General features: G+C 37.3%; 4 protein-coding genes and 1 long non-coding RNA gene across 5 annotated transcripts; 3 read left to right on the top strand and 2 right to left on the bottom strand.

Annotated features, from left to right (window-relative positions):
- Positions 1-6,966: 6,966 nt before the first annotated feature.
- LOC109158244 (ribonuclease 3-like) lies at positions 6,967-8,564 on the top strand. Its single transcript, XM_019306141.1, has 4 exons — positions 6,967-7,124; positions 7,265-7,426; positions 7,683-7,881; positions 8,148-8,564. Exons 1-4 carry the CDS (start codon positions 7,014-7,016, stop codon positions 8,378-8,380), a joined length of 705 nt encoding a protein of 234 aa, XP_019161686.1. The 5' UTR covers positions 6,967-7,013; the 3' UTR covers positions 8,381-8,564.
- A 6,949-nt stretch (positions 8,565-15,513) lies between these two features.
- On the top strand, positions 15,514-17,522 carry LOC109158245 (ribonuclease 3-like). Its single transcript, XM_019306142.1, has 4 exons — positions 15,514-15,677; positions 15,815-15,958; positions 16,098-16,296; positions 17,132-17,522. The coding sequence occupies exons 1-4, from the start codon at positions 15,573-15,575 to the stop codon at positions 17,362-17,364; spliced, it is 681 nt and encodes a 226-aa protein (XP_019161687.1). The 5' UTR covers positions 15,514-15,572; the 3' UTR covers positions 17,365-17,522.
- Positions 17,523-22,263: 4,741 nt separating this feature from the next.
- LOC109158242 (MLO-like protein 1) lies at positions 22,264-28,868 on the bottom strand. The gene is made up of 14 exons (XM_019306139.1): positions 28,690-28,868; positions 28,559-28,616; positions 28,218-28,483; positions 26,954-27,070; positions 26,777-26,837; positions 25,095-25,192; positions 24,811-24,885; positions 24,643-24,731; positions 24,274-24,323; positions 24,113-24,153; positions 23,775-23,987; positions 23,561-23,628; positions 23,387-23,447; positions 22,264-22,696 (listed from the first exon to the last, which is right to left on the bottom strand). The coding sequence occupies exons 1-14, from the start codon at positions 28,816-28,818 to the stop codon at positions 22,457-22,459; spliced, it is 1,566 nt and encodes a 521-aa protein (XP_019161684.1). The 5' UTR covers positions 28,819-28,868; the 3' UTR covers positions 22,264-22,456.
- Positions 28,869-32,245: 3,377 nt separating this feature from the next.
- On the top strand, positions 32,246-53,375 carry LOC109158247. Its single transcript, XR_002050338.1, has 3 exons — positions 32,246-32,256; positions 40,484-40,489; positions 53,128-53,375. It is a non-coding gene; the product is annotated as an uncharacterized LOC109158247 (long non-coding RNA).
- A 7,272-nt stretch (positions 53,376-60,647) lies between these two features.
- On the bottom strand, positions 60,648-64,398 carry LOC109157983 (short-chain dehydrogenase TIC 32, chloroplastic-like). The gene is made up of 8 exons (XM_019305795.1): positions 64,012-64,398; positions 62,112-62,343; positions 61,936-62,015; positions 61,701-61,854; positions 61,535-61,613; positions 61,361-61,445; positions 61,221-61,267; positions 60,648-61,053 (listed from the first exon to the last, which is right to left on the bottom strand). The coding sequence occupies exons 1-8, from the start codon at positions 64,121-64,123 to the stop codon at positions 60,880-60,882; spliced, it is 963 nt and encodes a 320-aa protein (XP_019161340.1). The 5' UTR covers positions 64,124-64,398; the 3' UTR covers positions 60,648-60,879.
- Between the last annotated feature and the right edge of the window lie 7,691 nt (positions 64,399-72,089).

The following is a 72,089-nucleotide window of genomic DNA, read 5'->3' as shown; positions in this document are numbered from 1 at the left end:
CCAACAAAGAAGCAAAATAACAACTTGAATGCTAAGAAAATTGAGTTAATACCCAAAATGATCATCGACTATAGTGGTTTTTCTAAATTTCGTTCTAAACGACTTTGGTGACCTAATGTAGTCCTAGACTTTTGTGTTTTTGCTTGATTTAGTCCACAGTTTGTCATTCTATCAAATTGATGTTAAATAAAAGAACAATTTAGTAATCTCAATATTAGCCTCTCTTTACTCTCAGGCCTGCAAAATGCGAAATTCATCTTTCTTTTACGAATTACTCTCAGACCTGCGAATCAAATTTTATATTCACAGGTTTGTGAGTAATTCATAAAAGAAGAAAAAGGGATTGCGTACTTCGCAAGCTGAAAGTAAAGAGATGCAAATATTGAGATTACTGAATTATCCCTTTATTTAACACTAGTTTGACATAATAACAAGCGGACGACTAAATTGAATGAAAACACAAAAGTTTAAGACTACATTACGTCATCAAAATCGTTTAGGACGAAATTGAAAAAAAAAACCACTATAGTCAGTACCATTTTGGATATTAAATATAAGAAAATTGGATTCTATTACAAAGTACAATTCTACTATAACCGTTTATCCCATTTGGTACGCCCGGTGGGACAAATCTCAGAAGCGGATTATCCGGTTAAGCAGCCGTCCGTTGCCGGGTGGGGGAAGACGGTCCGGCTCTACACCGATCAGACCGGCGCCAATAATTCCGGGAATGTGATCCTCGGCGCCGAGAAGAACGAAAAGAAAAAAGTACAATTCTACTATTTATACAACAATTTGTCTAATTGTCTTAGTAATAATAATGTCCAGTAGCCAAAATAAAGAATATATTGTATAAGCCAAGATGAATTCTCACAACTTGTGTAATGGCAACGGTTACGTTTCATATGCAAATGCATTTATGTTACCTTCTTCTCCCAAGAGGTTGAATCCCCAATCCCAAGGGTCTCACACACATTTGGAAGGATGTAAATCACGGTGACTCAATGGCTCAGCAGACAGGGTTAGATACCGTTATGCACAAGGGATCTAGCATCGTTGTCGGGGATGGAAAACGGTATTGAATAATGTGTCCATTGTTAGTTGTGTTAGGAACAAGTGTAATTCAGATTTTGATGATACCAAAATTAGGAAATTTTAGTCCCCAATTTTTTTTTACTTTTTAGACTTAGGAGCTCGTTTTTCTTCTGTTCGAATAGTCTGAATCGTACCTCGAATAGTTACCTGGCATCTCGGATGGTCAGCAGACAAGCTTCCAAGAGTTCAACAACTGAAGAGTTCGAGATGAAGAGTGAAAGTCGAAGAGTACAAGACCGAAAGGTTACAAAGGCCAAAGAATGACCTATGGAAATGTTTACCTTACCGAATAGAGGGGATTTGTAGTAGAAGATCGAATAGTAAGGTCAACTATTCGAATCCAAAAGGTTGTAAGCTTAAGGCTTGAAACACTAACTCGAACGTCAAGAGTTAACTGTTCGATGGAACTACTCGAGACATTCTCTGAGCAAACAGTTCAAAACCTTAAACGAACAAAGCTTTATAAGACAATATTACCAAGGCAAAAGGAGTCTTAGGTACACATCCCAAGGGAGATTTTCCTTAAAAATCCTAGACAAAAGGAGCAGAACAAAAAGTAATGTTCATCATATAAATTAAAGGTGTGCACGACTGAAAAATCTTACAAAAAACAACCTTTCGAAATATCCACTGGTCAATACCCAAATGTAATAGACGTTTGAAAAGAATTTCTCTCCAACGTATTTATTTCAAACTGCCAATAAATATATTCATTCAACACTGAATAAGGGGCTGGTATTTTCAATATGAAAACGAACAAAAATGAAAAAGAAAATGATCGTCTTATTCAAAACTCCAATTATGACATCCCTTCTCTTCCACTTCACACCTCAGAACGCACCGATTCTTATAGAGATAAACGAACTTTCACATTTGAAATGGGCGAGGAGAGAAAATGTTTCTTTTTGAGGATACTCACAAGAACAAATCCAGGGAAGATGGGAGCCCTGTAGCTCAGGGGATTAGAGCCCGTGGCTACGAACACGATGTCGGGGGTTTGAATCCCTCATCACCCAATCGGCCCAAAAGGGAAGTACCTTTCCCTTTGGGGGTGAGAAAATCAAAGTTTACAAGTGTACAAAAAGCTTTCCAAGTGCTTATTCTAGTGACCAGTGAGAGAGAATCAAATAGTGAAGATCCAGTTATCTATACTCGGTAGAAGTAAAGTAAACTCGTGTAGAGATCCAGTTATCTATACTCGGTAGAAGTAGAGTAAACTCGTGTAGAGATCCAGTTATCTATACTCGGTAGAAGTAGAGTAAACTCGTGTAGAGTTGAAAAACTTAGATGCTCAACTAAACTTTTGACATTTTCAAAATTGCATTCTAAACTTGAATTTTAATAAACTAGTGCATTTTTCCCCAAAAACAAAAAAAAAAAAAAACAAAAAAAAAAACAAAAAAAAAAAACAAAAAAAAAACAAAAACTAGTGCATTTTTACTAAATAAGATAAATTTATATATTATTCAATCAAAATAAACCTCCATTTCCAATTCCAACTAAAAATAATTAATATATTTAATTTACACTATAATATAGTAATTTTTTATTTTTCATAAATATATTTTATTTTGTAATAAATTTATTTAAATTTAATTTTATTTACAAATTTAATAAAAGTTAGGGAAAATGACACTTTTTCTCCGTGTTGTTTATGTAACCACTTTATCCCCCTCAATTATTTCTAAAGTGACTATTTCTTCCCCTCTCTGTTAAATAAATGTTTAGACTGTTAAATATGAGGGTAAAAATGACATTTCACCTATTATTATTATTATTATTATTATTATTATTATTATTGTTGTTGTTGTTGTTGTTGTTGTTATTGTTGTTATTATTGTTATTCTTGTTATTGTTGTTGTTGTTATTATTATTATTATTATTATTATTATTATTATTATTATTATTATTGTTGTTGTTGTTGTTGTTGTTGTTATTATTATTGTTATTGATGTTATTGTTGTTATTGTCTTTCACCGCCCAATCTACTCCACCACACCCTAATTACAGCTAGTTTCCTTCTGTCCTCAACTCCTCATTGATGTCTAACTCCTAATGGAGTGGTTGTTACGTTCCTCCCCGATTTCACCGCCGCCATGGTGAAGATGAGTCTCCTTCAACCGTCCCCCGGAGTGGAGCTCGAAATCCGCGACATTTGCAGCGAGGTGAATGCCAACACAGTTGCATCCATGTGAAGTTCGTTTCCATCACCATCAACATTTTACTCGGACTGTGAAGATGATAATAATAATAATAATAATAATAATAATAATAATAATAATAATAATAATAATAATAATAATAATAATAATAAGTGAAAAGTCATTTTTACCCTAATATTTAACAACCCAAATAGTTATTTAACGGAGAAGGGAAGAAATAACCACTTTAGAAATAATTGAAGGGGATAAAGTGGTTACATAAACAACACAGGAAGAGAATGTGCTATAAGTAAATAACTTGGGGGGGGGGGAAATGTCATTTTTCCTAATAATAAATTAAAGTCTTTTGATCTTTAGGGTAATAGTATGTTTTAAATTTACTTGAAATTATTATCATTAATGGTCAAGAAATAATGCTTAGTTTGGAGTAATCCTTAAAGTGCAAAAAATTAATAAGACAAATTATGATAAATTAGGATATTCTAATGATTTTATTTATAACTTCGTCACAGAAATTATGGCACTGATATTTTAAAAACTAAAACAAATTAATGGGACAAATTATCTGACAATTGAAAAGACAGTCGACAGACAGAATATTCGACACATTATACACGTTTTGTGCCCTTTCGTGCCTCTTAAAGGAGACAAATTTGATTGGAAAATGGTTGATAGCCGCTAGTTGATTAGGTTAGTAAGTTTGATTAGTTAATAATATTAGTTAATTATAAAAAAGTATTTTGATAAATTAGTTATTAGCTGATTAGATACAAAATGATTTTTTTTAAAAATTTATCGAAAAAAAACTATTTTGAGCAGTTTTTTAAATTTTAGCATTTTGAAGTAATAAGTTGTTACAAAAAGTTAATTAATTAAATACTTATATCGATTGCTTAACCAAGTAAAACAATTAATATTGATTAAATATAATAAAATTAACTGACTAACTATTTTACCAAACAGGGCCAATGAATTATGATAGAACTCTCTATCTCTTTCAGATAACACAAGGAAAAATGTGGACACAATGAATTATGGTGCAAATTTTTTTTTTTTTTGTCCCTTTTAATATGGGACAAAGGCTATTTATAACCCTTTCTATAATCATTTTTTCAATTCAAATGTGTCAAAATCAATTTTTCATTTGTCTATTATCCGTTTTAAACGTGTAATATATCAATATTCTTGTCTCAGTACGAAAATCCTGAATTCACTTTGACCATATTCAAATCAAAAGTGAACCCTTCATATATTTGTACCACAAAATAGCTACAAACAATGTCATGTTTGTTATTTTTTTCAACAATAATCTTTTCGTAAGGTTATTTCGCTCCATTCTATAATAATAATTATACTGAAATGACTCTCATAATTATATTGTAATTGTAATCGAATTTATCAATATATGTAACAGTGTCTTTAATATAAATTAACCATAAAAATTATATATAATAATATGCGCAAAAGTATTACTAACGGAATAAATTTGCAACTAGTCTTTGATTAGTTTAGTCATTTTGTGGTATTAGGTTTTAGCAAGTAAAATAGTATTAGGAGACAATAATATAGAAAAGTGTTAGGATCAAGCGTTTTTCAGTATGTCAAAAATTATAATTAATAACAAAGACGTAGTTTTATTTCTTTATACTATCATATATTTTCAGAGATTCAAAGTGCTGGACTTAACCTTTTATCATCATCTGCTAACAAAAAGTAAACGAAATCAAATTGTGTTTATTTTATTCAAGTAATTTGAGAGAAAATTTAAGTACAACTATGTCAGCACGACAACATAATAACAACTTGAATGCTAAGAAAATTGGATCCTATTACAAAGTACAATTCTACTATTTTTACAACAATTTGTCTTAGTAATAATAATGTGCGGCAGCCGAAATAAATAATATATTGTGACTCTGTTTTGTAAAATAGTTAGCTTATAGATCAATTTTGGTTTATTTGACCTTTATTAGTTGTTTGACTTGGTTTAAAAATTAATATAAATATTTGGTTTAAAAATCCGACGACCAGCGACGGCTGAACCGTCGTCGATCGCCATCTTGGTCGCCTTCTCTTGTAGATGTCGATTGGCGACGGTTCAACCATCGCCAGTCGCCTGATTTTTGCTTGAACTTCGCCAGATTTTTGCCTGAACCGAGATGACCTGTAATAACAGGTCATTTACTGATTCTTGGGCTTCATTGCCTCAATTTGACCAATCATTATACCATGCACCATGGTGCACATAGCAACATGCGACCCGCACCTCACAAAACGACGTCGTTTTGTTAATTTCAGGTATAAAATTCTGTGCATTATATTACATAATTCTGTACATTCGAAACATGAAAATTTTCAGTTATAAAATTCTGTGTTTCCAGGTATAAAATTCTGTGTTTTCAGGTATAACATTCTGTACATTCTATTATATAATTCTGTACATTCGAAACATGGGTTTTTTTTAAGAGTTAAGAGTTTATGTGTATTATGTTAAGAATTTATGTATATTATGTTAAAAGTTTATGTATATTATGTATTATGTTATATTATGTGTATTATCCTTTCAAAAAAGATTATGTGTATTCAGTTATAAAATTCTGTGTTTTCATGTATTAAATCCTGTGTATTCTATTATACAATTCTGTACATTCAAAAAATGTTTTTTTTTTTAAGGAGTTAACAGTAGACACGCGAAAAGGTACAAAACGACGTCATTTTGTGTCAGGGCGCACAATGCATTGTGTGCCCTGATGCACAGTATAATTTGCTCAATTTGTATGTTTGAGTGTTTGATTGAACCTTTTAAAAGTTTAGGTGCCTAATTAACTTTGGTGTAAAATTTAGAGGTCTATTAGACCCTTTTCCCTATATATTATTATTATTATTATTATTATTATTATTATTGTAATTATTATTATTATTATGAATGTCTTTATATCTTTTTACATTTAATCGCTAATAGTAAAAAATTAATTTTACCAAATATCTTTTTACAAATTATTAATGTAATCTCCTGATCAAAACTTGCTAACATAATCCACTATCTCTTAACGGCTAATACAATCCATTAACAACTGATTGTCAAACAAGGCCATAACGTTTTGGTTAATAGTCTAATTTGTATTGTCAAATCTCTACTGGTGATTGTCGGCCACTATCTTTACTCCGTACTCAAATAGGCATGGGAAGCTTGACTGTCATACTGCCATCTATGGCAAAACTACTACAGTAAAAGACACAAAAAGTTAAATAATGCGTGCTGTTCAATTGGCCCAACGTCAATATTAAAAATATAAAAACAAAAAACAACTTGCTTTAATTTTGAGCTGTCATTGTGGAGACGGCAAATTATTCGGTGGAAAATGCTAAATGTATTTTTATTCATACTCCTAACTTGTACTCCCACATTTAAAAGATTGATGTAAACATTTTTACCGGAACCCACATGAATATAATAACATATTAGAACCCATCGCATAAGTAAATTTGAGAGAGTAAGATTTGGGAGCACATGTAATATAACTTTTATTCGGTAGACTCGGGTTCAAAAATACACAATTTAAATATTGAATGTTAATAATTTTACATACTAAATGTTCACAATTTATATTTTAAATGTGAATATTCAGTAAGTAAATTATATATTTTGGACTTGAGTCTACCTTGCAAGGTGGACCGGGTCGATGGTATAACAACTATAAATATGGACTCAACCAAGCTTACAGATGCACCTAGTTAGCATAGCAGCTAAGAAGCATGAAGCTTTTCCACTGTTTTCTTCTTCTAACTACACTCTCTTTGGCATCCCTTTCTACTATAGCCTATACCGCTGATATCAAACCTGATTACTTTTTCATCAGTCTCAAAGTATATGCTTCGTTTATCTTAATTTTACCCACTATTTTCAATATAGTACTCATTTATGTATCAAGTAATATTTTGATGAAAGAGTGATAGTGTAATTTTTAAATATAATTTTTTTTTTTTTTTGGTGTTAATGTTTGTAGTGGCCAAAGACCCAGTGTCAGAGCAAGGAAGGGTGTTGCCTCCCAAAGAAAGGAAGCCCTTCTTTGAATGACTTTGTCATTCATGAATTTCAAGCATTTTACTCTAGTAATGGAGGGACAAACGCAAATTGCACAACCGGAACCAAATTCCAACCGTCAAAGGTATAATATAATGGAGATTTCTAATCAGGTGAGAATCATCATTAACCTGCAAACTGTGAATTTGTGAAGGATTGGACCGCAACTAATACATGATTGCACTGTTACGGCTTTCCAACATGTTTAGAGGACCTTGCTGTGTAATCCTTCACAAGTTTGCAATTTGCAGGTTCAGGTTGATTCTAACCTGATTAATGGTCCATAATCAGGTTAGAATAATTTGAAATTTCAATTTATGCCCACTTTTTTTGGTATGTAGATTGCAGATTTAGTGCCGAGTTTGCAAAAGTATTGGCCCTCATTGAGTTGTCCCAGTAGAGATAGCAAGAAGTTGTGGAAGGAAGAATGGGTGGAGTACGGTACTTGTGCTGAAACAGTATTCAATCAGCATGATTACTTTGCAGCTGCTCTCAGAGTCTACAAACAAATTAATCTCCTCAAACTTCTAGCTGATGCAGGTAATTGAAATAGTACTATAGTAGACCTCATTGTATTTTTTTTTTAGGGCAAACCACGAGGCGTTTCGGGAAGTCTTTTTCCGTCTGTTTAATAGTCCAGATCCACCCGACTAATTCTCCAAATGGGAACTGCCACTTGTGAAAATCGAACCCTGGTAATCCGGGGAATCATCTCCACGAAGAAGTTCATTTGTCACCACCTGAGCTACAGAGCTATCCGTTTCGGTTAGACTCGATCTTCTAATCTGTTTATGATGTGGTTGCAGGAATTAAACCGAATGGTAAATATTACCCGGGAGATGCAATCAATAAAGCTATAGCAAAAGCTGGATTAGGTGAAATAACGGTATCATGTCGAGAAGACGAAAAGGGAGTGAACGCTGTTTTGGATTACATTACATTTTGTGCTAGCAACAAGGGTAAGAAGATCAAATGTCCTGGGCATTCCTTTTGGATTTGCGACAGTACAAATGGGAATAATGTCAAATTCCCCTATTAAAGATGGTAATTGAGTGAGTGAGCTTTGAATAAGGGAATTGAATACTCCCAATATTCGGCTAGAGCAAAGTTTGAATTAATTAAATATGCTGTACTACTTAAACTTGTACTTTGCATGTATTCCCTATAATTAAGAAAATAATAAGTGATGCATGTATTGTACATGCAAGGAGGTTGTGTTTTAATTATTGGTTTGTTATATTAACGTTATTTTTTTTTAAAGATTCGCATGCATTTCTAAGAATATTTGTAATGAAAACATAACTCAGTGCTTCTAGATCTCAATATTTAATTTCGCATGAAAAATAAAAATATGTTCAACCTATAGATGCTAATTGCGTAAATCTAGACTCAACTAATAGTTGTTGACAAGAATCAAACTAATAATTTCCGCACGGACTTAACTCATTAGTTCAATAAACAGTATTAGGAGAAGAGACCAAGGTTCAAACTTCGGTAGTGACAGCGTGAGGATTATGCCTAAAGTGGATAGATCCTTTGTGTGCACCGGTAGTTGGCTCTGTCTGATGAGTCATTGAGTTACCGTGATTTACATCTTCCTAAATGCTCTGTCAGGCCGAGATTTGGGAGCCTTTGGGGTTGAGAATTCAAATTTTTGAGAGATGAATCAAACTTATAATGACCTTTTGATTCAAAAATTATGCACCACCCAAACATCTTGCTTAAGACAATATATATAATAATAAAGTCTTTTGATCTTTAGGGTAATAGTATGTTTTAAATTTACTTGAAATTATTATCATTAATGGTCAAGAAATAATGCTTACTTTGCAGTAATCCTTAAAGTGCAAAAAATTAATAAGACAAATTATGATGAATTAGGATATTCTAATGATTTTATTTATAACTTCGTCACACAAATTATGGCACTGATATTTTAAAAACGAAAACGTACAAATGGGACAAATTATTGACAATTGAAATGACAGACAGAATATTCGACACATTATACACGTTTTGTGCCCTTCCGCGGCTCTTAAAGAAGACAAATTTAATTTGATTGGTAAATGGTTGATAGCGGTTAGTTGATTAGGTTAATAAGTTTAACTAGTTAATAATATTAGTTAATTATAAAAAAATATTTGATAAATTACTTGTTAGCGGATTATATGTAAAATGATTTTTTAAAAAAATTGATCAAAAAAAATTATTTTGAGCAGTTTTTTGAATTTTAGCATTTTGGAATAATAAGTTGTTACAAAAAGTTAATTAATCAAACACTCAAAAGTATTTGGTTAATTAGCTTTTTGTACTCCAATATGTTAAAATTCAAAAAGCTACACAAAGCAACTTTTTCAATTTGCTTTTAGAAAAAAAAAAAATTATATCAAACAGTTATCAGCTAACAGCTAATTTACCAAACACTTTTCTACAATCAACTAATGTTATCAACTAGTTATACCCTCTAATTAACTCAATCAGCTAACATACATTTACGAAACAGGGCCTGTATAAGCCAAGATGACTTCTCATAACTTGTGTAATGGCAACGGTTACGTTTCATATGCAAATGCATTTATGTTGTCTTCTTCTCCCAAAAGGTCGAATCTCTAATCCCGGGCTGACATAACATTTGGGAGGATATAAATCACGGTGACTCAACCAAGCAGGGTCATGGTAATTCCCATACTGTCACTCTCAAAGTTCAAATTTTAATTCTTCTCTTAAATATTACCTACTAAATCGGTGAATTAAACCTGTGTGAGCTGCATTTATGTTATTTAAATGACTAAATGAGCTCCGAATTAAAGAAAATGAGTTATTGGGTTTGGGACATGCACCTTACACAATCCTAAAATAATAATTAGATTAGGGGAATTAGATTGGATTAGACACCATTATTTTATCAAATAATTTAACTTACTAACGAGAGATAGATGTGGTTACTCAATTATTGTTTTACTTTTGTAGGAAGGGTATATATGTTTTTTTTCCCACTACGTCAATGCTAATAAATGGAACCAACAATGCTTTACTAGAATGCTAAGACAAAAGCTTACCTAAAAGCTGAATGGAGAAAAAGTTTAATTAGAAAGCTCAAAGGTGTGACCCAATTCAAGGTTGTTGCAAAAATCCCATGCCACTATCGAACGCTATACAAAGCAAATAAAATAGACAATATTTGTTGTCATCAGTTTCCTTTTGAAAAATGGGTTTTCACTAATAATAATAATAATAATAATAATAATAATAATAGTCCTTTTCAACGAAGAAAAAGAAGCCATTGGATTTCAGTGACAAGCATTATTGCATGGATCGTTGTTCATACAATTGTGGATCATGGTCTAAAAACGACACCGTATCAAGAAAGAAAAAATGAGAGGGAAAAAAAAACTAAAATCTAGAAGAAAAAAACTAAAATCTAAAAAAAAAATTAAAAAAGAAGAATTACGTGCCCATATGGGCGTGAGGCGCAACTCTCATTCTCCATTGGTGGCCCCCACTTACCTGCAAAACTCCCAAATTAGCAGGACCAACCTACCCCTCTCTCTCCTCTCTTCTCCACATACTCATTTTTTTCTTAATTCTTGTGCAAAACCCCCCTATTGGGGATAGCCTAACACATAAAAAGTACATTATTTTAACACATAAATATATTATTCTAACTCATACAATGCGTTATTATCACCCCAAAAGATTTATTATTCTAACACATTATCTTAGTCTGATAAGTGAAAAATAATTTTTTTAAAAAAATCAAAGCGATGTTGTTTTGAACCGCGATCCACACAATAACTTGCCTTTATGTGATGTGGCCCCCGCCCACGTACGTCGACTGAAATTCCAGCGCGAGATGCATTATATTCACATGGATATGAAGGCTGAAAATAAGTCCAACTTTTTCATTATTCAAATCATTTTTATAATATACAGATCCTTTAAGAGCCAAGTTCTGTGGGCTCAGTTTATATCCATATCTATAGACTATTGACTATAGTAGTCCAAATCTGATGGCTCCCATGGTAACTTCGTTTTTATTCCTCGATCAAAGAATACAGAAATATTAAAAAGAGTTCTTAATTAAGGACAATTCAAATATTAAATAATAATAATAATAATAATAATAATAATAATAATTATTATTATTATTATTACTACTACACATATCTATATTAAAGGACCCCGTCCATCATTGGTGACTAGGGAATAGTTGGGTGGAGGCAGGTAAAGGGTCAAGTCCATCAGTTGGTGGCTAGAGATAGTTGTTGGAGACCGGTAAAGGGCCAAGGGTCAAGTCCATCAGTTGGTGGCTAGAGATAGTTGTTGGAGACCGGTAAAGGGCCAAGGGTCAAGTTCAGTAATCAGTACCATACCTCTCGAAAATGTGATAGCGATCTATAAGAAAATAAAGTTACGCATTCGCTACAATCTATATCTTTTGACGTAGTAGTAAGCGCTTGATCCTAACAAGTGATATTAGTTAAGTCATGGGCACAAAAAACTGTGTAATTAGGCAATTTATATCCTACACCGCGGCGCGCGTTGCACTATGCGCCCAGATGCAAAACGACGTCGTTTTAATTTTTTTTTTTTTTTTGAAATTTCCCGCCCCAGTGAATGGCAGTAGTTTTTTCTTTAAAAAAAAAAAACCACTGTTCAAGAATGTACATAATGTTATACTAGAATACACATAATTGTATACATGAATGTACATAATTATATAACAAAATATACATACTCTTTTTAAAAGATAATACACATAATCTAACATAATACATAATAAACATAAACTTTTAACATAATACACATCAACTCTTAACATAATAGACACAAATTTTCTGATTCGGATGTACATAATTGTATAAAAAGAATGTACATAATTGTATAAAAAATGTGCATAACTGTATGAACCAATACACATAACTGTATGAACAAATACACATAACTTTGTGAACAAATACACATAATCCCAGCAACTTCCTACCGCGCCTCCCAAAACGACGTCGTTTTGGGAGGCGCGCGGCGCACAGTGCTATGTGCGCCGTGGTGTAGGGTATAACGATTGGTGTAATTAGTTGGTAGGTGTTGGGAGGGGCGATTGTTGGGCGGAGGCTTGGTAAAGGGCCAAGTCCATCAATTGGTGGCTAAAGAAATTGTTGGACGGGGCTGGTAAAAGACGAAGTCCAGCACCCTACATCTCAAAAATGTGATGGTGGTCTATAAGAAAAATAAAGTTACACTTTCGCTACTAGCTATAACTTTTGTAAGCGCTTGTTCCTAACATTGCATTATCAAATATTGAGTTTGCATCTTGTTTGTCAATATAATTTTTGAAGAAAAAAAGAGTATTTAGGGTGTATTTGGTTAATGGGTTTACACAATAGGAATGAAAATTTAAATCATAGTTATGGTTTGGTTGGCAACTTTTTAAAACACATTTATGGAATTTGATTACCCCTTCAATTAAGAACCTCATTCCTTAATTAAAAAGTGTATTATTCCATCTTATATTGATAATTTGATTTTTAAGTTTGAATTAGTGATTTAAATTTTTGTTTTGATTTTTTGTTTATATTAGTGCTTTGGATGTCATTATATTAGGATCAATTGCCTTGATTTTGTTTTTGTATTTTTAAAACTTTTATTTCCATTATAAGGTCATACATAACCAAACATAAATATTGGCAATCATTCCAATTCTACCATACCACCAAACATGCAAAATACTTTCACTAATATCCATACCATTACCAAATATTTGGCAAATTATATCGTGCACCGCGCATCAAAATGAGGTCGTTTTGTTTAATGAAAAGAAACGGCATTCGTTTTCCGCCGTTCCGCACCCTTACGCAAAAAGTTTCAATTCAACACAACTACAGTTTCATTTCAATATAACTACAGTTTCATTCGATATTTATAGACTTAAATATGTGAAACTATTATTTAATTTTATTTTATATACACTATAGTTTTATTAAAACACAACTACATGATTATTTTGATATAATTACAACTTCATTGTATAATATACACTCAAATATGTAAAATGTTATTCAGTTTCATTTTATATACAATGTAATTTCATTTCACCACAACTACAGTATCATTTTGATGTAACTGCAGTTTCATTTTATAATATAAAAATAATACATGAGGCAGTATCGGTTTAGATATACTGTAATGTCAGTTGGTAATTAACATACAAAAAAATACACGATCTGTTAAAATTAACGGCGCGCCGTTTTTTTACTCAAAGAAACAATGTTGTTTTGACCGCGGTACACGTACACCGCAGTCCATAATATAACAACCCCAAATATTTGATTTTCATTTCCATTCCGATTGTCATGTGCGAACCAAAGTTACCAAAGACACCCTTAGGGGCCGTTTGGTTCACGGAATGTTAGATTACCTTAGGGAATGTTAGATTGCTGGGAATGTTAGATTACTGGGAATGTTAGATTCCTGTGTTTGGTTAAAATTGAGGTATGTAATATAATCATGTTTGGTTTAGGGTTATCTTTTATATATATATATATATATATATATATATATATATATATATATATATATATATATATATATATATATATATATATATGTTAAGGATATTATACTATATAGAATTAAAATGACAAAATTTATAAATATCCAAGGTTATCTTACATAACCTTAGAAAATGAAGGGAATCACATTCCCTTCAAAATCCTATGTGGAGGGAATGTTTCATTCCCTGGGAATGTTATATTCCCTCCGAGAATATGAACCAAACACAGGAATGTAAGCTCGGGAATGTCACATTCCCTTGGTTATGTAATATAACCTGAACCAAACGCCCCCTTATTGTTTTTAAATATGGTGTGTATAGTAGCCGTGTCTGCTAAACACAAATTTGAAACTTCCATCATGAAAGCAGGTCATAGGAATGTAAGATGAAATCAGGTGGCTCTAACAATTCCACTAACACACAGTCGGAAATCGGGTCAAATTAAACTAGGTGCTATGTCGACCATCTGGCGCCTGGCGGCCACTAAGCCACTTGCACTTCACAGGTAAATTACAGTCTACACAATGTGTGGACCACGGTAGAAATTTCTTGTTCTGTACGTGTTAGAATAATAAACATTATGTGTTAGAATAATTTACTTTATGCGTTAGAATAATTAATTTTATATGTGTTAAATAAGGAAATTTCCGGAATAAGATAATAATGACCATGTTTGATAACATAGTTAGCTTATAGTCAATTTTGACTTGTTTGACTACTATTAGCAGTTTGACTTGGTTAAATAGCCTGAGTATTTGATTAATTAGCTTTTTGTAAGTGCTTATTGCTCCAAAACGCTAAAATTTAAAAAGCTACTCAAAACAGCTTTTTCAATTAGTTTTTTTGAGAAAGTCATTTTGCATGTAATCAGTTAATAGCTAATAGCTAATTTTTCAAACATCTTTCTACAATCAGTTAATGCCATCAACTAATCAAACTCACTAACCCGATTAGCCATTTACCAAACACCCCCATGAATTTTATGAGTTAAAATAATGTACTTTATGTGTTAGAATAATGTATTTTACTCCATCTTTCCAATTTTATCTATCATATTTACTATTCATTAGTCAAACCAACTCTTTCTTCTTTAATTTGTTTATTTTCTTTATTATTTTTACTTAATTTTTTTTTTTTTGTGTTTAATAGTACTATTAGTGTAGTTTCTAAATATATAAATTTCGTATATTAATACTATACTTAATATTATAAAATAAAATTGGATTAAAAATAACTCCAATCAAGCCTTATTAATCGAATCGGACACATAAAATAGGACAGAGGGAGTATGAGTTAAAATAATGTATAACGAACTTTATGTGTTAGAATAATGAAATTTCTAAGGTAAGATAATATATTTTATGAATTAAAATAATGTACTTTATGAGTGAGAATAACATACAATTGTGTAGACCACGGTCCACGCAATAATGATGGTATTTCAATTACCTGCATGGACAGCTTAACTGGTCATAGCTCTGTCGGGTTGGGGTTCAACATTTTGGAAGAATGATGGTACTTCAATTCATAGGCATGTGCTACTTGCCTGTCATCCATATATGACCCAATATAATTGACCTAAGACATTAAAAATAATTGTCACGACAACTATAAATATGGGCTGAACCAAGGAAACAAATGGACGAGGTTGTTACCATAGCTAGCTGCAAATTAAAGAAGCATGAAGCTTTTCCTCTGTTTTCTTCTTCTAACTGCACTCTCTCTGCCATTCCTTTCCTCTATATCCGCCGACACCTTAGATGATAACTTTTACATCAGTCTCAAAGTATGCTCTCAGCTCCTATTTATTTTAATTTAATGATTTCATTATTCAGTTTAATTATTTTATTCACCATCTCCAATAATATTTAATGGTGTTTTCAATTCTTATACATAAGTTTAACTCTTTTGGTGTGTGCACAGTGGCCAAAGAGTCAGTGTCAAAGCAAGGAAGGCTGTTGCCTCCCAAAGAAAGGAAACCCTTCTTTAAATGATTTTGTCATTTATGAATTTCAAAGAGATTTTGTATCGAATTGCCCAAATGGAACCAAATTCCAACCATCAAAGGTATTATTTCTATAATGTCATATATAGTTTCAAAACAAGTTTTCAAGTTTCTGTACAGACAGTGCTTTCTGTGCGGTCATGATGTTACCATTAGTTACGGATAAAAGTAATTCGTCAGCTTGAACCTTTTGATATGTAGATTGCAGATTTGGTGCCGAGTTTGCAAAAATATTGGCCCTCCTTGAGTTGTCCTAGTAGAGATAGCAAGAGGTTGTGGATGGAAGAATGGTACAAGTTTGGTACTTGTGTAGAACCAGAATATAATCAGCATGATTACTTTGCTGCAGCTGTCAGTGCTTTCAAGCAAATTAATCTCCTCAAACTTCTAACTGATGCAGGTAATCAACTACATCTTATTTTATTACAAATATATATTCGCCATGGAAACATAGTTAGCTTATCAGTTAATTTTGACTTATTCGACCATTAGTAACTATTTGACTTGGTTAAACAATCAATATGTGTGTTTGATTAATTAGCTTTTTGTAACAACGTACTTATTACTCTAAAATGCTAAAATTCAATAAGTTACTCAAATCAACTTTTTGAGAAAGCTAAGTCATTTTGCATGTAATAAGCTATCAGCAATATAATAGCTAATTTACCAAACACTTTTCTACAATCAGTTAATGCTATCAACTAGTCAAACCCACTAACCTAATCAGCTAACAACTATTTACCAAACACCTTCGTTGTGTATTGTTGGGCCTCAACAGAGGCCGTTAAAGGGTCAAGTCCATCAATTAGACGTTAGGAAGATAGTCAAATCCACTAACCCAATCAGCTAATAACTATTTACCAAACACCCCCGTTGTGTATTGTTGGGCCCCAATAGAGGCTTTTTAAGGGTCAAGTCCATCAATTGGACGTTAGGGAGATTGTTGGACGGAGGCTGGTGAAGGGCCAAATCCAGCGCCCTGCCAATTGAAAATGTGATGGCGGTCTATAAAATAAAGTTACGCATTTACTACTAGCTATAACTTTTTGCATAGCGGCAAGCGTATGATCCTAACTAGTCGCATCAGAGTCGGGTCATGGGTGTCGTTGGACAGAGGCCGATAATAAAATAAAGTTGCGTCGTTGGTACTATTTATAACTTTTAGCGTAGTGGAAAACGTTTGATCGTAATGTGTATGGTATGATTAGTATGTTCAATTTTTTTATTGGCTGCAGGAATCAAACCAAATGATACATATTACCCGGGAGATGCAATCAATAAGGCTATAGAAAAAGCGGGATTAGGTGAAATAACGGTGACATGCCGAGAAGACGAAAAGGGATTGAACGCTGTTTTGGATTACATTACACTTTGTGGTAATATCAAGGGTAACAAGATAAAATGTCCTGGATCTTCCTTTTGGATTTGCGATGGTAAGAACGGCAATAAAGTCAAATTCCCCGCTTAAAGATGCTAAGTGAGTAAATTGTGAACAAGGGAATACTCCCAATTTGTCCAGAGCAAACTTTGAATGTGAATGTGTTGCTATTTTAGTTTCCTATATATGTCAGGAAGTAATTAGTTTTGTGTTAAATTTTATATCTAGCTATTGTAATTGATGGATTATGTTATATTGTTATAATAATATAATAATATTATTATTAAAATATTAAACCAAGTTTAGTGGGTTGGTTATTTTAATTAGTGAATTAGTGGTTATTTACTTTAGTGGTGTTAGTGGGTTAGTGGTATAATGGGGTTATGGTTATTAGTAGTTAGTTTATTTTAGTTTTATTATTTCACTATAAATAGAAGTTGTATTTCATAGCTTTTGAATGTTAAGTTGAATGAGTTTTTAAAAGGCAATAAACATTCTTATTTCTTATTCCTCTCTTTCTCTCTCAATTATATATATAGATATATTATACTAAATATATCTTATATTTGGTATCAGAGTTAGTCAATCTTTCAATTTCGAGATATTTTCCGCAGTAAAATATGCTAACAAATTTCAATATTGTATGGTCGGGTCCCAAATTGGATGAGAAACTCGATTACAATTATTGACAAATTATGATGACCACACATTTGAAAGCTCAAAATCTTTGGAGCTTTGTTGATCTCGGTCTACACGAAGGAGCTAATGCAGCCGCCATACTGCAAGATCAATTGGCCTGAATTGGGACAGATTCACCAAGGTGTTCATTACTCCATTTTTGGAAAATTAGCTCGTGCGCAAACAGCAAAGCAAGCTTGAGACATTTTAAAACTGTCACACAAAGGAGTCGATCGGGCACAGAAGTCTAAGTTGCAGTCGTTAAGAAGGTTGTATGATCATTGTGCGATGACCTCTACAGAAACAGTAGATATGTATTTCACTCGTCTTATTGATATGGTGAATAAGATGAGATTATATATATGGAGATACGATTGAAGATGGTGCAGTGGTTGAAAAAGTTCTTCGAACTATAAGGATGAAGTATGACCATGTGGTGGATTTAATAACAGAGTCACATAATACCGAGCTCTTATCAATTGCAGAGCTGAAAGGTATGATAGAAAGTCATATTGACAGGATTGCGTCAAAATCGGAACCACTAACAGAAGAAGCTTTGAAGAGCCAAGTCACCCTTAATATGACTGGCACTAATCAAAGAGGTGGAGGATCTGGTAGAGGTCGTGGAAGAGGAAGATGAGGATCTAGTGGAAGAGGTCGTGGTAACTCCAACCAAGGAAGAGGTGGAGGTAATACCAAACAAGGAAAATTTCCATTTCATTGCTACAATTGTGGCAAGTATAGGCACAAGATTGCAGATTGTTGGTATAATGAGGACAACAATCGTGGAAATCAAGCAAATATCGCTGAAAAGTCTGGTGAGAGTTCTGAAACTTTACTTTTGGCCAGTAATAGTTTCTCTGTAGATAAAAACATATGGTTCTTGGATACTGGGTGTAGTAACCATATGTGTGGGAAGAAAGAATTGTTTTCTGAACTAGATGAATCAGTCCGGTCTGAAGTGAGGTTTGACAATAAGTCAAAAGTGCCAATTTTGGGAAAAGGTAAAATCTCTATTCAGTTGAAAAAATGGTACTCACAATTTTATATCTGATGTGTTATATGTTCCTAAACTACATCAAAATTTGTTGAGTATGGGACAGTTGTCAGAAAAATGATATAAGATAAATATTACTCAGGGGTGTTGTACTATTGCAGATGCTGAGGGAGTTTTGATTGCAAAGGTAAATATGTCCCAAAATTGACTATTTCCTTTGAAAATTAACCATACACTTCTTGATTGCTTTAATTCTGAAATTTATGGTGATAATTCGTTATGACATATGCAGTTTGAGCATTTTCATTTCACTGGATTAAACTATCTTGCGAGAAAGGAACTTGTTTATGATTTACCTATTGTGAATGTTCTTAATCGTATCTGTGAGATTTGTGTGATTGGGAAGAAACACAGAGATCCCTTCTCCGTGGGCAAGTCAAGGAGAGCCACAAAACAGTTGGAGATTGTTCACTTAGACATGTGTTCGTTGGAGGTTCCCTCACATGGAGGTTGTAAGTACTTTGTTACTTTCATTGATGATTTCAGTAGGAAAACATGAGTTTACTTTCTGAAGCAAAAGTATGATGCATGTGATGTTTTCAAACAATTTAAGACTTTTGTTGAAAAGCAAAGTGGTTATAAAATTAAAATCTTGAGAACTGATAGAGCTAGGTACAGAATATATTGCTTTTGATAATCTTCTGAAGGAAAAGGGTATTCAGCACCAGATGACAGTCAGATACACTCCACAACAAAACGGAGTGGCTGAGAGGAAGAATAGATCTATCATGGATATGGTGAGGTGCATGTTGAAATCTAAGAACTGCCTAAGCCTTTTTGGGCAGAAACTGTTGCTTGTGCTGTCTATGTGTTGAATAGGTGTCCAACTAAGAGTGTCCGTGATAAGACACCTAAGGAAGCTTGAGTGGGAAAAAACCATCTATAAGATATCTTAAGGTTTTTGGATGTTTGGCATATGCATATGTGCCAGATCAATTGAGAAAGAAGTTGGATGATAAAGGTGAGAAGTATATATTCGTTGGTTATAGTGACGCTTCAAATGCTTATAAACTATACAATCCTGAAACAAAAAAATGTTGTTATAAGCTGTGATGTCACTTTTGATGAATATGGTGCTTCGGATTGGTCAACTAAAGATGAAAGGTCTATTGTTATTTCTGTTGTTGAAAATATTGTTGATGAGCAACCGATTCCAGATAATGTCTAGTCTGCTCCTTCGCAGCCAGAGTCATCAGTTTGACGATCTCAACGCGAACGCCACATACCAACTTACTTGCAAGATTATGTTTTAGGTCATGATAATAACTTGTCTGATGAAGAGATTGTTCAATTTGCTCTTTTTGCAGATTGTGACCCTTTATCCTTTGAGGAGGCTGCTACAGAAACTCATTGGCTTAAGACAATGGATGGATGAAGAAATTCGTGCCATTGAAAAGAATGGTACCTGGGAGTTAACAAAATTACCTCATAGAAAAAAGTCAATTGAAGTAAAGTGAGTTTACAGAACGAAATACAAGTCAATATATCCAACTTGAAGATGGAGACATTTCTTAAATTGAAGAAGGATATTGGGATGACCAATATATTCAATTTGGTTTAAAGGAGACAATATTATAATAATATTATTATTATAATATTAAACCAAGCTAAGTTTAGTGGGTTAGTTATTTTAATTAGTGAATTAGTGGTTAGTTACTTTAGTGGGTTAGTGGTATAATGGGGTTATGGTTATTAGTGGTTAGTTTATTTTAGTTTTTATTATTTCACTATAAATAGAGGTTGTATTTCATGACTTTGAATGTTAATAGTTGAATGAGTTTTTAAAAGGCAATAAACATTCTTATTTGTTATTCCTCTCTTTCTCTCTCAATTATATATATATATATATATATATATATATATATATATATATATATATATATATATATATATATATAGTGAAAGGATCAGGTGCATTTGTTGCTTCCCGTGCGGATGTGCGGTGGATTAGGTGGATTAATGTGCGTGAGATTTGTACATAATGTGCGTGAGTGTTGTGCTTAATGTGCCTGAGATTTGTACTTAATGTGCGTGAATGTGTAAAATGCAGCAGAAAATATTGATGTCAGCTTCTTCTCCATCCCCAGTAGCCATTTGCCCCCTCCCTGATGATGATGATGCAGAGGCGGGCTATGGTGGTTAAGAATTATGAGAATAATACAACAGAAATTCACACTTAGCTACTGTGCAAATTTTACTGTGCGTGCGTCATTTATATAAACATTCAACTGCACTGAAGTTAGCTGATAATCCAGAATCCATGGCAAAATTGAAGGAAGAAGTAACAAGAAGCTTGGGCGTTAATGTGCGTGAGTTTCTGTTCTGCTTCCTTCTGAGCTCGTAATTCTGAAATACTCACGCACATTAAGCACAAATCTAACGCACATTAAACACAATACTCAGGCACGTTAAGTACAAAACTCACGCATATTAACATGACGCACATTAAGTATAAATCTTAGGCACATTGAACACAAATCTCACGCACATTAAGTATATATAAACCTCACGCACATTAATCCACCGCACATTCGCACGGGAAGCAACAAATGCACCTGATCCCTTCCCTATATATATATATTACATATATTGACTTGGGTAGTTCGATTCAAATAACCCAATAATTAAAAAGAATAAATGAGTACGATAAAGACAAGATAATGGAATGGAAAAGACAATGAATATTGTATATAGGAATCGTACGTGTAATGCTATTACAAGAGATTAGATGATGTTTTAACAAGATAATGATGGTTGTATTTATATTAATTCGCCCTCTAAATAACTCCACGAAAATAGGTTGGGTAGTTGGAACCCCTTGAATGAGTCCATGGCCGAAGCTGGCCTCAGACGCCCTGGGCGCCCGAGGCCGAGGTTCTCAGGAAGGAGGAATATTATAAGTATGTTTGCTGATGGTATGTTGAGGAAAGGAGTGCTAAAAGCACTATGTGGAAACATTTATTGCATGGGCATTGTCAAAGATTGGTGGTGAGCTACAGCTACTTTATTTGTCAGAAATGGATAGAGGTGTAGCATTGGCTAAGGTTGATGACTTCAATTCTCAAAATGTTGCTAACATAGCTGCTGATTTTGCTTCTATGAGCCACTCTGCTCCACAACCCTTTCAAGGATTGTCAAAAAGGGCCGGCTTGTGCTATAACTCACAAACACATTTCAACCACAAGAACTATAATTGCTCAGTTGTTGTGGGCATTTGCTTCTCTATATGAACATGCCAATCCATTACTTGTTGATACTGCGAATTATCTCATCTTTATGGATTGTTGAAATTGAAAGCCAGTCATGAGTGTGGCTTGCTTAATTGGTTAAGTTCTTTCAAACTATTGATGAATAATAATAATAATAATAATACAAGTTGTAGAAAATTAAAGGCACTATATATCACTCTCTGGGGGACTTTGTTACTATAAGTGAACCCAGCTATAGCTAATCTTTGTTTGCAGGCTTGATTTCAGGAGCTTTTGACATGGAAGATTCCTCATCACCATTCCCATCCCCAACTACTTGTGCCATCTCAACTGCCATATGATGAGGTGATGAATCTCTGGTGCCTGCTGCAACTTGGCTAGGGCCAAATGCAGCTCTTCTTCTTGCCTTCTTAGCCCACCCAACAAGGCCCTCTTGTATATGCTCTTGGAATATAGCTTTCTTGAATGAACTTCCCATCTTCAATCAATCACACACCAAATCTACTGTCAGTCACTCACTCACTCAGTCTCAAGATGTCTAAAACAGACAAACCTCTAGTTATAGGCAAATTATTGTGTGAACCACGGTCCATACAGTGTTGTGTGGACTATAACAAAAAATACATTTTTAATATACTATAAGTACATTATTCGTGTATTAAATGTACATTATACAAAATAATGTATTTTCAGTATTCAAATAATGTACGTTTCCTGAATAAAATGTACATTTTTAATATACTAATAATACATTATTTGTGTACTGAATGTACATTATTTAATAGTATGGTCCACACAATAATGATGGCTAGTTAGAGCAACCTCATCAATAGATTTTTGGGGGGTTTTTCATAACCAAAAAAAAAATAAAATCGAGGAGGTGTTTTTAACTAATAAGAAGGGGTGGCCGGTTTTTATTCCCGAAAGTTAATTTTTTTTTTGTGGGCCCATTAATTGAGAAGAAATTGGGAAAACAGCTTGCAGATGCGCTCCTGTGCATGCACCAGCTAGACGCGTAAATAACAATTTATTTATTTTACTTTTTGTTTTTAGCCTTTTTTTCTTTCTTTTTTCTTCTTCCCGCTTCCCTATCGTTCCTATATGTACCTGACAAAAATCAACTCAAAAATAAAACAATTGAAATTGCTCTGAGTACAACAAACTTTACCTGAGTAACAATTGCATAGAGAGGCAGAGTGCTGTAACTGCAGAGAAACTGTACAAACACCCTACACAAGTAAGCATGCCAATGGTCTTTATTAGTTTCACTTACTAATTTCAACCCAAACTTTATTGCTAATTTATCTTTTATAGCCTATAGGGAGGGTTAAGGTTAACTTACCCTATGACTAGTCTGGGGATGATGTAGCCGACTTGCCCCATGATGCACGAGTCAAAACCGTATTGGACCTATATATAAATTATAAATAAAATAAAAAATTGTAATTAGTGTAGCAGTATACGTATAAAATTAATTATAGAAGCTAAGCTAAGCAAAGATCAATTTTGGGTATAATTTGATAGATTTTTTCATTGGAGAAATCTGTTGTGCTTACCCAAATCCAGAAGAAAAATGCAATCTCAAAGGAATTTTGGAATAGGATTATATGAATGAGAATGAGTACTAGGCGTGGTCTATGAAACCAGAAGTGATCATCTGAAGGGTTAACGATGAGGTCTCCCCCTTCAAGAGCCACGTGCTTTGAAGCAACCTCTTCCGCCAGTTGAGTTATCACGTGCTCTAGTTTAGTCCCCACAGCAAGCAAAAGCTGTATATATATATATATGTATGTACATTTTATTTTACATACTGTTATATATGTGACTTAATTATGTATTATATATAGAGTTGATGAATTAACGAATTTTTGCATATAAAAATAATTGTACTTACAACCAAGGGAATGAATGCTATCCAGAAATACGCATGCCAGCCTGCAAACAAGAAATGGAAACGCAGAAAATTAAAGGACATTGATAATGATTCATTAGTATTATTATGCATGGATGGTACAACCTAACGTAACGTGAATTAAACTGAGATGAAATTAATACCATGAACATTCAGAAGCAGGAAAGCAACGACGAACACCCAAAGATACCAACTGCATATATGCCACCGCAGTAAACAATAATAATGTAAAAACTTGATTAGCATCGGGTTTAGATCGAATACTTATCTATCTCTCAAATGCTCTCTCTTTTTGTTTTTAGGATGACGAGAGAAACCCGCCGCAGTCACTACTAGAAGGTGAGCACTGGGTCTTGTGACCCTAACCCACAAATGACCACTAGAAGGTAAATCAGTCTAAGTTGCCTCATAGCTGACTAACTCAAACAAGAAAGTTGGAATTTGAACTCGTGACCTTATGGTTATAAGTTTGTATCTTTAGCCATCTTAGTTAGGATTACCCTCAGCTATACCTTATTCCTACAACTCTCTTGAAATCAGCTTCAAGGGCACGTATCATGTACTCATAAAAATTGAACGTCCGGTTCCCCCTACAATGAGTCTGCAAAATGAAACTAATTAACATTTGCTCCAAACAGTAGGCCATAATATAAGAAAAGAAAAATGAACAGAATAATTACCATAATGAAGCCAAGCCTTAGTGTTGTATAATCTGATCTTGTGACAGATGCAAAAATTTGTTTGAAAAAGGATTGCTGAGAATTAATACCATGTAAACAACGATATGAATTGAGTCAATTTAGATGCAAAATTTTTTTAGTATGGAGTTGCTCAGAACCAACCCCATACTAAAAATTCTGGTCCAAATCTCCAGGTTTTTAGTTGAGATTGAGCAAATGATTCAGCAATTATCACAAGGAAACGCATGTACATATATGTATATATTCATTAATTAGTGACTTACAAACCAACTCAACAATGTGGTGCGTTTGCCAAACCCTAGAAATCGAGCCTTGACAAAATCATGCTCGTGGACATGCACAACATTGGGTGATGCAGCAGCTGCAGATTCAAAATTAGTTCCCTCCATCTTTAATATAATTTAAGAAGAGTTAATGAACGATTTGGTCCATCAATTATTAGCGAATTGAACTGTCAATGTAGTTCCTCAATCGCTTATTCATCTATTTAGTCACCGAAAACAATTATTTTTAGTCGATTTAGACCCTCAGGCTGTCTTCTGTCGAGGCCGGAGGGACTAAATCGACTAAAAATAATTGTTTTCAAAGATCAAATCGACGGCCAGAGGGACTAAATTCACTAAAAATAATTGTTTTCGGAGACCAAATCGATGAATAAGCAATTGAGGAACTACATTGACAATTTGGAGAGACCAAATCGTTGATTAACTCATTTAAGAATGAAAAAGAGTGAAGATGAACATTATTAGTAGGGTGAATCAACGATTTGGTCCCTCACTTATTCGCGACTTGTCAATGTTGCCCCTGAATCACGTATTCATCGATTTAGTCCCCGAAAATAATTGTTTTTCGTCAAATCAGTCCCTATGGCCGTATTTCGTCAAGTCTCAGGCGAGAACTCCGATTTGCCCTGGGCATTTTGGTCTTTTCACGCCTTCTTCTTCATTCCATCGTCGCCGACCTCAGCTTCACCTCCGATGATGAGTTGTTGACCCCAAACGTCACTCTCCGCCGAGTCATCCAGTCGTGGTGCCGGTTTGCTGTTTCGCCGGGAGGGATCAACTGCCAGGGACCCACCACTGCCGTCTCTGCCCCGCCGGGAAAAGGGGAGGTCGCCGCCGCCATCTCTTGAGCAACGGTCGCCGGAAAAACGAAGCTAAGCTTGCCATGCCGCCGCCGATCTATTTGCTTCGCTGGAAAAGAAAGAGGGGCGGAGGTCGCTGCTCCGATCTGCTGCTTCCGCCTCTTCATGATTCCACCAGAGAGAGGGAGGGGAGATGTAGGTCCATAGACCTTGTCTCGTCGTCGGATGTTGTTGAAGCCGTACGTGAGTTAGCCGAGAGAAGAAGGGAGAGACGAGATGTAGATAGGGATTTGTTTGGTTGTTGCTCAGCTTTTACCGAGAGAGAAGAGAGACGGAGCTAGCCGCTGCCTGTCGCCGCGACCTGCCGGGGGATTGCCGGCGCTCGCCGTCGGAGGAGAGGAACGAGAAAGAGAGCTAAGATGGAGAGATACGGCAGAAAAGGGTTGTTTGCTGAGATTCTCAAATTGCATGCTAAGGAATGGAAGAATTCTCCTTGTTTACCATTGGATTTGATTCATAACACCATAGGTGTTAATTAGGCAAGCCATCGGAGGTGCAGCTGACATCGGCAGAAGAGATGGAGCTCCCTCCGGCGAGCTTGAGCTTCTCCGGCGAAGTTTGGTCAGAATTAATGAAGAAGAAGGCGTGAAAAGACCAAAATGCCCAGGGCAAATCGGAGCTCTCGCCTGAGACTTGACGGAATACGGCCATAGGGACTGATTTGACGAAAAACAATTATTTTTGGGGACTAAATCGATGAATACGTGATTCAGGAGCAACATTGACAAGTCGCGAATAAGTGAGGGACCAAATCGTTGATTCACCCTTATTAGTATGTGTACGTATTGAGTACGTACGTACCTTGGTCTGGATTAGACTCTTGTTTCTGAATAGAGTCTTCCCAAGCTTTCCACTGCCGTATCTACAGCAATTAAGCAGATGGCATGCATGGGTGTAAGGTAGAAACTAGAAAGCAATGCATATATATATAAATTAAAGCAAAATGAGATAGATAATAATGAAGCATTGATCGATTACCTTCAAACTCCCAAATATCATTGTGAAAGCAGAGAAAAGGACGTGGGAAACAGCCAACACAAATATAAATGTATGAAGATGATGCAGTGCTTCAATAGATAGCAAAGGTACTTTCCCCTGAAAAAACAGAGGAAATTAAATGTGTTACAATTCCGCTGTCAACATTAGAGCATCCCCAACTGATCGTTTTTGTGTGATTTTTTTTTTTTGCGAGACCATGCCTATGTGAGGGAGAGAGAATTTGTATGGTCTTTGCAGGAGGAATTAATTTTTTGTCTCAACAGTGGCCCCACCTAAAAAACCAAAACACTCTCCTGATGCGCCTGACGGTGTGAAACACACCAGAAGCACTCAGCCGAGCGCGTGCACTCCACGCTCTGGCTAGGCACATTAACCACTCTTTTTTTTTTTTTTTTTTTGAAAACTTATTTTTCTTGTTTTTTTTTTTAAACGTTTTTTTACCTACTTCTTTCTTTTTTACTTGGCATTTAAAAATTTATGCAAAAACTAAACTAGTGAAGATGTTCATAACTATATTCTAATTAACATTCCAAATGGAGGGTCATAGATTCTTGATGGATTTAATTCACCCGGGGTGGCCCGAATTATTAAACTCGGATAAGAATGTGTACAAAATAAATAATATAACGCAGAGATATCGTAAGGCCGCAGGGACCGTATATTTTATTAATTGTCGCTAATAAGCTATTACAAGACTTGATTAGGACAATAATGCTAGAAGATAGTAATTCAGGAATATATTGTATTGTGTCCCTGTTTAGGACAAGAGGGAGGCTTTTTATATCAGCTCAAACCCCCCAACCGCACCCCTAGGACCGGGGGTAGTTGGATCGGTCCGCTTTGACCGAGTCCCCTCCGGGACCGGGTCCAATGCGGGCCGACTCGGCATGGCCGAGCTGGGCACGTGCCGAGCTCGGCCTAGCCGAGTCCACCATGGACCGGCTCGGTAGTGGCTGAGTCCATGGTGACGGGCTCGGGTGTACCGAGCCAGTCCGTGGCCGGGCTCGGGCCGACCTGGCCACGGCCCAAGGGACTGGGCTGAGGCTTCTCGGGTCCGTCTCTCCGGGTCGGTTCGTTCTGGGTCTAATATATCCATCAATTCTAGCCCAGTAGTGGGGACTTAGATATTTTGGAATAAAAATATTTGTGAAAGTATAAACCTTAATCTAATCATTGGTATCAGAGCTGGTTGAGTCTCAACAAGAGTAAAAACTGCAAGAAAATATATAGAAAACTGTAATACCTTGTCAGGACAGTACTGCGCGTTCCTGGATTCAGAGAGAAGGCGGCGCGTTGCTCCGGCGGGAGGAAGAAATGAAGAGACGAAAGTGAAGGCCGTCTGGAAGTGCGAAGTGGAAGCCGGCGGCCCCTTGGCGGCGTGAGTGTCGTCATCATCGCTCTTTTTGCAGGGAAGCCAGATATCCGCCTTGTGCTTGGAGATGCAAATTTTGAGAATACTGTTCTGGAACACAGTCATGAGCAGAGAAATAAACCCCAACAGCATCAACTCTGCAAATCGTATCCAATTCAATTCAGATCACAACTATATATAATATGAGGATGGAGTTTGTGCAATAGATTCACCTTCTTTAATTTTCTGTAGGGCTTCAAACAGAGGCTTCTGTTTTTTCTTGAGCAAAAACTGTATAGCATTCCAGTCAAGAGATACACAATTCAAGCATCATATCAGTAGAATTAAGAAATATATAGAATACCTTGCCAAGAAAATGAAGAATTCTTTCAAGAGCAAGAGAGATGGCAACGATGACTGTGCAGACGAGAGCAACAACCCAGGTGGGCGTCTGCTCCAAGTTGGTTACTTCTCCTTCTCCCCCTCCGGCCATATTTGTTGTTTCTTTTAGTTATATTTGTCAGTTTCAAAGAGCTAGCATATATATGAATTGGCCGGTCGTCGGATCCATTTACAAAGATCATGGTCAATAACTCATAATATATACATTCACACGTACTCTTCAATGTATACGTAATGCATACACCCTACCTAACTTGTGTATACTTTCTTTTTGAAAACTAACTTGTGTATACTTATTTCTGACTATATGTGATATGGTTAAGGATTAAATGGTAAATATAGGATTAGTTTATTCAAATTTACTCTATTATCGTCCCACGCAAGGTTGCAAAAATCACTAGGCGTTCCTCCGGCGCTAGGCGTTCTTTTTTTTTTTTTTTTTTTTTTTTAAATTTAAAAAATAATTATTTAAGATTTGGTAATTATAAACTATTTAATACTTTAATAGTTAGTACTAAAATATTAAATATTAACCTAAAAAAAACATTTAGAATTGTAAATTGTATAAAAATTTAAAGAATCAAAACACAACACAAAGTCACAACTCACAAGTATTAATATTAGAGTATCTGATTTTGATTTTTTTTTTATTACATTTGTTGGGTTTGCGCCCGATTTGAAAAATTTAGGGTTATTTCACTAAAAACGGCGTCAATTTGAGCAAAACAACCCATTTAAAAAAACACGAAAAAATAGCTAAACGGCCACATAGACGACCGCCTAGGCTGCCTAATCCGCCATGACCTAGTCGATGCCTTGGCAGCCGGCCACTTAAAACGGCGATTCCGCTGAAATTCTAAACGGCCGGCCACCACCTAGCGCTTAGACACGATTTTTTCAATATTGATCCCACATTTGTTGTATTGCTAGCTAGCTGCATAATTAAATTAAAGTAAAATATATCTACTTGAAAGAAATTCTTGTAGTGGCTAGGGATTTCAATTTCCCTTAAGAGTTAAGAAAGTGTTGTTACGATAGAATTTGTTGACAAATTCGGAGTAGGATATGTATACTGATTATCGTGACTTGATGCGAGAAGGGTGGGATTTGGACTTTGCGCTGGAAAAAGTCTTTTCGTCCAACAATGAATAAATATATAATCCCTATTTCCCTTTCAAAAAAAATATATACCCTATTGCATATATATTAATCACTTCTTTAGTTCCATTTTTTTTGTCGGATCTATATATCACTAATTTCTAGAATATATATATATATATATATATATATATATATATATATATATATATATATATATATATATATATATATATATATATATATATATATATATATATATATATATATACTAGTTTTTTACGCGCATTGCGCGATTGGGATAATGTCCAATGTTTTTTTTTTTTTTTTTTAAATAAGTACTTTAAAGTATATTAAGGCAAGATTATATTGAATTATTCATGCATAGATAATTGAAGGTTGAATTTGCGTATTTAAATAGGTAATTCTTCTCCCAAAGGTTGAGTCCCCTACCCCAAGGGCCCCCACACTCTGACTTGACAGAGCATTGTAAGAAGTTATAAATCACGGTGACTCAATGGTTCAGCAGACAAGACCAAATGCCGGTGCGAACAAGGAATCTGCCCACTTTGGACATAATTCCCGCACTGCCGCCGCCGAGGTTCAAACTTTGGTCTCTTCTCCCAAATACTGCCCACTAAACCATTGAGCTAAGCCCGTGCGGGTTAAATAGGTAATTCTAAGTTTACAAATGCAAGATAATATAGTCAAGATTGATTATAATTGTCAATAAAATAATTGTATAGGTATGGTTGAAACCAAATACGGGACATAAGGGAGAACAAATAAAAATTAGGGCATAAAATATTAAATATATACTAATATTGTTTGATGAGATTTCGACATTAGGATTTGTGATTAAGTTCTATTAAGACTTTAATATTAGAATTAGATTAATGGTGTAATTATAATTCTATATTAGACGTTAATATTATAATTAGATTAACGGTATTTAACGGAAAAGTTAAATGGATAATCATATAATTAAGGATAAATTAGAAAAATTTTTAAAAAAAATTAAAACCTGAACAATTTGAACCATTCATTTGATTTAATAATTTGGCGGTCATTTTTTCTACCCAATGTTAATAATTAAATAAATTCGTTGGTCAAATCCGCTAATATAATCCGCGCGCTAATTGCTGATTATCAAACAAGGACATTGCAAGGTAGTTCTCACTTCAATTTGTTGTGTGATTTGAATACTCTCTTTGTCACAAAATCTCTCAAGTAGTTAATATGGTTGGCTTTATTAATTATATATTTTTTTTTAATTTTTTCATGGTATTAATAAAATACTTGATAAATAAATATATAGCATTATTTTGTATTATAACTTTGATATTTAATTAGAAAAATAGTGCACAAAAAAAGATAATAGACAATATAGTGAATATAATCAATTAATGGATTTGAATGTAAAAATTTTTACATTTGAGAAAAATAAAGACAATATAACTAATGAAAATATTTCTCTTAATTAATTTATTGATAATGAATAATTTTTTTTTTCACTGAATTAAGACATTGTAAGGACAATGTAGCGAATATAATCAATTAATAAATTTGAATATAAAGAATTTTTATATTGTAGAAAAATAAAGACAATATAACTAATACAATTATTTCTCTTATTTAATTTATTGATAATGAATAATTTTTTTTGAATAAAGGCATTGTGGCCACATAATTCTAAATTAAATAAATGCATATCTATAATTTTTTGTTGTAGCTACTAAATTATTATTTATATATAATTTAATAAGAGTAAAATAAAGTACTAATTATGCCAACTTTGATTGGGATGAGGTTCGAACCTAAGACCTTTTTTTTTTTTTTTTTTATTGAAATCAATGAGTAAGTTAACGGTGAACTAACGGCAATTCTTAAAATTTTAACGGAATTAGTAACGGTGTGTGGGTATTTTAGGAAATTTCAGTGTAAAATTTAAATCTTATCAATCTTTTAATCAATCTGAGCCATTCATTTGATTAAAATCTGTGACCGCCATTTTTTCTACCCATTATAGGCCTAACTCTCTTGGGCTCTTATTAGTATAGTAGATATATATATATATATATATATATATATATATATATATATATATATATATATATATATATATATATATATATATATATATATATATATATATATATATATATATATATATATATATATATATATATATATATATATATATATATATATATATATATATATATATATATATATATATATATATATATATATATAGGAGTTCACGTGCTGCACTGTTGTTAGGGTCCAGCGGTACGGTCAATTGCAGGCTATTAGATTAGATAAATCCAATGAATCACATTTATTAAGGCTTCTCCAATATTTTCGCGCACACTACGCGAACTGCAAGGCTAAAGTCGTCATTGGGCACCAAAATAGGGCAAATCATGTTGTGTGTTTGATGTTCGTTATTGGTGCATTATTAACCTTACTTTGGTGTATTTGTGGATTCGTGTTGGTGCCAAGTTCAGGTGTGGCCGTGCCTTCCCGTGCGGTCAATGCGGCCGCACTAATAGTTATACAAATATACACCATCCATGTTAGAAAATGCACACAAAAAAACATGCACAAATTAGATACGCATCACAAGAACGCACCATTAGGTATGAATAAAAGCACCACACAGTGTTCGGAAATACACCATTGGGGGTGGTGAGTTATATGGTGTATTTTTTGGGTGTGTGTATTTTTTTGGTGTATTTGTGCATTTCATTGTTGTGCTTTTCCTAACACTATTGGTGCCTTTTGTTAACACTGTTGGTGTATTCTGTCAAGCGACCGCTATAAATGGCCACTATAATTACCATAACACCCCTCACTTACCAAAACGCGCTTAAATCTTCAAATCTTCAGTAATCAGCCACTGCCGTTAGATTAAACTAATTCAACGACACAGATACGACCGCACCACCGCATATGAATGCTAATCAATATATATATATATATATATATATATATATATATATATATATATATATATATATACACACACACACACACACACACACACACACTAATAACAACTAGTAAAGTTAAACCTATAACGGGAACTAAAAATGTCCATCAAATTATTTGGTAAAATAAATGGTTCAGATTATTTTGATTATAGTTTTTTTTTTTATTACTTTACTTTCTACTATATCATTTACTCGGTTAGTGTAAACTTTAGTAGCGGAATATTTCGTTAACTATTTATTATTTTTAACTTATTGATTTTCATAAGAAAGGTCTTAGTTTCGAACTCCATCCTAATCAAAGTTTGTATAATTGTTGAACATATACTATGAATATGTTAGAGTTTATTAAAAAAATACAATATAAAAATTGACATTAACTTTGGTCAATTAATTAGCCAGACTATATACAGAGCATTCAACGTTAAACATCAAAGATTACAAATAAATAACTTTAAAATCATTTTTTGCATTTTTTTTAAACAAACCTATATTAAAGTTTTTTTTTTGTTATTAATATTATTTTGATTATTTCGAACAAGACTCGATATTTTAATTATGCTTTTGTATTTTTGCGAATGATTAAGGTCATTATGGTATTAATAATTTTTGTCTGTATTTCTATAATGGTATAACTATAAATTACTTTACAAATATTGTACTATTATTTTTCATCATGCAAAATTGTTGTAAGTGGGGGGACGAGATTTTTTAGATCAGAGAAACAAAGCATATATATAAATGGTATAATTATAAATGGTGTATTTAAAAGTAAGGAACTCGAGTTCAAGCAATAGTGTTTGATCACGACATTGGAATGTATGATATCAATCTTCATACCAACTCCTGATATACTATTTCAAATGCCATTGTAAAACATGCGCGACCTAACTATAAAGTTGTTGATAAGAAATACTACAGCTGGGCTTTAAACGGTAGGATCATTATCCAAACAATTGATAATGATGACACCCCACCAGCTCCAATTGAAAAAATTTACACATCATTCTCAGAATTTATCAATGCATGAAAACTTCTAAAAAAAAAATTATAAGTTAATTTTTACTATATCATTATAACAATGTCTATCGTAACCATATAGTTCAAATTATTTATTTTCATCTTCTATTGACAGCAATTGTAGCAATTGTTATTGACAAACTCCCAAAACAATTTGTCTTAACAATGAATAGAAAAAAAAATCAATTTCATTGTTGTTGATGAAAAATAAGTTCTCCACTCTATTACTCAGATTAAATTAAATAAATTAGTAGCTGCAATAAAAAATAATAAATATGCATTTCTTTAATTTAGAATTAAGTGTCTACAATGCCTTTATTCAAAAAAGAAAAAAAATGGGTGAAGTGCCAAATAGAACCATGAACCAATAGTGAAATGTCATGTCACACCCTAATCTTACATAAGTGATTATTCGATTCACAAACCAAAAAAAATTGTTCGCCTAGCCTTTTTTACAGGTAGTCTTCAAGTTAAAGGTAATAACTTGATGATGTGGAGGTGATTTGGCAGAGACTTGTTTTGTTTTGTAGATGTGGTAACCATTTCAGCAGTTTAATTGATTTTCCAGCCAATAGCCATTCATTTGACGATAGAAGAGGAAGGCCGGAGGAGAGGTCCAGCCGCGCCATTGCCCAGGTGATTTGGCAGAGACTTGTTTTGTTTTGTAGATGTGGTAACTATTTCAGAAGTTTAATTGACTTTCCAGCCAATAGCCATTCATTTGACGATAGAAGAGGAAGGCCAAAGGAGAGGTCCAGCCGCGCCACTACCCAGTTTCGCTACCGCCGACGCTGGTCAGCCGCCACCGCCGGAAGTTGCCAGCTTGCTCTGCTTCCAGCTGCTGCCGTCGACGAGGAGAATAACTATGGAGTCGTCGCCGGTACCCTAAGTAATAGTTGCTAGAAAGCAGTAAAATTTGATTTTCGGAAAGCTTTGACTTTTATCTCATAAAAAAAAACATGCAATAGCTTATAAAAGCAGCCAATCAAATAAAACTGAAAAACAAACACAAAAATCTCATTTCATGAAAAAAAAAATAACAAGGTCATTTAAGCTCACCAGCAAAAAGCAGCCCCATTCCGACTCGAAAAACCTAAAATCAAGCGGCAAATCACCGGGGAGATATACACGTGTATATATGAAGAACAGATAGACGACGTGAGTACACATAGAGAGGAAGATAGAGAGAGAGAAAGTGAGATGTTTAAAATAACAGAGAGAGTCAAGCCAGGAAGCGTTTTATGGTTTTCGCACGGGAGAGATAACACAGTTCGGGTTTAAGGATGGGGAAGGTGTAGAGGCGGTGCCTGATGGTGCTGAGGCAGCCTCGACGGTCGACGGCGAGGCGGAGGAGGGTGTCCGGAGCAGTCCGCGGCGTAGGTCTAGCAGAGGGAAGACAGAGTAGTACTGTAGTAGAACAACTAGGTTAGGGATTGAATTTTTTATTAATTAAAAAAATAACCCAAAACTTTCTAAAAACTTTAATTTGGGACAAATTAATAAAAACAAACTCCACGTCAGATAAATACCGGCGCCATGTCATCAAGAATACCGAGAAACCTACAAAAAGTTCTAGGCGGACAACTTTTTTTAGTTTGTGCACCGAATAATCACTTATGTAAGATTATGGTGCGGCATGACATTTCGCTATTGGTTCATGGTGCTATTTAACACTTCACCTAAAAAAAATCATTATCAAATATCAATAAATTAAATAAGAGAAATAATTTCATTAGTTATATTGTCTTTATTTTCTCCAATGTAAAGATTCTTACATTCAAATTCATTAAATGATTGTATTCATTAAATTGTCAATTGTCTTCTTATTATACTATTTATTAGTGTTATATATATATTTATTTAGAGTTAATACTCAAAATCGTCCTCGACTATAGTGGTTTTTCTCAATTTCGTCCCAAACGACTTTGGTGACCAATATCGTCCCAGACTTTTGTGTTTCGCTCAATTTAGTCCTCCATTTGTTATTCCGTTAAATTGGTGTTAAATAAAGGGACAATTCAATAAAGTCAATATTGATCTCTCTTTACTTTCAACTTGTGAAGTGCGAAATTCCTCTTTCTTGTACGAATTACACCCAGAATTACTCCCGGACCTGCAAATTAAATTTTATATTCGCAGTTTTAGGAGTAATTCTGGGAGTAATTCGTAAAAGAAAAAAGGATTTCGCACTTCACATGTCTATGAGTAAAGAGATGCCAATATTAAAATTACTGAATTGTCTATTTATTTAACACCAAATGGACAGAATAACAAATGAGGGACTAAATTGAGCAAAAACACAAAAGTCTGGGACTAAATTGAGCGAAACACAAAAGTCTGGGATGATATTAGGTCACCAAAGTCGTTTAGAACGAAATTGAGAAAAACCACTATAGTCGAGGACGATTTTGGGTATTAACTCTATTTATTTATTACCAAGTATTTCATTAATACCATGGATAAAAATAAAAAATAGTTTGAAACCAATCATATTAACTACTTGGGGAAGATTTGTTGACAAAGAGAGTATTCAAATAACCTATTAAATTGAAGCGAAAAAATAGATAAGGCTATACGTGCAAGAGAAAACCTCTATGCTATACAATTCAATAAGCCTTAGAAAGGCTCTTCTATAAATAGTGGTGCAAACCCTTCCCAAACCAATGTGGGACAAAAGCTTCCTTTTTCCCTTCATTTTTCCAACTCAAATAGGTCTACTTTGAAAATCAATATTTTATTCACCCTTTATCCGTTTTCAGCGTACAATATATCAATCTCTTCGTCTTACTATGAAGAATCTGAATCCACTTTGACCCGACCCAAATCGAAAGTGGACCCCACTAATAATTATACCACAAAATAGTTACTTATAATGCCATTTTAAGCTATTTTTTCCAACATATACTTCCTCCGTCCCATTTTATGTGTCTGGTTTGATTAACGAGCCTTGACTGAAGTTATTTTTAATCCAATTTTTTCATAATATTAAGTTTAATATTAATATACAAAATTTATATATTTAGAAACTACACTAAAAGTACTATTAGACACAAAAAAATCAAATTAAAAAGTACTAAAGAAAATAAACAAAGAAGGAAATAGTTGGTTTGACCCCTAAATAGTAAGTATGACACATAAAATGTGATAGAGGGAGTAGTAGTTATGAAAATGACTTCACTCATTTTAAAAATTTGTAATATTTATGAAAATGGCCCCGCTCATTTTTACTTGATTTCCCATCTATCAGATTTTGCAAATCAATCGTTTGTATTTGTCAACAAGTTCTCACCTGGAAAGTGGTTCTCATATAACACTGCTGGAAATTATGGAATTTCCGACAACCTGAAAGTGATCTTAAATCAAGTCGAAAGCAAAAAGTGGTCGAAAATAGCAACAAAAGTTTTTCCGAATACCAAAAGTGGTCGGAACAAGGCTTTTGACTTGATTTAAGATTACTTTCAGTTGGTCGGAAATTCTATAATTTCCAGCCGTGTAATTAGGATTCTATAACTTTGGTTAACTTTTTACTACTTTTATATCTAAACTATTAAGTTTGTTTTTTAAAATTAACAATTTAATTATTATATTTGAATATTTATATTATTTTATGTTTTAGTATAACTAATAAATTTTATTATGTATATGTAATTTAAATATTATTTAAAAAAAAATAATAAGATGATAAGCCGTCGGTATCCGTTAGTGGGTACTCAAACTCGGTAGGGTGGGGGTGGGGGTTGACAATACAAACACAAATACATTTATTGAAGTTGGTTCTATGCTTGAATTTAGAATGTGTTTGAAATTCAAACCAATTATCTTATATAGTGACAAATGTTTATTTTCTGATATATGAGAAAGGCGTGAAGTTGTAATGGTTGTCAATATGGCTTGTTGACTTCGAGAAATGCATAAACATTGGTATGGCTTTGCTCATGGGAGAATTCTTGCGATTTCGAAATTGTATGAAAGGTTGAAACGAAAGCTCAAAATTGAATGGGTTATTGTGGTACAACTCTGATCTTATTTACTAGTTTTTTACCAGAAAATGTCCAATGTTTTTTTTTTTTAATAAGTACTTTAAGGTATTGACGGATATATTGGGAATCGACCCGAACCGACCTGAGGGCGCGAAGCAAGAACGGGTCCCGGGGCGGCGCCACGTACCCGCCCCGACCGAGGCCTCGCCACGTGGTCCCCGCACGGGCCACGTAGGAGGCTGGGCCTGCCTCTCCAGGAGGCCGGGCCGACCTCCGCATGGGCCCGGCCTGAGCCCATGATGAGCTCGGCCTGGCCCCCGCAGCGCGGCCCGGTCGCGAGACCGGGCGCGGTCAACTCCAGATCCAACTAACCCCCCGTTTTAAGGGGAGGCGGTTGGGGGCTTGGCTTGTATAAAAGCCCCCCTCCTTGTCCTAACAAGGGGCGTGCTATCTACGATCTACTGTTCTTACATACTCTGTCTTGAAATACTATTGTAATAGCCAATTCTACGGCATTTAATACAATCTACGGTCTCACGGCCTTTGCTATAACGTTCGTACTACTTATTTATTATTCGTATCATTATTCGGGTTAGTTAAGTCGGACCCCCGGTTTAATTAATTTCATCATTGGTGCTCTTGTTGAGAGCTGTTGTACAAGCTTAAGCGCTCTCCCAACTATTGTTCATCCACAGCGATGGCACGATCGAGATCCAGCTCTCGTCATACCAATGGTTCCCGCGGCACCCAGCTCGTCGCGAACGGGAACGGCCCCAACGGGGCCCCCGCCCCCAGCATCCAACCGACCGCCTCCACCAGGTCGGGGGAGGATCTGAGGGCCCAGCTCACCAACCACCGTGGCAGTGGGGCACCGTCACCACCCCCTGTCGCCCCTGCACCAGCTCGCGCACTCATCCAGGAGGGGGTGGCGGTCTTTGAACAAGCCTCCACGGCGCTGGCGCGTGTCACGGCGGGCCTTCGGGCAGAGGAACAAGCCGACCTAGGCGCCACCCGAGGGGCGCCGGTGTCACCTCCACCTCCTCCCACCTAGGGGCGCAGCGGTCCAAGCACCCGGCCACCCCAGGCACCAATCACCCAGGGGGAGGTCAACTCGCCTCGACCATCGGAGAGGCGGGGAGGAGGGGACTCCCGCCGAGGCCGCCAGCGCGACGGCGATGGAAGGGCACCAACCCAAACCAGGCCCGCCCTGGAGAGGTTGGGCGATCACGTGTCGGCCCGGGACAGGCTGGGTCCGAGGCCAGCCAACGGTTCCCGCGGCACCCAGCTCGTCACGAACGGGAATGGTCCCAACGGGGCCCCCGCCCCCAGCATCCAACCGGCCGCCTCCACCAGGTCGGGGGAGGATCTGAGGGCCCAGCTCACCAACCACCGTGGCAGTGGGGCACCGTCACCACCCCCTGTCGCCCCTGCACCGGCTTGCGCACTCATCCAGGAGGGGGTGGCGGTCTTTGAACAAGCCTCCACGGCGCTGGCGCGTGTCGCGGCGGGCCTCCGGGCAGAGGAACAAGCCGACCTAGGCGCCACCCGAGGGGCGCCGGCGTCACCTCCACCTCCTCCCACCTAGGGGCGCAGCGGTCCAAGCACCCGGCCACCCCAGGCACCTATCACCCAGGGGGAGGTCAACTCGCCTCGACCATCGGAGAGGCGGGGAGGAGGGGACTCCCGCCGAGGCCGCCAGCGCGACGGCGAAGGAAGGGCACCAACCCAAACCAGGCCCGCCCTGGAGAGGTTGGGCGATCACGTGTCGGCCCGGGACAGGCTGGGTCCGAAGCCAGCAAACGGGCCACCGGCGGAGGAATCATGCTCTCGCCGGCCACTGCAACAAAAATCGGCCACTCGGAGATCGCCGAGCCATGGGCCACGCGCCCAGCCGCGACACGAGGCAGCTTCGCGTGAGTCCGCAGGGCGGGTCCCCCGATCCCACCCGCGACGTGAGCAGGCCTCCCGGGTCGAATGATCGGGTGAAACGAATGGTAGAGCTCCGAGCTCCCATCGGGTAGAGGTCGAGCAGCTGCGGAGGAGGATGGACGAGCTCCAGAAGAAGATCGATGAGAGGGACGGATCTCCAGAGCCCCAGGATATGTTGTCCTCCCCGTTCACAAACGCCGTCATGGAGGAGCCCTTATCTCGAGATTTTCGTTTTCCCATCATTAAAGCGTACTCGGGGACCACGGACCCGCGGGCACACCTGACCAGGTACAGGGCTGCCATGATGATCACCGAGGCAATAGACGCCATCCTATGTAGGGGGTTCTTCGCCACCCTGGACGTGCAAGCGCATGATTGGTTCGGATCCCTCCCGGCGGGGTCCATCTCCACCTTTGCGGACCTCACCCGGCAGTGCCTATCCAATTTCGCCACCAGCATACCGCGGAAGAAGCAAATTGCCGACCTGTGTGATTTGAAGCAGGGGAACTCGGAGTCACTGGCCGAGTACCTCAGCAAGTGGAAGAAAGAGGCCATGGGGGTTGCCGACTTTGATGGGAAGTCGGCCATGGTGATTTTCCGAAACAACTTGAGGTTAGGCGCTTTTCACCAGGACCTCATCAGGTACCCCCCATGACCTATACCGACCTGATGGACAAGGCAGCAAGGTACGCTGACGCCGAGGCTGCCGAGAAGAGGAAGAAGGAACAGGAGGAAGGAAGAGGTCGAAAAGACAAGGCGCCCCAGGAGGAGCGCAAGGCGCCGCGGCCACACCGACGTGAGTACGCTGAGGGGCCCAGGCTGAACCCCACACGCTATCTCACCCCGCTGACACAACCTGTGGGTACCATCTTGGCGCACGCGGAGGACCAGGGAATCGTGGTATTCCCGAAAGGAGGAGTGCATGAAGATATCGGCGAGGGGGGACCCCAACAAGTACTGCAGGTTCCAGCGGCAGAAGGGGCACGATACAGACGAAAGCATCCTCTTAAAGAGACAAATCGAGGAGCTCATCCAAATGGGTTACCTCGGCTAATTCATTAAGAGGCTCAGCCAGGCGCAGGGCCAGAAGCAAGGCAATGTATGAAGGAAGGGGGGTGGCCAGGCGCCATCCACCTCGGCTCCCCGTAAGAGGGACCACCACGACAACAGCTCCGAGGAGGAGGAGAAGACAACAGAGGACTCCCAGCCCCCGAGGAAACGTACCATCTACGTCATCTTCGGGGGGCCCGTGGGAGGGGACTCGCCAGCCGAGCGGAAGAGGTGGGCGAGAAGCTTGTACGTGGGGGAGGTCACACGAACACCCCACGAGAAAAAACCAAAGAGGGAGCCCATCACGTTCACCGACGCCGACCTACCTGACGGGCCCCTCCCCCACCGGGACGCCTTGGTGGTCAAGCTAGACATCAACAACGTGGTGGTGTACCGGGTGCTCGTGGACACGGGTAGCTCGGTCAACGTCATGTACCACGACACATTCACCCTACTGGGACTCTCAAGAAGGCAGCTGGAGCAGGTACGAACCCCCATATCCGGGTTCACGGGGGACTCAATCGAGACAGAGGGGTCGATCACTTTGAATGCGAAGATAGGCACCCCACCTCACACCAGGAGGTGGGAGGTCGAGTTCGTAGTCGTCAAAATCAACTGCGCCCACAACATCATTCTCGGCCGACCCGCCCTAGAGGACCTCAGGTGCGTGATTTCCATGGAGCACCTGTGCCTCAAATTCCTGACACCGACCGGGGTCGGGGTCGCCCGAGGGGACCAAAAGGTGAGCCGTAGTTGCTACTTGAAGGCGTGCCGCCAAATTGGTCAAAAGGACCGCCAGGTCCACACCAGGACGGCCACGTAAGAGGAGGATCTTGGCATTGCTATTCTAGGAGGAGGACCATTCCCCTCCCCAATAATGTCTTGGTGAACGACAATAAGCGGAATAAAGTTTCATGTCACGAAACACGTTGTGAGTAGGACCCTTGTTACGAAGTTGGTTCTCCAATATATATATATATATATATATATATATATATATATATATATATATATATATATATATATATATATATATATATATATATAAAATTATGAAACAAAGGGGGAACGAGTGCTCACTCATGACTTCTCCCCGCGGACCCTAAGGGGGCACGAGGTCCGACCTCGCGTACCAACCCCTACGGAGGACGCACCCTAAGGGGGCACGAGGGCCGACCTCGCGTACCAACCCTGACGGAAGAGCCCGGTGGCACAGTCCGAAAGGACTTGGCCCAAGCGGCTAACGCGCACCCTTAGGAGGCACGAGGTCTAACCTCGCGTACCAACCCCGACGGAGGAGCCCAGTGGCTTGGTCCGACAGGACTGGGCCCAAGCGGTTAGGCGCACCCTAAGGGGGCACGAGGTCCGACCTCGCGTACCAACCCCGACGGAAGAGCCCGGTGGCGTAGTCCGGAAGGACTTAGCTCGAGCGGCTGAGGTACCCTAAGGGGGCACGAAGCCGGACATCGCGTACCAACCCCGACGGAGGAGCCCGTGTTCCTAGGCTTGAACGAGCCAGGACGGAGCGGCTATCGCACCCTAAGGGTGCACGAGGCCGGACCTCGCGTACCAACCCCGACGGAGGAGCCCGAGCGCTTAGGCTCGAAAAAAAAAACCAGGGGCGGTTTGGAGGACCTCGGCCATAGGCCGAGGTCGAGGTCGGCCCGACCTCGGCGTGGCAGGTCGGCACGCGAGGTCGGCCGACCCTGGGGTCGGCACGGCCTCGGCGGGCGAGGTCGGTGCGACCTCGGCATCGGAGGTCGGCGCGACCTCAGCGCCGGAGGATGGTGCGACCCCGGTAGAGGGGGACGACCGTCGCCGAGGCCGACCCCGGCGTGGCTTGAGCCCGGGAGGTCGGCCGGGGGGCCACGAAGGCGCGGCCTGCAGGCCACCCCGTGGCAGCGTCACGGTGACGCCACCGCGCCGGCGCCGTGATGGAGTGACATGGCAGAGATGCGGAGGTGCGTATGCGTCCTAGCAGATGAAGGAGTCATGTTCTGGATGGAGTTCTCATCATTATCACAAGAAGTGCATTTTCAAGGTTGGGACGCGGACATCTCGGGGTCGGCATTCTGGGGGGTTGACTGGAGCATCTACTCTCCTTCACTGACGATTACTCGCAGCTCGGAGAGTGGGGGACTGATGACGGATATATTGGGAATCGACCCGAACTGACCCGAGGGCGCGAAGCAAGAACGGGTCCCGGGGTGGCGCCACGTACCCGCCCCGGCCGAGGCCTCGCCACGTGGCCCCCGCACGGGCCACGTAGGAGGCCGGGCCGACCTCCGCATGGGCCCGGCCTGGGCCCATTATGAGCTCGGCCTGGCCCCCGTAGCGCGGCCCGGTTGCGAGACCGGGCGCGGTCAACTCCAGATCCAACTAACCCCCCGTTTTAGGGGGAGGCGGTTGGGGGCTTGGCTTGTATAAAAGCCCCCCTCCTTGTCCTAACAAGGGGCGTGCTATCTACGATCTACTGTTCTTACATACTCTGTCTTGAAATACTATTGTAATAGCCAATTCGACGGCATATAATACAATCTACGGTTTCACGGCCTTTGCTATAACGTTCGTACTACTTATTTATTATTCGTATCATTATTCGGGTTAGTTAAGTCGGACCCCCGGTTTAATTAATTCCATAAGGTATATCAACGCAAGATTATATTGGAATTGTTTATGCATAGATAATTGAATGTTGAATTTGCGTATTTAAATATGTAATTCTAAGTTTACAAATGCAAGATAATATAGTCAAGATTGATTATAATTGTCAATAAAATAATTGTATAGGTATGGTTGAAACCAAATACGGGACATAAGGGATAGCAAATAAAAATTAGCGAATAAAATATTAAATATATACTAATATTGAAGAGCTAACCGTTGATTGCCAAACAAGGACATTGCGAGATAGTTTCCTACTTCAATTTGTTGTGTGATTTGAATACTCTTTTGTAAATAAATCCCCCAAGTAGTTAATATGATTGACTTAATTTTTTTAAAACAATTATTATTATTATTATTATTATTATTATTATTATTATTATTATTATTGTAAATTTATATTGTTTAACAAAAATAGGGCATGGAGAACACGGAAAAGCTCTCGACACATCGGCCGCCCGCCGAGCAAGATTTACTAGAACGAAGTAACAAAAAACCAAAACGAGGCAATGCCGATCCGCCGATCCAGGCCATGGATGCGACGGATGAGAGGATGAGGACTGAGGACATCGAGTTCGTTCATGAGACACCGCTAGAGGAGATGATGGAGGAACCCATAGAGGAACCAACGTCGCATGCAAGGGGGGGTGACCTAGGGACGCTGCCGGTGATGCCTGCCTCGTCGCAATCAGTGTAACCCCCACGGCGAACCTATGCGAAAAGTGTAACGGGTCAGGCGGCTCTCGTTTCATCTATGCAGGCTGACAAGGGGAATGTGGAAGAAGATCACGAGGAGGAGGAGGATGATGAAGATGACGATCCTCTCTGTCCAACCATCCGGCTTACGAAGGCAGAGAAAGAGATGATACGCGCACCATGGCGGACATCGCTTATCATCAAGGTAATGGGACGAAGAGTGGGGTACGCATACTTGCGAAGACGCCTCGTCTCCATGTGGAAGCCGAAAGGAAGTTTCGATCTGATAGCCATCGACAACGAATTCTTCCTCGTGAGATTTGGGTCGGTGGATGACATGGAATTCGCAAAATATGAGGGCCCTTGGATGATATTGGATCACTACCTGACTGTAAGGGAATGGGAGCCAGATTTTGATCCCTTTGCGGCATCAACGGAGAAAGTCCTGGTATGGGTAAGAATTCCTTGTCTGCCAGTCGAATATTATAACTTTGTTTTTCTCAGGAAGCTGGAGAACAAGGTGGGCAGGGTGGTGCGCGTCGACCAGGCAACCAACCTAGTGTCCAGATGAATGTTCGCCAGGATCTGTGTTGAAATTGATCTGAAGAAGCCGCTGATATCTAAATTTACCTACAAAGGCAGGGTGCGCCATGTGGCGTATGAGGGTCTGCATCTGGTGTGTTTCGCTTGTGGGCTCTATGGTCACTCACCAGATGCATGCCCAAAGGCACGTACATCCGCGACGGAACCTGCGGCCATGCAGGAGGGCGAACCGGCCATTAAGGAGCATCAACCGACGAACAACCAACCGGCGAAGATAGGCTCTGCCCCCTTTGGCACATGGATGATAGCACCTGGGCGGAAGCGTGGTATGGGAGCAAAGCCACCTGAGCGAACACAACGAACTGAAGGAGGTCGAGGGGGAGTGCAGGCTGGTAGGCAAGGGCCGCGCATCCAAGCGTCTAGATTCGCCATGCTGCCATCGGAGGAGGGGGATGAGGCGATTGATGCAGGCACGGTCGATGGAATTTCGGATGTCCCAGGTGAGAAGTCTGATGAAATGCATGTACATGGCTTAACCTCAGACGAGCAGTTAGGGTCGGGCATACGGCAGATGACGCAGCAGGCCACAGAGGGAAGACAGAGACGACCCAATGTCATAGCCTCGGAGAAACAAATTTTAAATGAGCCAGAGGTGGAGGTTAGAACAACAGCCAGTGCAGGGGCGACCACAACAAAGAATCGTAGAGGCGGAGAGATGGGATCCAGGCGAGCGGCGGAAGAGGATGAACACGTGCTGATCCGGGGCAAACAAGGGGGCCTAGTGATTGACTCAACACGGGTGATCACAACCGAAGGGGTGGCGGATGTGCCGTCACCCGTTTGGCAATCTATAAAAGAACACCATGGCGACCCCCCTGACAGCTTTGATGACGAAGGGGATGTCGTTATGGACCTTGAAGAGGCCTCGAGACGCGGCGTGCATGGCAAGGAACCAAGTCACGATTGAGTTTTCTTTTTTTTCTCTTTGGTGTTTCGTTTATGCTCTTTGTTTGTCGTTTTTATTACGCTCGAGTGTTGCCATTTTCTTTTTGTTTGGTTTTCCCATGATCAGCTTAATTTGGAATTGCCAGGGCGCTGGAGGGAGGGACTTCCTTCGCACCCTTAAAAATATGATCCGCTCTCACAAGCCTCAGCTGCTTGGTCTCGTGGAACCCAAGGTGTCAGGCGAGCAGGCTAACGCGATCTGCAAGAAGCTAGGCTACTCTAACTGGGTTAGAGTAGAGGCTGTCGGGTTCAGTGGAGGGATTTGGGTCCTGTGGAACAAACCTCTGGAGATTGAAATCAAATTCACTCACCCCCAATTTAGTGTTTTGCAGGTGGAGGAGAACGGGGAAGAGCCATGGGGACTCGCCGTGGTATACGGGAGTCCAGTCCACCACCTGCGAAAACGCCTTTGGAGTGAACTCACTGCCAACAAGCGGGAGCTCACACAAGATTGGATAGCGGCGGGGGACTTCAATACTGTTACATGTGAGGAGGAAACCATGAATTACGCGTCTTATTCCACAAACAAGAGTGCGGACTTTGTCAATTGGATTCATGACGAAGGACTCGTGGATTTGGGGTTTAGCGGACCTAGACTAACATGGATGCGAGGCACGGAGGACACGGATGCAAAGGGGGCTCGTTTGGATAGGGCCTTGGGTAGTGTGGGGTGGCGCCAACGTTTCCCATATGCGGCCGTTCGCCACCTTCCAAGAGTCTCGTCAGACCATGCTCCCGTTCTCCTCCAGACGCAGGTGTCTCACGGGTACCAGGGCAATTTGTTCTTCAAATTTCAAGCAGCTTGGTTGACTAACGAAACTTTCAATGCGGCGGTTAGCCGGGTTTGGGACCCGGAGAACGGGATACAGGATAACATTCAAAAGGCTCAAGAGGCTCTCACGATTTGGAAGAAAGAGGATTTTGGCAGTGTGGAAGGGCGAAAGAAGAGATTGTTAGCACGCCTAGAAGGAATCCAAAAACGTCTGGCGATATCTTTCCACAGGGGCCTATGGATGTTGGATACCAAACTACGAAAGGTGATGGAATCTATTCTTTACCAAGAGGAGTTACAGTGGAACCAGCGATCCAGGGAAGATTGGATTGTGTCGGGCGACAGAAACACGAAATTTTATCACGCGGCGACCATGGTCAAGAAAGCGCGCAACAAAATCAGATCGCTGCAGGCAGATGATGGACGCTGGATAGAGGACACGAATTTGCTTGGGATGCACGTTCGGGATTATTACTCCAATCTCTTTAAAGCTGAAAATGAGAACCTCATTGCACCTAGTATGGGTGGATAATTCCCTAATATTGAGCATGCGAGTTGGCGTTTCTTTAACGGGGAAGTGACAATGGATGAAGTACGCAAAGCCGTGTTTGACATGAGCCCTATGAAGGCGCCTGGCCTGGACGGTTTCCACGCGGCCTTCTACCAGCACTCGTGGCCGATTGTGGGGGAAAGTGTTTATAAGATGGTGACGAGCGCTATCAGGACGGGTCAGCTACCGGAGGGAATAAATGATACTCTTTTGGTCCTAATCTCGAAGGTTTTGGCCCCCAAAACTGTAAAGCAGTTTAGGCCTATAAGCCTATGCAATGTCTTATATAAAATTGTTACAAAAACCATTACTAACAGGCTTAAATATATTTTGCCAAAAGTTGTTGGTCCGTTCCAAAGTTCTTTCGTGCCACGGCGGTAGATTTTGGACAATGTAATCAGATACCAGGAGGTGATGCATTCGATGCGTACAAAGAAAGGGAAGAAAGGGATTATGACTATTAAACTAGATTTTGAAAAAGCCTACGATCGCCTATCCTGGAGCTTTATTAATGCAACTCTTCTGGAGGCAGGTTTCAATGAAATATGGACGCGGTTCATTATGCATTGTATCTCAACCGCTGATATGAAGATTGTTTGGAATGGAGCGCGGTTGGAGAGTATCAAGCCGGAGAGGGGGATCCGCCAAGGGGATGCAATGTCGCCCGCCCTCTTCGTATTGTGCATGGAACGACTTAGTCAAGCAATTTCAACAGAAGTGGCAAAGGGCACTTGGAAAGGCGTAAGGCTAGCAGCAACGGGACCGATCATCTCCCACCTTTGCTTTGTGGACGACATGGTCTTATTTTCAGAAGCCTCAGTGGAGCAGGTGGCGGTCATAAAGCGCTGTCTGGACGAGTTCTGCAAAATGTCAGGGCAAAAAATAAGCTTAAGTAAATCTCAAATCTGCTTCTCGAAGAACACAAGACCAGAAGTGGCCGACGCAATTACGGCTGAGCTCAGCGTGCCGAGAACAACGAACCTCGGGCGGTATCTAGGGGTACAATCTTTGCATGGAAGAGTCATGAAAGCTACCTTCACAGGCCTGATCGAGAGATTGGTAGGACGACTGGAGGGGTGGAAGAGCAAGACGCTGAGCTTCGCCGGGAGAGTTGCACTGGCGAAAACGGTCCTCAGCGCTATTCCCACGTATACCATGCAAATAATGCTGATACCAAAAGGAATTTGCCAGAAAATGGAAGCCCTAATTGGACGGTTCATTTGGGGTGGAGATACAGCAACAAGGAGAGTCAGTTTAGTGCATTGAGATATAGTTACAGCGAGCAAGCAAGCAGGAGGCTTGGGAATCCGGAAAATCCAGGACGTGAATACGACCTTCATGGCAAAGCTGGGATGGAGGATGAAAAAGGAGCGAGACAGCCTCTGGGTGCAGGTGCTGGAGGCGAAATATCCCACTGCAGAAGCAAGCAGGCGGTCCTCAAATGTGTGGCGTGGCATCCAGAGCACGGCACCAGTCCTGGAAAATTGCTTGTCAAGAGAAGTTAGAAATAGCAAAGAAATTCAGTTCTGGATGGATAATTGGGTCCAAGGACAGAGGTTGTATGAGCATATGAAGAAACCTTTGAGTCTCCCAGAGCTGTATGCACCGGTGATCGACTACTGGGAAAAAGGGAAAGGATGGAAGTGGGATTTGATTAATGGGGTCCTAAACGACGACTGGAAAGCGAAGATTCACGCAATAGCTGTTCTCGACGAATCAAGTGAGGCTGATGATTGGGGGTGGAATGGCAATCAGACTGGAGTGTTTTATGTTCGTTCTGTTTATGATTCCATTAATCCGAGAAACTTTCAACCAGTGGATAAGGACTGGGAAATTATATGGTCTCTAAGGCTCCCAAACAGAATAAACCACTTCCTGTGGCTTGTCAAACACGGGCGCCTTATGACAAATGTTGAGAGATTTAGAAGAGGTTTTACGTCTAATAAGATGTGTGCTATTTGTGCAGGTAAACCTGAAACTTTGGACCATATCTTCAGAGGATGCGCAGACGTAGGAGGCTTCTGGGAAAGACTCAAGCCGCGCAGCGTGGCACAACACGCTAGTACGAGAAATTGGGAGGAATGGCTGGCGTTAACATGCGAGCGGAGCATGGCCTGCACACGGAGGAAGATTGGCCAATTACTTTTGGCGTGAGCCTCTGGTGGTGCTGGCGTTGGAGAAATGAAAGGGTTTTTTGGGGTACGCGACCAGCTCTTGAGCAACGTTTGGCATGGGTGGTCGCCCAACGAAACGAGATCAAAGAAGCCTTCAAACGACGATGGACACCGGAAGCGGCCACCACTACGAGGGCAGGCACCGCGCCGACATGGATGAAGCCGGGTGAGGGGTGGATGAAGCTGAACGTGGATGGATGTGCAAAGGATGCAGGATCCAGGGCGGGGTCCTCCGGGACCATCACGGAGCTTGGATACAGGGGTTTACGTACAATATAGGTGCTTGCTCGGCGGGCCTTGCTGAACGCTGGGCGGTGCTTATGGGTTGAGGATGGCAACGAAATGGGGTGTGAACAAGCTGGTATTGGAAAACGACTCCCTGAACACGATTATGAGTCTCGCCGAAAATAGCCACGGGCTCGAGGAGGGATGCAATATCCTGCGGCTATGTGCGATTGAATGCCGGAATTTTCAAGAGTTGGAGTTTAACTATGCCGCCCGCGAGCAGAACCAAGTAGCGGACCGTCTAGCAGCTGCAGCTCTCATGCACGGCATGGGCGTGGAAGACCTGGGAGGCATGCCTCAGCTTGTGGAAGACGTCATGTAGGAGGATATGGTCGGAGCCAGACATGGCCGAGGATATCAACAGCAAAGAACAGGCGGTAGATCTGCCTAAGTTAGCCTCCACGGGTTTAACCCTCCATACGCTCCAAAAAAAAATATTGTTGTTGTTGTTGTTGTTGTTGTTGTTGTTGTTGTTGTACCCTTAGATCATTTAAATGTTAATCTAAACGGCTAATTTTTTCAAATATCTTTTTACCAACCGTGGATATAATTCGTTGGTCAAAATCCGCTAATATAATTCGCTACGCTAACCGCTAACTGCTGATTGTGAAACAAGGACATTGCAAGCTAGTTAGGATTAGTTAGAGTTTCATTCAAAATATACTCTCTAATCCTATTGTTGTGTTAATCTATCTGAGGAGACTTCTCTAATCGTTTGAATACTCATTTTGTCAACAAATCCCTCAAGTAGTTAATATGATTGACTTTATTAATTATATATTTTTTTAATTTTTTCATGGTATTAATAAAATACTTGGTAAATAATATATATAACATTATTTTGTATTATAACTTTGATATTTAATTAAAAAATAGTGCAAAAAAAAAAAAGATAATAGACAATGTAGTGAATATAATCAATTGATGAATTTGAATGTAAAGAACTTTTACATTTGAGAAAAGTAAAGACAATATAACTAATAAAATTATTCCTCTTAATTAATTTATTGATAATGAATAATTTTTTTTAATAAAGACATTGTAGGGACAATGTAGCGAATATAATCAATTGATGAATTTGAATGTAAAGAATTTTTATATTGGAGAAAAATAAAGATAATATATTTAATGAAGTTATTTTTCTTATTTAATTTATTGATAATGAATAATTTTTTTTGAATAAAGACATTATAGACACATAATTCTAAATTAAAGAAATGCATATGTATTATTTTTTATTGTAGCTACTAAATTATTATTTAATTTAATAAGAGTAAAATAGAGTATTAATTATGTCAACTTTAATTGGGATGGGGTTCGAACCTAAAACCTTTCTTATTGAATCAATGAGTAAGTTAACGGTGAACTAACAGAAATTAACGAAAAAGATAATAAAAGTTAACGGATAATCATATTCATTAAGGATAAATTAGGAAATCTTAAGGAAAAATTAAAATCTGATCAATCTGAACCATTCATTTGATTAAAAAATTTGACCGCCATTTTTTCTACCCATTATAGGCCTAACTCTCTTGGGCTCTTATTAGTATACTAGTTTTTTACGCGCAATGCGCGATTGGGATAATGCCCAATGCTTTTTTGTTAAATACTATCCCAATGCTTTTTTGTTAAATAAGTACTTTAAAGTATATTAAGCCAGGATTATAAGTATATTAAGGCAGGATTATATTGAAATTGTTCATGCATAGATAATTGAAGGTTGAATTTGCGTATTTAAATAGGTAATTCTTCTCCCAAAGGTTGAGTCCCCAACCCCAAGGGCCCCCCACACTCCGACCCGACAGAGCATTGTGGGAAGTTGTAAATCACGGTGACTCAATGGTTCAGCATCTGCCCACTTTGGACATAATTCCGCACTGCCGCCGCCGAGGTTCAAACCTTGGTCTCTTCTCCCAAATACTACCCACTAAACCATTGAGCTAAGCCCGTGCGAGTTAAATAGGTAATTCTAAGTTTACAAATGCAAGATAATATAGTCAAGATTAATTATAATTGTCAAAAAAATAATTGTATAGGTATAGTTGAAACCAAATACGGGACATAAGGGAGAACAAATAAAAATTAGGGCATAAAATATTAAATATATACTAATATTGTTTGAGGAGATTCCGACATTAGGATTTGTGGTTAAGTTCTATTAAGACTTTAATTTAATATTAGAATTAGATTAATGGTGTAGTTATAATTCTATATTAGACTTTAATATTAGAATTAGACTAACGGTGAATTAACGAAAAAGTTAAATGGATAATCATATAATTAAGGATAAATTAGAAAATCTTAAAAGAAAAAAATTAAAACCTGAACAATATGAACCATTCATTTGATTTAATAATTTGGCGGTCATTTTTTCTACCCAATGTTAATAATTAAATAAATTCGCTGGTCAAATCCGCTAACGCTAACCGCTAACTGCTGATTGTCAAACAAAGACATTGCGAGGTAGTTCTCACTTCAATTTGTTGTGTGATTTGAATACTCTCTTTGTCACAAAATCTCTCAAGTAGTTAATATGGTTGGCTTTATTAATTATATTTTTTTAATTTTTTCATGGTATTAATAAAATACTTGGTAAATAAATATATAGCATTATTTTGTATTATAACTTTGATATTTAATTAGAAAAATAGTGCACAAAAAAGATAATAGATAATGTAGTGAATATAATCAATTGATGAATTTATTTTCAAAAAAAAAAATTGATGAATTTGAATGTAAAAATTTTTACATTTGAGAAAAATAAAGACAATATGACTAATGAAAATATTTCTTTTAACTAATTTATTGATAATTAATAATTTTTTTTCACTGAATAAAAACATTGTAAGGACAATGTAGCGAATATAATCAATTAATAAATTGAATATAAAGAATTTTTATATTGAAGAAAAATAAAGACAATATAACTAATAAAATTATTTCTCTTATTTAATTTATTGATAATGAATAAATTTTTTTTTTTTTGAATAAAGGCATTGTGGACACATAATTCTAAATTAAAGAAATGCATATATATTATTTTTTGTTGTAACTACTAAATTATTATTTATATAATTTAATAAGAGTAAAATAGAGTACTAATTATGACAACTTTGATTGGGATGAGGTTCGAACCTAAGACTTTTTTTTATTGAAATCAATGAGTAAGTTAACGGTGAACTAACGGCAATTCTTAAAATTTTAACGGAATTAGTTACGGTGTGTGGGTATTTTAGGAAATTTTAGTGTAAAATTTAAATCTGATCAATCTTTTAATCAATCTGAGCCATTCATTTGATTAAAATCTGTGACCGCCATTTTTTCTACCCATTATAGGCCTAACTCTCTTGGGCTCTTATTAGTATAGTAGATATATATATATATATATATATATATATATATATATATATATATATATATATATATATATATATATATATATATATATATTAGATTTCTTTGACTTAATTTCATTTTTGATCCTAGATTTATAGGTGATAATTTACTTTTAATCATTTTTTATTAGAATATTTTCATTTGGTTCTAGTATTACTGTGGTATTATCATTTTTAGTCCTCTGTTAATAAAATTGTTGAAATATCGTTAAATATAAAGACATTTTGATTTTATTTTTTTTTTAGTTTATTACCGAAATGGTCCCTCGACTATTGCGAAATTATTAATTTGGTCCTTGTCAATTTTTCGTGCCTAATTAAGTCCTCCACTTTGAAAATGTTAACAAATTTGGTCCTCCATTTATTTTGCTGTTGCACATCCGTTAACTCGGGACCAAGTTGGTAATTTTGCTATAATCAAGAGATCATTTCGGTCATCATATGCACCATTTTTTTCGAAAGTTAATTACTAAAATGGTCCATTGACTATAGCAAAATTATCAATTTGGTCCGAGTTAATGGATGTCTAATGACAAAACAAACGGAGGACCAAAATGGTTAACATTTTCAAAGTGGAGGACTTAATTGGCCACGAAAAGTTGTCGATGACCAAATTGGTAATTTTGTAATAGTCGAGGGACTATTTCGGTAATAAACTTTTTTTTTTTTTACAAAGTAAGTTGACCCGCTATATTTTTTATGTTTATTTTTTTTTTTTAAATAATTGAAGACCAAAATACCATTGTATTTAATGATATTTAAGTTGTTTTGTTGATAAAAGACCAAAAATGGTCATGCCACAGTAATATTATGATTAAAAGTAGATGTCCTAATAAAAAAGACTTAAAGTGAACTGTTACCTATAAATCGAGTACAAAAAAATAGAGTAAACTCTTATTTATTTATTATAAAAATGGCATTATGATTGTGTAAAAGGGGGGGGGGGGGGGGGGGGGGGGGAGCAATCGTTATGCCATGGAACCGTGTTCACCATCCATGGTGAACATGGTCCCAACGGTAACGGTTCACCGTTATCTTCTTTTTTTTTTTTCTTTTTTTTTAATTGCACGACTTTTCTTCTTCATTTTCACATTTCACGATTTTATTTCCTCTTCGCGCAAGTTTCCTCAACATTCATAAATTATGAATGTGCAGACATGGATTTATGAATGTGCAGTTATGAAATTATGAATTTTCTTTTATGAAATTATGAATTTTCTGTTATGAAATTGTGAATTTTCTATTATGAGATTATGAATTTTCTGGTATGCGATTATGAATTTTCTGTTATGAGATTATGAATTTACAGAAAATTCATAATTACATAACTATAAATTCATAATCTCATAATAGAAAATTCATAATTTAATAAATATTTTTCTTTTATGCGATTATGAATTTTCTGTTATGAGATTATGAATTTACAGTACATTCATAATCTCATAACAGAAAATTCATAATCTGAACAAACGCGCGTCGTTAACAGCAAATTAACTAAAAAAGTTTTTTTTCATAAAAACGACACCGTTTGGACCCATGTTCACCATTCATGGTGAACACGTTTCCAGGGTATAATTTGCGGAGGGCGATAGGGTACGCAAATTATAATGTGGACTCGTGTCCACAATGCATTGTGGACACGAGTCCAAAACGACGTCGTTTTCAGAGAAAACGCAGCATTCCAGTTTTAAAAAAAAAAATTGATTTTGTTTCGCCGCTAATGGCGTTATTCGTTTGTGGTATTATGAATGTACAGTTATAGAATTATGAATGTACAATTATGGAATTATGAATGTACAATAATGGAATTATGAATGTAAGTTATAGAATTTTGAACACAGAGCTCTGACATTATGAACTTACAATTATGAACATATAGTGATAAAATTATGAACATAGAGGTTCGAAAATTATGAATGTACAGTTATGGAATTATGAATGTACAGTTAGGGAATTATGAATGTACAGTTATAGAATTATGAATGTACAGATTTGGAATTATGAATGTACAGTTATGGAATTATGAATGTACAGTTTGAACTTACAATATGAACATATAGTGATAAAATTATGAACATAGAGCTCTAAAATTGTGAATATAGAGCTCTAAAATTGTGAATATAGAGCTTCGGAAACTATGAATTTACAGTTATTGAATTATGAATGTACAGTTATAGAAGTATGAATGTACAGTTATGGAATTATGAACACAGAGCTCTGAAATTATGAACTTACAATTATGAACATATAGTGATAAAATTATGAACATATACTCCTATAACGAAGCGATTTGAAATTTAAAAAAAAAAAAAAAAGTGAAAGATAACGGTACCACTAACGGCACCATTACTGTGTTCAACATGCATGCTGGACACACGTCCATAGCATAACGATTCATCGCCCTCATGCTACCACTGCCATTATTTATTACCTCTTCTAAGGACATGCTAGATCTTCATGATACCTGATTGTGGCATTTAACTATTAGTTAGTGATAAAAACTTGAAAACATACTTTTTTGAATTATTCTTATTCTTATAATCTTATTGATTTAAATTTCACATTAGTTAACTATTTCACATTAGTTAATCTTATAACTATTAGTTAACTATTGATTTAAATTTCACATTATTTTTTATAATTTTGATTCATTGATTATAATAATATTTTTCACTCTTGATTATCGACTATCAAATTAATCATTTTTCGTTCTTTACTTTTTGAATACCGAGTTTTATTTTAGAATGGTCATTTGATTAATATAGTAAAATACCTCCGTTGTCACCTGTCAAGAAGTTTCATGGCTCCAAAGTCCAAAACTCCAAACACCCACAAGGACGGGAAATGCAGTAATAAATTATTAATTGCAAATGGAGGACTAAAAGTACAACAAAAAGTCAAAAATAATAAAAACTGTTTTATCAAGTAAAAATCAAAATTTAAAACTGAAGAGAATTTCAAAAAAGAAGATGAACACAGATGTTGAATTTCTTTAATTTTATTTAAGTACTACTGACTCCATTATATTGTAGTATCTGTCCATATTGAATTGCTTTAATTAATGTTAAAAGAAAAGGTAAAACAACAGAGATTTATTAATAATAATAATAATAATAATAATAATAATAATAATAATAATAATAATATTATTATTATTATTATTATTATTATTATTATTATTATTATTATTATTATTAAACATACCGCACTATTATCTGTATACCGTGAGCTACAACTAATCAAAAAAAAAAAAAAAAAAAAAAAAAAAAAAAAAAAAAAAAAAAAAACCTTTATTTAATCTCATTGAAAGATAACTATATATGTATGTATTTTAAAAATATTATTGTATACATATAAGTTTTTAATTTTAGTTTTACTAGTTCACGTTGCTTTTCAGAAGTTATTGAATGGTATGTTCCTTTCCTGAAGTGGTCTTCATTTAGCCTGCCCAGTTAAGTCTGTCCAGTTAATTAACTCAGAACAACTACGTACTACTTGCTAGTATATATGCGTTTTTGTTATATTAATTTCACTCTTTAATCACACAATATTATAACCACAATTTTACATTAATTATTGATTTGATTAAATTAAGTCCATATGCTTTTAAAAATTGGCTAAACTAACTTTCAAACATAGACTAAGTTTGGTCGTTGGTTTTCAAAATTTTAAAAACTAACATCCTTTTACTTCCTTTTTTTTTTTTTTTTTTTAGATTAACATCATAAAATTAACATAAGTCTAATTTTGATTGATTTTTTAGACCTTATATTTAAAATTATTTTTAGATATGCATTGCTTAAATATAATAAATATAATTTTTGCTTTTGAGTCTAATATACGTAAGATTTTAATATTCGATATCCCAAACCAAATTTACATTAAGATATACAGAGTAACATAACAAAAAAATATCTGAACCAATAATCTATTGAGTTCACCTTAAAATCTAGTTTAGATAATATAAATATTATTTTTACATAATATTTAAAATATTTTTGGATATATTTGTTGGAGTGAAACATGTATATACTTTTTACTTTAAAGTCTAATTTATTTAATATTTTAATATCCGTTATCCAGAATCCGGATCAAACTTAGAATATAACATAACAAAAAATATTTGAGCCAACAATCTATTGACTTCACCAAAATCTAAAAATCAGTTTGGATTTTGAGTTTTCATTATGATAATGTGAATAATTTCTTCTCCCAAAATGTGAACAATCTCTATCTTTATGCATAAACAAATAAATTATGTTTATACAAGTAATGAGTAAAAATAATAAAAGATGGTAATAAATAAATAAAAAAAGATAATGAATGTAGTCATAATAATAGATAAATATGTAAGTAAATAAATGTGAGAATGTATTTTAAAAAATGTGAGAATGTTGTAGAAATGTGATTTTATTGGTAGATATATATATAGTCAATCAATAGGTAATAGTTAACTGAATTATTATTTTGGGTAATTGAATACCCGGCCCCTACTTGACGATGAGTTCACATTATGTAAAATAATAATAATAATAATAATAATAATAATAATAATAATTGTTGGGCGTCAGGCCGAGTTTGATCAGCTTCTGTTCAATTCCAGATGTGGCACCAAGGACGGAGCTAGTGTGGGGGTAGTGGGGGCAGCTGCCTCCACTCCCCCACCCCACCTCTTTATATATATATATATATATATATATATATATATATATATATATATATATATATATATATATAGCATTAAATATTATATAAAATCTATATTTATATTTAAATGATTAATAGTTTGTGTAGCTTAGTGCATTGAACTCTAATTTTTTAGGTTAAAAGGTGTATAGTCATATGTTCAAATCTCATTAACAACACTTATTTATTTGTCTAATTTTTATGAATTATTTAATTAACAAATTAAATGCCCTTTTATTGGGACCGGGTACAGGGATATAGAACGGGGGTAGGGCGCTATGCCCAAAACGATGCGTACAAAGCCCGCCAAATACAAAGAACAAGGCCCACGGGGTGGGCTATAGCTAACTATGCTACTAGCGTAAAAATCGAACCCAGGTGACTGGATTGAGAGTATAGATCAAGACCACTAAACTGTAGTGCCTATCGTGTCTGAGTTGCCCCTAGCTAAGGATCCAGGATCCCTATTTATAGCATACCCCCCTCCTTCTTTGGCGTCCACGCATCCCACACTGCCACTCCCCACTCCGCTTGTTTGTCGCCATCTACATCACGTTCTCCGCCTTCCCAGGATTATCACGCCTTTGCCACCTTACTCACACCACCCCCGACTCACCATGCTCGGCGCACCCGCCCGCCTCCTGCGTACGGGTGCCGCCCGTGACCGACACCCTGGCGCGCCAGGACCGCAGTCGCGCCAGGCCGCGCTGGGTGCGCCACTGTCGGCCGGGGCCAGTGCGCGCCCCGGCCGACGCCCCTCTCGGCCACCAGCGCCGGCCCCCCGCCCGAGGCCGGCTATGGCCCCCTTCAGTGCGCCGGGCGCGAAGGCCGCGCTGGGTGCGCCGTGGCCGGCCGGTGCCTCTTTGCGGCCACCGGCGCCGGCCCCCTCCCGGGGCCGGCTATGGCCTCCCTAGCGCGCCGGGGCGCTAGGGCCACGCTGGGCCCCGCTCTGGCTGCGCTGGGGTCGCGACCTCCGGCCGGGTCCAGCGCCCCGGCCGGCGGCCCTGTCTTGCCGACAGCGCCAGGCAGTGCCGACGGCCCCTCCTGACCTCCCGGCCCAGTCTTCTTGCTTCCCCCTGTCGGCCCAACAACGTACGCTCTCTATGCCCGTGGCCCACCTCCAATATTCCCAATATTATACTTCATTGTATTCAAATTAATTTAGAAAAACTTAAATTTGATCTAACTAAAAAAATTAAAATTAAAACTTATTTATGAATATAGTATTAATTCAAATTATTTTATCTTATTGATTATGTTTCATATTTTGTCATTAATATTTTCATATTTTCACCTCACAAGTATATTTTTTTTCGACTCTATATAGTGTAATCTATAAAAAATATTCTATTGTAATTTATAATGTATTTTGTATTTTAATCTTATTATGGTTGTTTGATATTTTGTAATTGACATTTCTAACCTCGTCTAAATTTCGCCCCCACTCAAATAATTTTCTGGCTCCGTCCCTGTGTGGCACCATGACTTTCCATGGTGGGATGTGGTTAATTGGTTAATGTCCACTCTTTTATCATCAATTGGTTTTAAATAGAATATGACAACCATTGGTTAATGTCCACTCTGTGGTTAAACGAGTTAGACTTACAACCGTCACAAAATGGGTGATCTATTGGAAAGTAAGCATAATGCAGTGGACTGAGGTCAGGGATTGTTGGGCGTCGGCCTAGTCGGGTCGAGTCCAGCCCATGCTCGATTCGAGCTACTTATTACCAATTGAGTTCAGCCCATGCTCGATTCGAGACGTGGTGATGTGGTATACTATGGAAGGATGTGGTTAAATGGTTAATGTTGACCTACTTATCACCAATTGGTTTTGAGTAAGATATGACAACCAGATAGTCAAAGAACAAAGAACTTAATGATTAATCATGCTTGAGTTACAATAGTCACAAGATGAGTCTAAACACTTTAAATGAAATATAAATTTATCACATTAATTAAAGACTGAAAATGAAACTAACTTTATATTATACATGCAACACGCACACTGCAAACAAAATGGGAGGAGACTGTTTGTTTCCTAAGTTCCTAGAAGGGGTGGACCATCTTCGGTGTTTGGAAATTTTTGCACTATAAGAATTTTCAACTTCCAATATTATCTTACAAAAATAAAAATATTTTCCCCAAAAAGTCCACACGGTTGATTGGTTCAAAGTTTGTGTATACAGATATTCCTTACACCAGTTATGATTTGGCAATTCCAGTTCCACCTGCGTGCTCGCTGACTTCATGAGTGTGTACGTCACTGCTTTACGCCCCTTTGTATTAATTAAGATTTGATATGTTAACAAACATATACTCACTTTGATTAATAATATTGACTATAATAGAGGCTACGATGCAAGTTCAAAATTCACTCTCGTCTAAATATGGTATCGACTTAAAAGATGCTTCTTTTTATATAATTGATTATAAGAGACATTTAGTGTTTTTTACACGGTTGCAAAAATCAATCTAGGCGCTAGACATCTCTAGACCGTGTCGATTTCTCTCTTAGGCGTTTACCTAGCGCCTAACTCGACTGAATTCGGCCGAGTTAACTCGTGCGTTTCGATCGAGTTAGCTGAGTTAACCGAGTAGGTTAAGCTTTTCTATTTTTTTCATTATATATATATATATATATATATATATATATATATATATATATATATATATATATATTAAGAGTTGCCAAACAGAACAAACTCATATCAATGAATTTTAACAATGTAAAATTACATGCACTTGTAGGTGAAAGTATGTGCATTTATAAGTGATTTTATCTTCATTTTTTACTTACAAAGGTGCACCAGCTACTTGCACATATAACAAATTTACATGCACCAAAGGATCGTGGTGCACACTGGATGATTCTTAGTTCTCTCCTGGACAGCCATTCGTGAGAGTGCGCCCTTTTATATATATATATATATATATATATATATATATATATATATATATATATATATATATATATATATATATTCAGGGGCTCGCAGATCAGAGCACAATAAAATTTAGAGGGATGAATAATCAATAATTTTCAACAAAATAGGGTCCAATGTTCATTTACTTGAAAAAAAAAAAAAAAAAAAAAAAAGAGTACGTATAGTATTATTTATAGCATACGTTAAGACATTCACTATACATTATGAAACACATATTTTGTGGTATATTAATTGCAAATACTAGAATAAGTGAAACACACGGTAGAAATGCAATTTCATGGACTTCTCTCAATAAATTATGTCCACTCTACCTTTCTACCCCTTTACTAGAAATGCCTCGTGACTTCCATTATAGAAAGGGGTTTTACTTGTTTATAGCTGCCTTAACCAACTTCTCGCTGAAATCCCAAAGCTTCTTTCCCAGAGCTTCATCTCTGGCAAACGCGCTTGCCTCGTACTCATTACAGTCCAGAAAGTACTTTCCACTAATGTCGTTTAGGTCTGGATGGAGCGCCACATAGCACGTTGTAGCTGCCCCCTGTATTATTGTCACAACATACGTACATTGTTATTAGTTATCATATTTATTTTCTGCATAGCTGACAATCAGATTTACCAAAGATATGTTGTACGAGATAAGAAATTCAGAAGCTTTTGTTGTGAATTATGTTTTTTTTTTTTTTTTTTTTTTTTGTTTAAATTTACCTGATGGACATTCTTCCAGAGAATCCAAGTGAACAGTTTCATAATTCCTGCAGAAAAGGAAAAAGGGTAAGAGGAAAGATGAAACAGTTCAAAATGAGTTGAGTGCTTCTGTAAATTTGTATCCAGGATTTGAGGCATACTTGTAAAAAGAACAGAATGCCTCATAAGATTTGTCATTATCAACCCCGGGTGCACCGAGTTCACTGTAATATTACTTCCCTCTTCCTGCATATCATTGTGAGTTGAGACTAGGACTTGGACTTCAATACGTTGAATTGAAACGAATACAACAGAAAACAGAATATAGAAGTTACTTGTAAACGACGAGAGAGCTCATTGGCATGTAATATATTGGCTAACTTGGATTGCCCATATGCCATTTTGGAATGGTAACTGATAGTAGGAACAGAGGTGAGTAGGAGATATCACATAGTTTAGATTTCCACAGCATAGTAAAAAATATTGGCCAGTATAGTATACCTGCTTTCATCATTAATTTTGTCAAACCGGATCCCTTCTTCGTACGTGTAAAGGTGAGCTACAGATGACAAATTCACTATCCTACCCTGCACACCAGTAGCATTTGCAGTCTCCTTCATTTTATCTAGAAGAAGGTTTGCCAAGTAGAAATGACCTGTAAAAGAACCCGAAAACAGTTTTGAAATAATACCCTTGCAAGAGAAATGATTAAGCTTTAAAATTATAATGATTTTACCGAGATGATTTGTAGCAAATTGCGTCTCGTATCCATCTTCCGAAAGCTGAAATGGACAGAACATGACACCAGCATTGTTTCTGAAAATTCACATTTTCGCTGTTAGAGGCATTGTTTGTTCATTAGAATCCGATAAAAATTAGTAAAGCTATGCATTGAGGATGGAGATAAATTACATGAGGATGTTGAGAGGAAGGTTAAGCGCTTTGAAATCATCAGCAAATGCCTTAACTGATTTCAATGAAGAGAGGTCAAGTTGAAGAATATCAACATGAGCAGTGCTGTTATCCTTGAGAATGAGTTGTTTTGCTTCTTTTGCAGCATCCATCTTTCTTGCTGCAATGATGACATGGGCTTTCCTAAGGGCTAAAACTCTTGCCACTTCTAAACCAATCCCACTTGCACCACCTGTGTTCAGATCAAATTTTCAGGAGGGTTCCAACACAATCAGTAAAAACAGTATACAAACACAAAGCCTACATGCGCTTAGCTCAGTAGTTCAAAAGAAAGTATTTGGGGTACGAGACCAAGGTTCGAAACTTGGCAGGGACATAGTGGGAATTATGCCCAAAGTGAGCATATCCCTTGTGCGCACCAGGCATTTCGCCCTGTCTGCTGAGTCACTACGTTACTGTGATTTACATTTTCCCCAGATGCTTTGTCGGGTTGGGATGTGGGGGGCCCTTAGGGTTGGGGCAAGTATAAAACACGGATTCGTTAATGAAATAAATGGTAGACTATTCTTCATGGTTGTACTATGATTTAGGTAAGAGGTCTCAATTCAATCCCCACATACCCTGTCTCCCTAATAAGATGTACAGAAAACAAAACAAGAAATAGAAAGAAATAAAGGCTGTCTATTATCAAGAAGGCTACTAAACGTGGTGGGTTAATATAACAGCTAGTGGGGCAGTACTCTTAGTGGGAGGGTACCATGAAAGTGAAAGTCACACTCTTTGTCTCTCTTCTTTAGCTTTCACAGCTCAGATTTAGAACCCCTATGGCCCTATGCAGCCATGTCTCACCAACATTTTCCAGAATTATACATTTATACCCAAGGCTCTTTTTTGCTCATGACATTGATAGAATATAATGAAAATCTCTAGTGTATAATATGGACTTGTGAATATCATATATCATATATGTATAGGGATTAGACAATGGCCTTGTGATAATATTTGATTGATTGATTTATTTATATTTAATTAATAATAGATTTATTTTTTCTTAAGTGTCAGTCAATTCATTATAGTATTATTCACCAAACAAACCAAGAACTAACAGAGGTCGTAGTTGGTCAACAGAGTGTCACTGAAACAAACATTTCCTCAAATATCTACCATACTGTCTTCGATCAAATTAGGAAAATAATCAAATTACTAAATAAACAAATTCAGTGAACAGTAATTTACAGCTTTATTTAAACAGCTGAAGCTATTAACCAGATCAAATTAATAGATAAACAAATTCGGTGAACAATAATTTACAGCTTTCATTTAAACAGCTGAAGCTGTTAACCAGATCAAATTAATAGATAAACAAATTCAGCGAACAATAATTTACAGCTTTCATTTAAACAGCTGAAGCTATTACCCAGATCAAATTAATTGATAAACAAATCGTAGCTTTCGATCCTTTAAACAGCTGAAAGCTATTAACCAGATCAAATTAATAGATCAACAAATTCGATGAACACTGATTTACAGCTTTCGATCATGTAAACAGGTGAAGATATTAACCAGATCAAATGAATAGATAAAAAAATTCGATGAACAGTGATTTACAGCTTTCGATCATTTAAACAGCTGAAGCTATTAACCAGAGCGCACATAAAGTTTACGTATGACAAACTTACATGCATATGCATACTCAAAGAGAAAGATATTGCATATATATATGGATAAAGTGAGACAGAAGAATTGAAAATAGAGAGATTAAAGTGAGTGCAATGTTAGAAATGCCAAAGTATCGTGGCTGCAAAGAATGTGTTCGACATATTTCCCGACTGGGACAAAGAGCATATATATATATATAAGCTGGAAGAATGCATGGAGAGGCAGTAAGGAAATTATAAACCTGTAATAATCGCAGTGAGATTGGAGGCATCAATGCCTTGAGTGACCTGCTCAGCAGTGGAAGCTGATCCAAACCCGCTCGGCCCTGGAATTCCTGTAATCAATCTCAACATCTTCTTTCCCTTTCTGGAACTCTTCTCTCTCTCTCTCTCTCTCTTTCTTTCTGCAGTGAAAACAAAGTAGAACCTGCTCCTCTATATATAGAGTAGATGAGTGTAATTCAAAGTATACCGAAACTGCAAGATTTTTCGTCTACTCTACTTGAGTATTAAAATCCAGTGATGAAATTCTGGGTTACTGTAGGTGGTGAATTCGTTCGGCATTTAATGCTTAGTCGGTGCCTTAATTCCAACCTACCTTTCAACCATATTGTATACTCAATATTTTACATATGATCTGAATATAAATTATAGGCTATGCAACCAACATGATTATGAATGCAATATGAAGGGAAATGAGTGTAATTGTAAAAAAAAAAAAATAAAAAAATCTATCATTCAAGTGAGTCAAGAACCTCAGATCAGTGTGATTTCAATTTATATTATATTTATAGGCTAAGATGGTATCTAGCTGTTACAACTTACAAGGGAGCTAATAGGTTAAGGCTGCATGTCTAAAGACTGTTTTTCTCATAATTACTCATAATCAGGATGGCAACGAGAATATAATTTTATGGAGTTTTTTTTTTTTTTTCCAACTTTTGCCCTATACCTGTTGAATCATTTTCACATTTAATCTCCGAACCAACTACTAATGGTCCTCACGATTTTTAAAACCTTATCACATTAAATCTTTCGGCCTAATTTTCGATCACCAATAACTAAATTCGTGTCTCTATTTCATTAGACATAAGTGCATAATTGTAAAGTGATTTATCTTGATAGACAACATTGTCATTTTTTAACTAAAAAATATGGTTATTGGTGACTGAAAATTAGGACGGATGACCAAATGTTGCAAGGTTTTAAAAGTTGTGGAATCAAACGTGAAAGTTTTAATAGTTGAGACTAAATGTAGAAATGATGCAATAATTGTGGGACCAAAAATAAAAAGAAGATTGGTAATATTAATTTCACCATGCGACATGCTTATCCTTGGTGAAGATAAAGGTATGTGTCCGCATGGATAATTCAACTAGTCACAGAAATGAAATTAGTCACAAGAAATTTAAAGATCGAGTCTCATCAACGATAGTATGATATATCGTTGATAGTAACCTCTCAAAATTAAGGGCTTTTTGTGTAGAGTGAACAAAAGTAAGTTTAATCTTTGTTTAAAGTGTCAAGCTGGGGTGTGGGGTTGAAGACTGACAAAAAGGGGAGTGGATAGTTCATAGTTGAGTGTTTGGTGTTGGATTGATGGTGTGGAGTGTTTCATTTATTGAGAGCTTATCCGATCCTGAAACTGCACCGATCAACCGTCAACGCAATGGGCAAAGGAATGATGCCATCCCAAAACAATGACCGAACTGCACGAAGACTCCATGACAACACTCTATATTTTGATCTCTTTAATTTTTATTTTTATTTTGGATATATATAATATATATTTTCTACATCAAATTATATAAGAATGAAAGGAAAATTCGGCATGATTTACATCTTTCCAGATGCTCTGTCGGATTGGGGTGTGGGGGACCCTTAGGGTTGGAGTTCAATCTTTTGGAAAGAATGAAAGGAAAATTCGTTTACATTAAGTGAATTTTTAATTTTTTTAAAAGAAGAAAAATAAATAAAAATTAGATTTTTAAATAAGAAATCATATTAAATAGATACACATTATTTATTAATTAAAAATTATTATTAAATTAAAGAGGAAATCACACTTTTAGTTCCTCAATTAGTAGCAGATATGATATGTAGTCTTTGATTTTCAATTTTAAAAAATTCGATCCCTCAATCTTTTGAACTTTATACAATTTAGTTCTTTTATTATATTTCGCATTAACAACCGTTGAAGAGTAATACCATATGAAAAAAAAAAAAAATTATCAAACTCATAAAGGCCAAACTATAAGGACTTAGAGAAATTCACATCTAATCTTTGCAAAGATTAACTTCAAATGAATGTGGAGCACAAATCATCTCCGATCCAATTCCTGCTTATTAAGTCCATAATAACATCCACAATATATATATATGATTATGAGTCCCTAATTGCAACTCTTTTCAAATTCTTTATATTGCGAAGTATGAACGATTTTCTAGCTTAACCACGCGTTCCAACAAGCTAGCTAAATGAAGACTAAATTTTTTGAAGTTTTGTTGCAAACATTAACTAAAATTAGCATTTAAAATGACTATTTTGAGTGAGGTCCACTTTCAATTTGAATCAGATCAAAGTAGGTTCTGATTTTCCTAGTTGAGATGATGAACTTGATATATTATGCACTCAAAATGAATAATGAGTAAATTAAAAATTGATTCTCAAAGTGTAAGTTATGAAAAATTGATTCTCAAAGTGTGAGTAAGGAGTGCAAATCAAATCCCTAAAATAAGCTCGAAAAATAGAATATTTAAGACTTTTTAGTTTCTAAAAATTCTTATTTTTATTCGTACATCTATCCATTCAACTATACGTTATGTTGGGCAGAATGTTTTAGAACTTTTAACTCTTTAAAAATTTTGATTTTCTTTCAAACTCTCTCTAGTTCCTCTTATTAGGACGCTATGTATTTGAGTTTGATTATGATTCCCTATCTCAGTCTCTCTGAGACTTCCTTCTTATATATACCTGTAATCTGTACATTGTATTATTTCATTCAATACACAACTCTATTAGCTCTCATATAGTATCAGCTAAGCTAGGGTTTTCTTTCCAATGGCTGACGGATCTGTTAATTCCTCTGAACGGGCCATCTCTAATGCTCCTATCTCTTCCGCTACGTTGGTGGTTAATTCTTTATCCACCGCTCACCACTTCATCAACATTAAGTTGACCTACAAGAACTACCTGTTTTGGAGAGCCCAGGTTGTTCCCTTCCTTTCTTGATGGTCGCGATCTTCTTGGATTTGTTGATGGAACGAATTCATGTCCTCCAGCCACCCTAACCGGCAACGGCGATGATACGGCAACCACGCAGCTCAATCCGGCGCATCGTGTGTGGGTCCGGTAAGACAAGCCTTATTGTCCATGCTAATGTCGCCCTTCTCCGGTGAGGTCATGCCTCTCACCATCAGCCACCGCACTAGCCGAGCTGTCTGGACTGCTGTGGTTGGTGCACTCACGTCGTCTTCCCCGCTCCCGGGGTCTCAATGTACTCGGACAATTGCAGACACTTGATCAAGGAGACATGCCTGCGGCTGACTACATCGGCAATGCTAGGGTTTTGGTGGAGGAGCTTGCTCTCGCTGACCGACCTATGACACTCGAAGAACAAACCTTTACGTTATTCGGGGGTTACGGCCGGAGTTCAGGGGTCTCGTATCGTCTCTCAACATACGCGGCCAGCCTATTACTCTCCAAGAGCTTGCGGATCTCTTGGGCTCGGGGGAATTTATAACGTGCGGTGGTCCCGGAGGTAGTTGGCCGGCCGCTTTCACGGCGCAAAAGGGCAGCCAGAAGGGCGGTAGTTTCGGGCGCGGTAATGGTGGCCGTGGTTCCGGCCAAAACAGCGGTCAAAACAGCAGCCAACTGCGTAGTGGTGGCGGCGACCGTGGGCGTGGTGCCGGTCGCCGTGGTGGAGGACGCAACGGCAACTGGCAACCCAAGTGTCAACTTTGTCATGTGTTAGGTCATACTGCTTCCACATGCCATCTTTGGTGTGCCAAGGATCCTCAGGCTAATGTCATATATCAAGAAACTCTTTAAGATCCTCAAGGTTCCCACACTTGGCTTCCAGATATAGGTGTTACCAATCATGCCACTCCGGACATCGCTGCTCTCTCCTTCTCGGAGGACTGCAATGGTAATGACACATTACGTGTCGGTGATGGTATGCGATTACCTATTAGTCGTATTGGTCATGCTACCTTTGATTCCCCCTCTAGATCTTTTCAATTATCTAATATCCTTCATGTTCCTAGTTTGTCTACATCTCTATTGCCTGTTCAAAAAGTTGCATCAGATAATAAGGTGTTCTTTGAGTTTCACCCTTCATTTTTTATTGTGAAGGATATCAACACCAAGGAAATTCTTCTACGGGGTAATAGTTCTAGGGGGCTTTACAAGCTTCCCATTCCGAGTTCGTCACCAACTGCGTTTCTTTCGACTAGAGCCTCAGCATCTGTATGGCATGAACGTCTTGGTCATCCTCATCAACGAGTTCTTAGTCAAATTCTTTCGTCTTGTTCGGTTAGTCGGTCTAGTAGTAATATTCGTTGTTCTTTCCATCTATGTAATGCGTGTTAGTTAGGGAAATATGCACGGTTTCCCTCACCGCGTGTTGAGTCTTCTAGTTCATGTGTCCTTGATTTAATTTACACAAAAATTTGGGGACCTGCTCCCATTCTTTCTAGTAATGGATATCGTTATTTCGTTATCTTTATTGATGACTACTCTCGTTACAATTGGTACTTTCCTATGTCATAAAAGTCTGATCTTTATGCTATCTTTGATAAGTTTTGGGCTATGGTTGAACGTTCATTCAATCGCAAAATTAAATCCATTCAGTCTGATCTAGGAGCTGAATATAAAAAGTTACACACCACCTTGGCTCAGTTAGGCATTCTTCATAGACAATCATGTGCATATACTCTTGAACAGAATGGTCGTGTCAAAAGAAAGCATAGACACATTGTTGAAATTGGTCTAGCTCTCTTAAGTCGTGTCTCTATTCCTTATAAGTTTTGGGATTATGCTTTTGAGACTGCGGTTTATTTAATTAAAAAAATGCCATCCGCTGTGACAAATAAATCCAGTCCTCATCTTCTATTGCATAAATCCCCTCCATCCTATTATTTTCTTCTTGTCTTTAGTCGTCTGTGGTATCATTATTTGCGTCCCTACAATCGTCATAAGATGTCTTACAGATCCTCTCCATGTGTCTTCCTAGCTATCCTGAATCATTTAGGGGGTATAGGTGCATGGACCTTCAGACTAACAAAGTATACATATGCAGGCATGTTCGGATTGATGAGAATGTTTTTCCTTTTGGCAAGACAGTTTTGCAGGCACCACCAGTTCAAACGAATCAACTATGGGCTGAGTCTCTACTTGTTCCAGCTTCATCACCTATATCGGCTCAACCGGTCTCGCCTGAACCGGTCCCGACCAACAGCGAATCTAGCCAGCCAGAACCGGCCCAGGATGGGCCCTCGGCGGACACCAAACTTGCTACCGCTCCGCGACGCCATGGCCGGCCGAGAGGTCGGTCGTCGCGCCTCACGGTTCGGACTCACTCCATGGCCACTCGTAGTCACGCTGATGGTCCTCTCTTGGCTCTATCAGCCCAGGTTTGCCCCACTGAACCTACTTGTTATACACAGGTTGTTAAACATGATGAATGGCGCAAGGCTATTGATGATGAATTTAATGTTCTTCTTCCGAATGAAACCTGGTATATTGTCCCATTCCAGTCTACTATGAATATTATTGGGTCTAACTGGGTTTTTCGCACCAAAAGGAAAACTGATGGGACAATCGATCGATACGAAGCAAGATTGGTAGCAAAAGTCTTTAATTAGGTACCTAGTCAAGATTTTTTTGACACCTTCAGCCAGTGGTCAAACCGACTACTATCAGGTTACTTCTATCTTTGACTATATCCTCTGGTTGGGTTATCAAACAGCTTGATGTGCATAATTCTTTCTTGAATGGGTCTTTATCTGAGACTGTCTATATGAAGCAACCACCTGGATACATTGATAAACAATTTCTCAATCATGTTTGTCTGTTGAAACGTTCCCTATATGGATTAAAACAAGCCCCCAGAGCTTGGTTTAATCGCTTACATACCATCTTAATGGCAGCAGGTTTTAAAGCTTCAAAAACATATGTATCTTTGTTTTGCTACTCACAGGGTTCAGGTTTCATTTATGTTCTTGTTTAGGGACGGAGCCAGAAATTCGGTTGAGGGGGGAGGGGGGGGGGGGGGGGGCGAAGAAGTAGGGACGGATTCAGAAATTTTTTTCAGTAAAGGCGAAACATTAAACAAAAGAGAATTTAAAAAAATATAAACACATCTCATTGTTAATATAAAAGAATGTTTATATATATATATATATATATATATATATATATATATATATATATATATATATATATATATATATATATATATATATATATATATGCGCGCGCGTGCGTGCGTGTGTGTCTTGAAACTTAAAACCATAGGGAAAGAGTAAAAACAAAAAAAATTGTTAAAGCCAACTATAAAATTATTTTAATACCAAGATTTGAACCCTATCCTTTATCAGAAATTAACATGTGCTCAACCAACTCATCTAACTGCCCCCCCTTTGGCTCTGTCCCTGTTCTTGTTTATGTTGATGACATTCTTGTAATGGGCAATGATCAAGGTCTTATTAGTTCTCTTCTAACTGCTCTATCATCTGCATTCAATATTAGGGATCTTGGTGAACTTGGTTTCTTCCTAGGGATTGATCGAAACAATCAAGTTTAAGGATGGAATTTTTCTCTCTCAACAAAGATACATGAAAGATATCTTAAAACGTGTTGGCATGACAGACTGTAAACCTCTAGCCACTCCTATGTCTGCTTCTAAACCCACTATCTCCAATGCTGATTTATATGACGATGCCACACACTATAGAAGTCTGGCAGGTGCTTTACAATATCTTACAGTTACCCGCCCAGACCTGTCCTTTGTAGTAAACCAGTTGTGTCAACACATGCATGCGCCCACAGTCTCGCATTGGGAGCAATTGAAACGTGTTCTAAGGTATGTAAAGGGAACTATCACTTCTGGTTTTCGGCGATTAGTATCCAGATAATTACATGCTTTCACAGATTCTGACTGGCTTGACTGTCCTGAAGATCGTAAATCAACTAGTGGATATGCAGTTTTTCTTGGTTCTAATCTTATATCGTGGGTATGCAAGAAGCAACAGACTGTTGCTAGATCATCTACTGAAGCCGAGTATAAAGCTTTAGCAGATGTCTGTGCCGAGGTAATCTGAACTCTCTCGCTTCTACGAAAAATCAGCATAATCGATGTGCCCGCTCCCAAGCTTTGGTGTGATAATCTTGGAGCTACATATATGTGTGCAAACCCTATTTTTCATGCTAGAACCAAGCATATAGAAATTGACTACCATTTTGTTAGAGACAGAGTTGTGAATGGTGATATACAAGTTAACTTTATTTTAACCAAGAATCAGTTGGCAGATACCTTTACAAAGGCTCTACCCGGTCCTCGGTTCTCATTTCTTAGGAACAAGCTACAAGTCACCAGTTCACCTTGTGCTTAAGGGGAAGTATTAGGACTAGGTATTCGAATTTGATTATAATTCCCTATCCAGTCTCTCTGAGACTTCCTTCTTATATATACATGTAATCTGTACATTGTATTATTTCATTCAATACACAACTTATATTATTAGCTCCCATCCCTCTAAATTTCTACCAAATGTACATTTTTGTTCATGTTTGTCATAGGACTTATTTAAGTCCCTCCTCGACTTCACCCAACCTATTTAATTTGCACCCATACTTCAGTCTCTAATTAACTTTACCTAAATCAACACATGCTTCATAAAGTAGAAGTAATACATTTTCAATAATTTGGAACTAAATGTAATCAATTTTAAACTAATGACAAAACAAAAAGAATTAAAAAAAAAAAAAAAAAAAAAAACTACTTTGAAAATTCAAAATTAAAATTAACTCTTATAATTAACCTTACTTGGAAATAAAAATAATAATATAAAAAGAAAAATTTCTCCCAATAATTGAAGGGGCACACTTATGTGAGACTGTTTCACGGATCCTTATTCGTGAGACGGGTCAGGTCAAATCAACATGCAAATGTTGTACTTATATGTGCAAATGTCATACTTATATGCTCAAATGTAATACTAATCAGGAATAAAATTTTTGCTACTTATGAGGGAAAATGTAATACTTTTTGTGAAAAAATGTAATACTTTTGCATTTTGATGTAAAAGTACTATATTT

Source organism: Ipomoea nil, unplaced genomic scaffold (assembly GCF_001879475.1).
Source record: "Ipomoea nil cultivar Tokyo-kokei standard unplaced genomic scaffold, Asagao_1.1 scaffold2805, whole genome shotgun sequence".
Lineage (NCBI taxonomy): Eukaryota > Viridiplantae > Streptophyta > Magnoliopsida > Solanales > Convolvulaceae > Ipomoea > Ipomoea nil.
The sequence above is the reverse complement of the archived record's forward strand: the minus strand, read 5'-3'. Positions and strand labels throughout refer to the sequence as shown.

Bases quoted from the DNA above. Each gene is read 5' to 3' on its own strand.
- LOC109158244 (XM_019306141.1), top strand. From the start codon at position 7,014: ATGAAGCTTTTCCACTGTTTTCTTCTTCTAACTACACTCTCTTTGGCA. The intron at 7,427-7,682 runs GTATAATATAAT...TTTGGTATGTAG, and splicing joins CCAAATTCCAACCGTCAAAG to ATTGCAGATTTAGTGCCGAG. The intron at 7,882-8,147 runs GTAATTGAAATA...ATGTGGTTGCAG, and splicing joins CAAACTTCTAGCTGATGCAG to GAATTAAACCGAATGGTAAA.
- LOC109158245 (XM_019306142.1), top strand. From the start codon at position 15,573: ATGAAGCTTTTCCTCTGTTTTCTTCTTCTAACTGCACTCTCTCTGCCA. The intron at 15,678-15,814 runs GTATGCTCTCAG...GTGTGTGCACAG, and splicing joins ACTTTTACATCAGTCTCAAA to TGGCCAAAGAGTCAGTGTCA. The intron at 16,297-17,131 runs GTAATCAACTAC...TATTGGCTGCAG, and splicing joins CAAACTTCTAACTGATGCAG to GAATCAAACCAAATGATACA.
- LOC109158242 (XM_019306139.1), bottom strand. From the start codon at position 28,818: ATGGCCGGAGGGGGAGAAGGAGAAGTAACCAACTTGGAGCAGACGCCC. The intron at 28,484-28,558 runs GTGAATCTATTG...TACGATTTGCAG, and splicing joins CCTACAGAAAATTAAAGAAG to AGTTGATGCTGTTGGGGTTT. The intron at 23,629-23,774 runs GTAAGCACAACA...ATTTATATATAG, and splicing joins CATTTTTCTTCTGGATTTGG to GTCCAATACGGTTTTGACTC.
- LOC109157983 (XM_019305795.1), bottom strand. From the start codon at position 64,123: ATGTTGAGATTGATTACAGGAATTCCAGGGCCGAGCGGGTTTGGATCA. The intron at 61,614-61,700 runs GTATACTATACT...TCCTACTATCAG, and splicing joins AAAATTAATGATGAAAGCAG to TTACCATTCCAAAATGGCAT. The intron at 61,446-61,534 runs GTAACTTCTATA...AATGATATGCAG, and splicing joins AGCTCTCTCGTCGTTTACAA to GAAGAGGGAAGTAATATTAC.